Raw genomic sequence first — 72089 nt, 5'->3', positions numbered from 1 at the left:
GACACAGCATTATGTGCATTACTTTGTGGAGCTCAGGTTCTTGTGACGCTAATAAAACCATACTCCAACACAATACATTTACTTGCCTTTTGTTTGTAACCAGAAAACCAGCATTTTTTTTCTTAAAATACACCTCGATTTCACTGACAATGCTGACTGACAATGTGTTAATATCATGAAACTGAATTTTCAGTTAAAAAAACTCTGAACATTCATTTTACCTAAGAATACCCTGGTTACCCTGGTTTTTAGAGTTTTAATTAACTGATGTCAGGTATGCTGTCATTGGCTGGTTGTATGTGAAGATGTCTGTCTCAGTAAACAACATAGTTTTATAAAGTGTTTAACCTTAGTTTTATAAGTTCTATCACTTATGACTCTGATTTCTTGAAGTCCTGGCTAATTATTGTAGTATAAATAAGATAAAACTTAACTCAAAGGTTATACGGCAATGTTTTTACAGGAACCTTTGGCTTTACTCTGCAACACTATTTAGAAAAACACTAATGAACACATAGAAGAAAGATAGCTCAGAAAGAATTAGGACCATGAAAGTAACCGATTCTCTGAAAAAAACCAAAAAACTCTGAAAAATTTGCATGAAAGTAATCCATGACAAGATTTAAGATGACACAATTTATGAACAAGATTCTAATAGATGAAGTCCACTGTGCAATAAACCATCTGGCAGATCCTAATTAAAATACATATAAATTATTGCCATTTAATGAACTATTAAACATACCTCTAGAAAAAAATTGACAAACACACAAGGTTTCAATAAAAAAAAAATCTACCTTCCTAATGAATCAAACCTACAGAATATTGCCTCCCCCAAATGTGAATAAGATACAAAATAAAATGAGATACTCTTTGAATTTCAGAAAATAAAAGGTGAATTTATACTATATAAATAAATGACACATGCCTGGATCAAAGATACCATTTTGCGGCATGACAGAGTGGCAGCCACGTCAATCATCAAGATAAATAAAGTCTCCCAGAAAAAAGGAAAATTATATCTGTATAAGATTTTGAAAATATCACTAAAATCATTTGAAGCATGGATCTTTAAATGTTAAATTGTTAAACTATTAAATTTTATTATTAAAATTTTTCCTCAATGAAAATATAACATTTAATTAATGTTTCAATCAAATGTTAACCCATTGGAATATATTATAATTCAATAATTATATTGATCAGAAAAAGACCCTCAAAACTGTTTTCAGGGATGTTCAATTACTACATTTTCTTTTTCACAGTCAAGCAGAAGACAGCAATTATATTTCTGAAGCCTAGTGTTACGAAGTCATTGATGTGACACTGTTCTTTAATGAGATAAAATGCTTTTCTCAATTATTTCATAGTGTTTTGTGACATTGCTAAGCTTGATATTTTTAAACATGAAGCTATGTAGAGGGAGGCAAAGAAATTAAACAATCATTATTTATGTGAAGGAAAAATTGTGTAGGCTCAGGGTATGACATATTGTTTTTGTACTCTGAATGTGTCTGTTGAAACTGAGATTTCAAAGCCAAATCTGTATACTGTTTCATCTGAATATTTTGTTCTAAATTCGGCATTTTAACAAAATATATGGAAAACCTATGCTAGTAGCTAGGCTAAGAGTATGTGCAATGGAGAGAGCAATTGTTTAAATGTCTGTGATTTAAGAATGTTATATTTATGAAAACAAGTTTCTCATATTCCTTTGTAAGACACAGAATCTAGTTCATGGAACCATCTGTCTAAACATAAACTGTATTTTTTAGTTACTTGGAATAGACGGAAAGACAGGGAGGAAAAAAATTGCTTTATCAAGTACAGATTTTATCACAGCTATTGGCGCATTGGAAGATGATTCAGTACTCAGAGTCAAGGAATTATTTCCATACCTTACAAAAGGATTTGGCAAGCTATGACCACTGTTTGTTTTGTATGTAAAGTTTTACTGAAACACAGTCAAGCTATCAGGGTAGAGTTGAATAGTTGTGACAGAAATCATGAGATCCTCAGAATCCAAAAATATTTACTCTCTGGCTCTTCATAGAAAAGGTTTGCTAAACTCTGTTTTTCATTATATAAACTCTTTTATATTTCATAATATAATACATCTATTTTTAGTATAGCTCCCTTTCTTAGCAGCTAAAGAGAAAATTCATTCTTTTATGCAACAACTATATATTCAATGTCACCATCATTCCAAGGACTCACACTTGTGAGCCGGGGATGCAGAGGGGAGCCGGGCAGTCAAGGTTCTGATCCTCTGGGCTCACTTTCTACTCTGGGGACATAAACAGTAACAAATATGTAGACACAACTTAAAATCATTTTAGGTAGTGATTTGTGGAATGAAGAAATTTTCCAAAGGATCAAATGGTGAAATTTTTGCGGTGACAAATGGAGGACCATCAGGTGAAGTCAGTAAGAAAATCTCAGCTGTACAGGTGATATCTGAGTTACCACATGAACGAAGAGCATTATCCATGCAAACTTTGGGGAAAGGGATCTTAGGTGGGGAGAGAAGCAACATGATAGGCAGGAATACAAGAAAAAGCTATTGAGAAAAGCAGTATGGCTGAAGTTCGATGAGTGAGAATATTGTGGTATTTGAGGAGATGCCTTATTAAGGCATAACAGACACTTTTTCACTAAATTGTTCTAAGTATTAAATGAAATAAATTATAATATTCAATAAGGGGTAGCACAACTTTAGCAAAGGAAAATCACTAATTGCCCTGATAATCTCATTTTTTTAAGCTTCAGGGAATGATAATATATTTATGATATATACCTCTTTCTTTTGGGTCCTTTAAACTAAGGGTCCCGGTATTGGGGGAGAGATGAGGTAAGGGTAAGAAGTGGCATGGATGAACTCTGCAAAGGAGATCATGTTCAACGTTGTATATTTCCTTGTTGCGTCTCTGCAATTTCCCCAGGGTATCCTGAGGCCGGCAGCACCCTTCCATCCCCATGCTGCACAAGCCTATGAGATAGGGAGGGAGTGCTCCGTCTCTCAGAGTGTTTCTGACAGTGTGTGAGATCTTTGGTTTTTGCTCTTCATGTTTTCCCTTTAAAAGGCTCTCTGGTGTCCAACATTTATACTTATCAAGACACACTATTATATCCAAGTGAATTATCAGATGCCCCAAACTTTATATATTCAAAAGAAATAATTCTCTAGCCAGGGACATTATGTTCACTGTTCACTTTGGATGTCAGCTGTATTAAGATATATTAAACTATATTAAGATGCCTCCTTTTGTAAAAACAAACTCATCACTTATGAAAAATGGGTAGGCTGAGAACTAAATCGTTTATATTTACTCAACAATTTGAAACTAATAAACTGGCTTTTTTCCAACCCTATATTAGGGAAGAATCTAAGAGTTATCTGGTTTTTAAATTGTAGAATAGTAAGTTTAAATTTTATATTTTTAATTTAATTGTTATTAAATCATAAATGTTTACATTTATTGGGCACAAGGTGATGATTTGATATACAATGTGGAATGCTTAGATCAAACTGATTAACATAATCTTGGGTGCCTATGGTTCAGTAGGTAGAGTGCTGGCCCCATATACTGAGGGTGGTGGGTTCAAACCCAGCCCCAGCCAAACTGCAACAAAAAAATAGTAGGGTGTTGTGACAGGTGCCTGTAGTCCCAGCTATTCAGAAGGCTGAGGCAAGAGAATTGCCTAAGCCCAGGAGTTGGAGGTTGCTGTGAGCTGTGTGATGCCACAGCACTCTACCGAGGGTGGTGAGACTCTGTCTCTAAAAAAAAAAAAAAAAAAAAAAGAGAGAGAATCTTTTCTCCAATGTATGTTTTTATAAGGCTTATCAAAGATCAAATGACAACATATGACTGGGTTCATTTCTAGATTCTATATTCTGTTCCATATATCTGCATCTCTATTTTTGTGTGAGGACCATGCTATTTTGATCACTATAGATTTGTAGGACAACCTGAAGCCTGGTAATGTGATGTCTCCAGATTTGTTTTTATTTCTGAGTAATGTATTGTCTATTCAAGGTTTAATTTTTGTGATTCCATTTAAAATGAAGTACTATTTCTTCAAGTTCTTTGAATATGACATTTGGGCTTTGATATGGGTTACACTAAATCTGAAGATTGCTTTGGGTAGTATGGACATTTTAACAATGTTGATTCTTCCTAGCCACAATCATGGTTTATTTTTCCATTTTTTAACATCTTCAGCTCTTTCTTTTCTCAGAGTTTCATAATTCTCATTATAGAGATCTTTCAGGTCCTTAAAAATTCCCAGATATTTCATCTTCTTTGGCACTACTATAAAAGGAACACAATCCTTGACTAGATTTTCAGCTTAACTATTGTTGGTATATATAAAAGCTACTAATTTATGAGTATTGATTTTGTGTTCTGAGGCAATGCTATATTCCTTGATCACTTTAAAGAGCTTTCTAGATGAGTCCCTGGCATTTTCCAGGTATAAGATCATGTCATCCACAAAGTGTGAGAGTTTGACCTCCTCTGACCCCATTTGAATACTCTTGATCCTCTTCTCTTGCCTGATCGTGATAGTTAAGACTTCCATTACTGTGTTGAATAGCAGTAGAGACAATGGACAACCTTCTCTAGCTCCAGATCTCAGTAGAGATATTTTCAATTTTTTTTCATTCAATATGATATTTGGCTGTGGGCTTGCTGTATTTAGCCTCTATCAGTTTAAGAAATGTCCCATGTAAGCCTATTTTCTTAAGTGTTCTGATCATGAAAGGGTGCTAGATAAAGTTTTTTGTGCATCAATTGAGATAATCATATGGTCCCTGTTTTTAATTTTTTTTAGGTAGTGTATTATATGTATAGACTTACATATATTGAGCCAATCTTGTAACCCTGGGATAAGACCAACTTGGTCATGGTGTATAATTTTTTTGATGTATCATTGAATTCTGTTTGCTAGGATCTTATTGAATATTTTTGCATCAGTATTCATTAATGATATTGGTCTATAGTTTTCTTTCATTGTTGGTTCCTTTCCTGGTTGGGGATCAAGGTGATAATTGCATCATAGAATATGTTGGGAGGATTCCTTCTTTCTCTATGTTTTGGAAAAGGTTATATAATATAGGTACTAGTTCCTCTTTAAAGGTTTGATAGAATTCAAATATGAAGCCATCCAGTCCTGGAATTTTCTTTTTGGGCAAATTTTATATAGTTGAATTTTATATAGTTGATGATATAGGACTGTTAAAGATTTCTAATTCTTTCTAGTTGAGTCTAGGAAGGTGGCGTGCTTCCAAATATTGGTCCATTTCCTCCAGGGTTTCAAATTTCTGAGAATAGAGTTTGCAGTCATGCTAATATTTCTCCCTGTGTGGACGATGCTTTCTTACATCTGGCTGTTTGCAGGATTTTCTTCTTCATGTTAATTTTGGCAAAGTTAATTCCAATGTGTCTAGAAGGTGCTTTATTTGGATTGAGTCTCGCTGTGGTTCTGAAACTGTCTACCATGTGAACTTCTGTATCTCTTTCAAGGCTAGGGAAATTCTCCTTCATAATATCTTGAAGTAGAGCATCTGTACCTTTGCGCCCATCCTCTTCTCCTTCAGGAATCCCTATAAGTTAGATGTTTGATCTTATAGAATGATCCTACAACTCTCTTAAGGAATGTTCTGTTCTTGTTTTCCATTGTTCTGCCTCTTTGAATGCTTTAATCATTCAAAATCCTTGTCTTCAATTTCAGAGATTTTTCTTCTGCCTGCTCAACTCTATTACTAAGGGAAACTTCTGTATTTTGAAACTTCTCATATAACCTTTTCACTTCCTTATCTCTGCTATATCTTTTCTCATTATGTCCATATCCTTGGTGACTTAGTCCTTGAATTCATAAATTTCTTGAGACAACTTTTGAACTACTCTTTGTGTTTCTATTTCCATCTTTTCCTCCATTCTATTTACCTTATTTGTCATCCATATTCTGAATTCTATTTCTGACAATTCAACCATTTGTCTATGAACGGCATCTTCTCTTGTATCTCCTTTGTCATTCCTTGGGACAATTGATCTACTCTGTTTGTCATGTTGCCAGAGTTCTTCCTCTGGTTGTTCCCCATGAGTATTTTCTGCAATTTGGCAATTAAAACTGGGAGGCTGAGATTGGATTGGAGACCTAGGAAGTGGAGTTAACCAGCCCTTTACCAATTAACTGGGGCTTGTGATTGTGGCTTTTCCCATATAACCTAACAAAGGTGACTTTCAGAGCTTCAGCCAGAGATATAAGGACCTGGTTGGTAAGATAACACAAGCTGGCTCTGTCTTGAAATCAGCTGGCCTCTGCCCAATCCTAATGAGTTAGGGTATTAGCCTCAAAACTCAACTGGAGAGAGATACAAAGAACTGTGGCACCCTATCCCCCATCATCAACAACTGGAGAAGGAGATTCAGTCCTTTTCTGCTACAGCACAACCACTCCTGAACCTCGCAAGGTCCCCTGGTAGACAGCCCACGTAGAGAGTTCTAACCAGATTGTCCCAGTAAGTATGATCACTGCTTAATAGGGAGATTTCAAAGTGCCTCCAGCAGCCCAACAGTAGGAATCAATCCACTGGCAGTTCCATCCCACAACCCAAGGGGGTGGAGCTGTGATGATCCACCAAGTCAGAAAAGGTCTCCTGCTAAAGTCAGAACAGGAGTATCAGTGCCTCTGCCTGCTATACACTGTCATGGCATGTCTCTCTCTCCCCACATCCCCCTACTTCGACTACTTCCACTAGAGTCACTATTTTTACACTGCTGTCCTATGGTCCACACAATGCTTAGATCTCTCAGGGAATTGCCAAACACTCTGGGCTCTGTAGGGGCAGATCTTCAGACCACCAGGGGATGGACCAAAGGTGGACTGGGAGTTCAGAATTTCAGGGAAAATGTTTGTTCAATTTTATGCTGGGCAGGATGATGCCTGGGCTCACAAGTGAAACTTCCTAGAAAAGGAGGTCCAGTGTTTTGTACCTCGCTCCCATGGGGTAAAATGGGAGATCTTTTGTCCCCTGCTCTCTTGCAGAGGGCCCACAGTGATCCTCCCACCTGGGAGAGGGCGCTCATCTTATTGGTGATGAACTTTGTACCTTGAATTTGTTTTCTTGGAACCTCTTTCTTGGAGTTATAGCTTGACTCAGCAGAAGTGATGTGCACTAGTCTATCTTCTTTCTTAGCTCAGCTTCCCTGCCTTTGGCTTCACTGAGTCCACTTCTGTCTAGCATCTGTCCCTCTGGACAGGAGCCTCTGACAAAAGCTGCCTCTAGTCAGCGACCTTCTGTCCTCCACCTCAATGTTGGATTTTTAATTAACTCTCATTATAAACCTACAAAAAGAGAATGAGTTTCTAAGACTCATTGTGTTCACAGAGACAATGGGAATAATAATACTTTCCTCTGTATGATTTTGGATTAAGATTCATGATAAGGTAACTATTACTTATTAGATCTAGGTAAAAAAAAATAATAAAACTAGCATTACCATTTATTCAGCATCTATTTGACAAACACCTTAGTAGTGCCTTATATATGATGAATCTAGGCATCCTCTCTTTTTTAATGGCAATGCCATGTCTCTCCTACTGTCTTACTTATCAGACATCTGATGTGTCATTCTCTTATATGACACAGAAGCTGAGCTTTGCCAACATCTTCACAACTGGACTGAATCTTCCTTTTTGACCCCATCTGTCTCTATAGAATTGATTTTCTAGTTCAACAAAGCATCTTATCTTTCCACGAGTGCACCATAAATAGTCATACTACCATGCTTTTTCATCTTCCTTCTGGAATATCCTAATTTATTTCTTCTATACCTCACAAAGAGCTATATTCCAAGACATAGAAAGAAAAAGAAATTTGTTTCCCTTACTCTGATCTCCAAATTATGTACCCATCTTCAACATTTCATAAGCAATATTATTATAGAACTTCACTAAAAGTACGTCTCTCATTCTATACATAATAAATTATGTGAATGTATGAATTTAATCTTTTAAAAAAATTTTACATAGCCAGTGTAAATCGGTGTGATCGGTACTCATTAATATTTGTGGTAGAAACAATTTCATTTAAATAAATGATTTGGTAGACTTTCACTTTGACGGCCAGAATGAGTGATGTAGAGTCTTTGCTAAAATAACTCTAGGATTGGTCATGAGACCTCCTTTGACCCATGGAACATTATCAAGCATGACGGTAAAAGAGATCTGTTAGGTACATGCACGCAGGGGCTTCTTGGAATGTTCCTTCCTAGAAACCAGTCTGGATGCTGTACTAAAACTCAAGAGTGATGCAGTGAGAGGCCTCAGAGAAGTAAGTACATTGTGTAGATTCTATTTCCACTGTTAAAACCACATGAGCAACCTTGCTACATCACATGGAGCCTGTGTGAGTCCTGTCAAATCACAGACTTATAACAACTCATAAGTTATTGTTGTTTTAAGCTGCTATGTTTTGGGCTTCTTTGCTACATGACAAGAAACACTGAACCAATCTTCCAAAATCCTGCCTAAGGGACATGTAATTTATTGCATTGTTTTTTTGGCTGTATATTTGGTTTTGAAATTTATTAGATTGTATTTATATAACTTGGAGAAATTTCTGCCATACTGAATAAAACAAGCATTTTGAAATAGACCCAGCTATATTGGTCCAAAGTTGTTCTAAAAAGTGCCTTCCATTTTATAAAAAAAATAAAATCAAACAAATGATGTTATTAATAACACCAAGTAAGTAAGGCATTCTAGGACTCACTGTCAATTCCTACATTTTCCTTGGAAGAACATATAATTGTTCATGGTGGGTTATCTCTTCTTTGTTTATTAAGTACATCTCTGTAAGGGTTAACAACTATATTACAGCACATTCAAGAAAAGTGCATCTTAAAAGGAGGCGCCTAGCGACCTTGCTGATTAAGAAAAATGATACAAAAGACCAGAGGCGGTTTAACACATGCACACATTCCAAAGAAATTTACTCATATCACTCTCCACCTTCTTCCTACTTCATCCTCACAGTACTAGCCTATCACAAACCAGGACTACATACACAACCAAATCTAGAAGTACCCCTCGTTCCCCCACTAACAAAACCTATATAAACCCCTACCTATTACAATAAACAGCTTCGGCTCAGTCCCTTCCCCAGTGTGTCTGTCTTTGTCTTATTTGTCTTTTCCTTTCATACGCCGATTCCCCAAACCGACATCTCTTCTCTACTTGTCAATATTTTTCACTCTGTGATATGTCTTCTGCTTGCCCCTTAGTTTAGATCCAAATTTCCACAGGAATTTCTCAGGAGAATGACACCATAGACCGTATTAATAAGCTGTCATGTTTCCTTACAGGGAGACACAATAGGACATCGGAGGAATGAATAGGATGTACATGGCCCACACGCATACCTCCTGTAGGCATCACTCAAATAAGAGCCTGTTATTCTCAGATATCCCTCTCTCTCCATGTTTTGGGAATTGTTCTATCCCCTTGCTTCTTTAAAGCAAGGGTGCTATAAGTACCTTACCATCAGGATATCACACAATCCCTGAGCATCACACAAGTTTGCCCACAACTTTCTAAATATTACTGATAATAAATGGTTAAGTTGAACATATATGAACATGCCATCTATTTCCTTTGAAAACTCTGTTCTACTAAATTAGCATATTTTCCTGAAGTTCATTCATACAAAATTTCCATTCCGCTTGAAATCCAGCTGTCCACATGTGGTTATGTCAGCCAAGGTTCCAATTAATCCCCAGTCAGTGGTAGGACAATGACAGTCTTCCTTGTGTTAACATTATATTGTGCCACAAATATCCCAGTAATCCGAAGGTGTTCATCATTTTACATGTTATATAGGCTTATAAATTCATGAAAAAAATAGAAAGTAATAATAATATTACAAAAGGTATGAACAAAAGAAATCCCTTAACAAAATATATTTTTCTCTTTATTTCTTTGCTCTCTTTTTCTCTTTTTCTCATTGAAAGAAAAGTATAGGAAAGTTCACTCACATGTCTCAGAAATCATTTTAATGCCTTTGAGAGTGTGTTTAGAATCCTTTTGGAATCTGCCAGAATGGCTTAAGTGAACAATGCTTTATGCAGTCATATCTACCACTTATTTGACAAGTTTCTTCTTTTTGACTGTCTTTGAAAGGATTTCTTATCAGATGAAGTTTATATTCCTCCTCATTTGAAAAAATGTGTTGTATGGAGTGAAGATTCTGCAATGAATATATAACCTACATGTGTTTTATCAAGGGCACAAGATGAGCAGGTTAAAGCTGTAGCTTCTGAGAATATGAAAGTTTCAGAGGAATACACAGAAGCTTCTGGAATTGTCATTATGAGGCACCTCTGAACTCATGTGCTCATTACCCCAGAGCTAAATCACTGAATAGGAAATATTAAAGAATAGATAACTAAACCCAAAGTGGTAGCTCATCATATACTCTCTTTTTAACCATTCTATATATTTAGAACTGATCTATGGATAAGGACTTTGAAGAAAAAATAGAACAATTTGTTCCTATATAGTAGAGGAAATTTCCTTGTGATTTTAGGAAGTAATGATCAACTAGGTTACTATAAGAGTAATAAAATTAAAAGTATAGAACATCCTTGAAATTTTAATTTCCAAATTTACATACATATCATTTGAGAGAGTCTAAATGTGGACTCAAGACATTAGCTAATAAAATAAAATGTTGAAGATATTTCAGTTAAATTAAACTCCAAAGTGGCAAGTTTTAAAATGAAGTTCAATTTAAACTTTACATTTCCTACGCATGCACACACGCACACAAGAAGGTATGCTGGGTTGTTTTTCTTCCTATAGTACTTCATTTGCTATAATTATTAAATAATAATTATGCCTTTGCTTCTATTATAAAGGCCAACGTTAATCAAAAATTAAAGACAATTCTCTCCTTAGTTATTACATAATATATTACTAAGGCATGATATTTGAAAAGTTATATTGTCTTTTACTCTATGAATACTGCCCTTAATGTTTATTCTGCTATTAAGTAATTTCTTTAAGGTAAGAAATTCTGATAATTGAGATTGAGCTGGTCCTCTATGCAAACAGATAAAATATATTGAAAAGATTGTAGAATCAAATTCCAGAGACATTTTACTAATTAGGGATTAAAGGGAAGCATCTTAACAATAGCCTCCTCACCCAGGAAGCTATTAAAAAAATGCAATGAGGTTATTTTTTACCCTTTGTATAGTGATAATAGCTAAGCTAATTATATTTGGTCCTTTGTGGCAACAAGATTTGTCTTTGATATAGTCTTAATATTCTTTCTGCCTGTATTTTGACATATAAAAGAAAGCAATCAGTGAACATCTTGGATAGAACATTTAATGCTTCCTTGTTTTAAAATAATATTTTGTGTGTGTGTGAGTGTGCATTTTTTTGATTTTTCTAAAATTGCAATATTGCATATTCAACATCTACATTTCAGAAATTTAGCTGAATCTACCCTAGGGATAAATAACTAGAAAACATTCCTAAAGGAATAATGAGCCTTCCAAGAAAGAGTTGATCACAAGGAAGAAGAAAATACAAACAAGGGAAAATTGTTCACAGTCAGAAAAGTAATGCATCGTGTAAATGGTTTGATTGTTTTCTTGCCTATCCCAGTACTCCTGGGAAGAGGAGGGAAAGAAAATAAAAAAAGGAAAAGTTTTTACCACATCTCTTTAAGATACTGAGATCCCAAGGCAGCCATTAAGTATGGCCCAAAATACAGAGCAATCTGATGATTATTGTGTCAGTCTGAATATGATCAGGAGGGAGAAATCACACTGTAATTTGGACAAGAAAAGCTTAGCATGGGAATCATAACAGAAACCGTGCACAAACCAACAATCCATACACTATTGTCTGAATAATGAAGACTAGCTAGTGCACTTTGTCTTTAGTCTGTCTCAGACACTAACAAAGAATATCGTAATCAGTGGCTAGTACACCTCATCTAGGTTTGGCCCAGGCACATCACCATGGTTCTTTGTGCATGAATATTAGTACAGGATTCCACCTGAGTCTCTGAGAAGGCTTTACTTTCAAATCTACACAGCATCTGGAATGATCTTCCAAAACCAAAGTTGGTGGTGGTAATGCAATACTCTATTCAAAGTTCTCCAAAATGTAACATCTCAACCAGCATGAAAACCACAGTATCTGCAGAAGCCCAGAAATTAAATCAAATGCTCTGGTTCCAAACACAACCACCATTTGGAGATCTCTTCAACTATGGGTCCTTTCAACACCTGAGTCACTCCAGGTACATTAAATTTATAGACATATATATATATGTGTGTGTGTGTATGTGTGTATATATATATATGTATATATATATATATATATGTTTTGGTCCACAATACCAAAAAAATACTCTTAAGTCATGAATTTTGTGCTTTAGCATTTGCTGTTTCCTAAGACATTTCGAGTCTTCTTCAATGTCCTTATAACAAAGGAAAATTTCACAATACCCTTATACAAAATAGCAACCACCTATCCTCTCATCATATAACATCCAAAATAATGCAAGGGTACATGTTGGATCTATTAGCATAGAGTATAAATGTCTTAACCCAACAATTAAGTCAACAAGATGAGGTATATATTAACCAGTGTGATGTAAGCATTCCTAATTCTATATGAAATCAGCATGTTGTACCCCACAAATGCATCAATGTATACATGATCTATGTGTTTACGATTTAATGAAAAAAATTATTATTGCTCTCCTGCCCTACAAAGGTAGGGAATTTGATCTGTTTACTCCTACATTTTCTGTCTCTTAGACAAATGAGTACCTTTACCACTACAGGTGCCAAAACAAACGAATGTGGCCATTCATGAACTTAAAGGTTTACTTGCTTGGGCCAATCATAATGAAGAAAAGGCACTCAAAACAATACATTCGCGGTAGCAGAAAATATAACCTGGAAGAATGTGGCAGTGGCAGCGTCTAGAAAAATCTGTGAAGCCTTCCTGCAGGGAAAAACCATTCAGCTTAGTCCTGAAGGAAAAGTGAGAATTAATGAGAAAAGTAGTGTATCAAAATAATCCAAGAAGAGAGAATAACATATGTAAAATATTGAAGCTTGAAATACCATGGTTCTGGAGGGTGGGTTTAACTAGGAGAAATTAGCTCTGTAGAATGGGGGGAGTGAGGGGAAATGTCAGCATTTCTTTCACTTAATTCTTTTCCTTCAGATAGATTTCTTAATAATTACATCCATATATTTAAAACAGTTCAAACATTCAGGTTACTCTAGCCATTTGTCAAAAAGGGAGTCAGCTTCATTATACGTGTAATGATTTTAAGCTCCCCATTTTGTGCTTCTTCCATTTCTTACCTTGATCCTGACATTGAAATACAAAAATCCTTTGTTGGACTTCTAATCTTTTATTTTTCAGTCTCTCACTAAGCTTTGTGATGCCTCATGCCTGAAGTCTTAAATTTACTAAAGTATATGACTACAAAACCGGTAATGCTCTTCCTGTTTGGCTGAATTCCTGCATTCAGAAATGTCATTTTTCATGTGCTAAGTAGCCATCAAAATGGTAATGTTCCTTTGTTGTTAAATATCCAGGACCAGAGGTGTAGAAAATTCAAGTACAGAGTATCAGTATGTTGTAGTCATTTTCGTAAAGGAAATACTTGTATAATTATAGTGAGTGAACTCATAAGTTTTGGGGGCAAATAAATTTAGTATATATTGTAAGATAATTTAATATTAATTATATATAAACTCAGTTAAAGATTGGCACAGATGAAGGGGGAAAGGAGGTCTTAGGAAATCAAACTGATCAGTAGAAGATGGAGGTGATGACTTGGCAATAAGCCCAGTGAAACCAAACCAGAAGTTGCTTCAGCTTAGTTATTATTATTTATAAAATGCTTTTCATTCAGCCCATTCATATTAGATAAAAGAAAATGTAGCCTTTTCAATATATTATGTTGTTTCCTCAGATAAGACTAGAATATTTTATATTAGTGCTTTTCTATAATCTATGCAAGTTGGCTTCAGGACTCTTTCAAATAAACTATATTCTAAATATTTCTATTCTAATTTATAAGATTATTTTTCAAATTTAATTGCCAATGTCAATTTCCAGTGACAACTTAGCAAATATGTAAATATAGTAATTTACTTAATGTATGAGAATATTTAGGGCATCTTGCAGATACAAACACAACTTTGCACTACTTGGTGTTAATAGTCTATGTCATTATTGTTTTGCAATGTTTTCATTGTTTCATTTTCAAATTTCCAAGAAATATGAAGTGCAGCTTTGCCCTTGGAAACTTTCTTACTGTAGCCCTGAAATGGCCTCTCACTGCCATCTGCCTTACTATAACCTAAATATCTAGAGCTAAGAGAGAGGCTTTAGATGTACACTGCTACATAAATGATTTGTCTTTCTTTGCTGATCCTAGCCCCCTTTTATAAGTGTCATTATATAGAAGTTCTCTCCACTTACCTAACATAGGTGAAAAGACCCATGCCAAAGAAAACCAGTGTTGGACAGAAGTTAATGAAGTAAATGCAGACTTTGTTCAGGACTAGTACAATAGGGAAAAAGAGAACCCCATATGGAACTGGGTTTCATTCAGACCACACCAAGAGGAGTGGAGACTTATACTCAAGGATCAGAGGTCAGTAGATAAAACATTGCTAAGAGGAGAGATCAAATCTGGAGGTAATTCTGGCAGAATTAACCAAATAGGATTCCGTTGAAGACATGTCAGGGTGATCCAATGACAGAAGTGGGAGCAAAAACTTCTGATCAGACATCATGGGGGATCCAAGTCTCAAGGGTGGGCAATTTTTACTGAGCAGACTTGGCAGTGTAATTTACCAGAACTAAATTTTACAAGGAAGCGGACAAATGGACCTGCCTGACTAAACTTTATTCAGGCAAATAATTTTTGTCAATGAATAGGTTGTACTTATAATGAGTTTATAATCTCTAAAGTATAGAAAGTTTTAAAATTTTATTTAGGCCTCCATTCTGTACATTGCTCATATTATCAGAAGCACTAATTTATTTCATGATTTACATCTATTTATAAGTATAGGTCTGATTCAGACTATACCATTGTCATTCAGGGATTTTATTTTCACATTAAATTGCATGTTATAGAAAAATGCTATTCTTCCTAACAGTCGTCATGGTCCTTAGACTATAGGTTGTAAGCACTGATTATAATTCAATATTAGGAGTAATAAATGATGGGGAGAAATGTATCAGGAGGTGAAAAAGAAAAAGGCAAGATAGAAGCTCTCAAAATCTGAGAACATCCTGGGTTTATGGGAAAGACATGATATTCCATTGATAAGAAATTCATAACTCATGAATAAATTAAAGCCCAAGGAGAATTGTTACCTGATTGACAATATATTATGTATTTATCAATGGATCAGAGACAAAATACAGATATGTCTGTCTTTCTGTTATTTATCTGTCTACCTATTTATCAAATACAAATTTGTAACTGTATCTTCTGACAAAGAAATGTCTATTCTCATGCTTAATAGGAAGGATCCTTAATAGTTCCTTGTGATGTGTTTATAAATATTGAAATGTGTGTGTGTATATATTTGTGTGTGTACACATGTATTTTTATTTCTAAGTGCTTTCTATGACAACAGAGATAGATTGATCTACGGCAACTGTGAAAGTGATGGTACAGAGAGATTGTTGGAGGAAACAAAGTGGATTGGAAACGTAATTTAACATTCACGTTAGAAACAAAAAGAGCCTTTTTAAGAATCGTGAGCTCTTAGACATAAAGCTAGAGGTTTTAGGATAACTGATTTATTTTCTTCTTTTCCAATAGATAACGGCAGTTTGGCAGGACAAGAGTTGTCATAACTTTTACAGAGTGGACGGCAAAATCTGATTTTTTGATAATGAATAATGTTTTCATGTAAGTATGCCTCAAATTGTTGTTGATCTGAAATTCACATTTAACTATGCACCCTTCATTTTTAACTGTACTCTCTTGTTTGATGAGATTCTCAAGCTGGGTATTGTACTTTCTAAATGTCCACCATATTATTATTATTAACTCCAAGGAAATATCTTCTACATGTTCACCTGCTCTCCCAGATGTACCACTGAATTCTTGTTCCTCCTTCCCATTTTGACAGCTGGTTCTAGTCCCATGGATGAACAGCTTCCAAATGGAAAGTAGGGATGTATTAACCCAGAGTTAATCCACCTTATTTTTTCATATTACTCATTAAGGAATATGGTTGAATATATTTTTCCTGACCACTCTTTCATCTTTCATGAATGTTTCGTATGACACATACACCATAGATCTGTTCATCAGCAGTAGACCTTTGAAGGACTTCAAACCATTATAATATCTAAGACCTGTTTCCCTCCAAGAACCATTTCTGCTCCTCTCAGGCAATAGTTCCTCCATTGCGAATGCTTCCATTAGCCCCGAAAGATATGTCTGACCTTCGCTATTCAGTGGATTTGCCTCTAAACCATATATTTCAGTTTTCTACCACAGAAAAGAATTATCTCATATGGCCATAAAAACAGCAACTGTAAACTTTACAGTTCTGGAGAAAATTGTATGTCCATATACGAAATACATAAAGTCTCCTTAAGAGGTCGGCCCTGCCGGATATGATCCACAGGCCCATTAAAAGAAGACAACTTACTGATGTCATGATCCAGAATATGCTTATTTGAATATCCTAATTTTCTAAATTATACACTTCTTTGGAAATCTTTGAACGTCAAGATTTTTTCAAACTTTACTTATTTTTTGATCAAGAAATGCTAAAACAAATTTGGAAAGAGAAACCTACATTTAAAAAACAAACAGTTTATGTGGATAACATTTTCTCATGGTTATTACCAATGACACGTGTGTGAATCAACTGGCCATATGTCGATACAGCTGTGATTGGTTCATCCAAATCTCCTTTTTCCCCCTCTCTGCTGAGAGGCACTTTTCAATGTGACAGCAGATTACCATTGTACACTACGTTACGAAATGGCCTAGGGTCAGCATGTGCTCTCTAAAACTTCTTGGAAGGACTAGTAGCACATATTTTCTTTATTTAGGAGATTCTTTGAAATTGTTACCCCTCTTCATGCATTATGACAGGTTTAGATGGCCTTTTAAAATGGGCATGGAAAATATTCTTGTATGTTTTTTTACCTCTCTGGGATCAAAATTAATAGCATCATGTTCTCTATTTTACAGATATGTGTGATGTTATTCTTCACTTCTTGCTGAGTTCTTGCTTACATACAGACATTTCTTTATTCCCTGCTTCCCTTACACAGCAACTGAAATCTTTTACCCTGCCCCCCACATGCTGGCTTCCATGTGACATAAATCTCAAGAAACTTCTTAGTTCTCCAGCATCCGTCACATGGGCAAAATGAAGAATTTTTGTCATGTAACTGGATAAACAGCTATAAGGAAAAACTGGGTGACTGTGTAGCGCTACCAAAGGGATAGCCTGACCTCCCTGTCGAGCCTGCTCTGCTGTTCTGCAGAGAAGCAAAGAAGTAGCAAAGTTGTGAAAGGATGAGGGGAAACTTGCCCTTCCCCCCCTGAAAGTTTGCTGAAAGATAACTCACGATTAAGGCAGATTATAGGAAAAGGGTTTATTTACATGTGCTCATGAGGGGAATCACAAAATGATTACTCAATATCTCAGTGAAGTTCAGATGTTTTTATACCTGTCCTTTTGGAGGGGAGAAGGAGATGAGGAGTACAGATAATTTTCTCTAGAGGGAATAAATGGTACTCAGGACTATAAACGGTTAGGGAAAAATGGATTGGCTTGTAAGTGATTCTCTTTGCAAACTTTATTCTCCTGATCAAATGAAACTAACCTGAGAGGTGCCTGTTATATTGAAATGATTTGGGCCAGGTCTGGTTGCATTCTTCATCCTCCTTCCTGTAATGTTTTCAGGTAATAGGAAGAGGAAGGGAAGTCAGTTGACCCTTTTGGTCCCCACACTTTTTTTTTTTTTTGACAGAATCTCGCTTTGTTTCCCTGAGTGGAGTGTCATTTCATGATAGCTCACAACCTCAATCAAACTCTTGGGCTCAAGTGATCCTCTTGCCTCAGCCTCCAAGTAGCTGAGACTACAGGCATCTGCCACAATGCCCAGCTATTTTTTTTTTTTCAGAGATGAGTTCTTGCTCCTGCTCAGGCTGGTATCTGAGCAATCTGACTGCCTTGGCCTCCCAGAGAGCTAGGATTACAGGCACTAGCCACAGCCTGGGCTTTCCTTTTGATCTTTTGATTGTCAGTCTGGTGTATGGAGATTGAGGAAAAGCCCCCTCCAGTGCTTTTTGATCCAGAATAACCATTAATTAAAAATATTCTCTATATGAAGAAGTCATATTTGCGGGTATAATTTCCTAAGTGCCTTCACTTGGCTGCTAAACTTCTCAGTGGAAAATAAAGGCATGATAATATCGGAAGAGCGCCTGCATTTTCTTTTTAATATGTGCATTGTAACATGGTGACTTTCTTGTATTTATTACTGAAAAAAACTAGAAAAGCTTGTTTTGGTTATGGTTTTGGGTTTTCTTCTTCTTAGTTTTCTTTTGCACTTTTCACTTTCTGGGGGAGATGGTCAAAAATCAACCAGCCTATTATGTATCTGATGAGAACAACAGATAGATAGACTCTTAGAGAGGTTAATAAAGTTATAAGGAGGTAAAAAAAAGCCAATAGGAAAACTAATAATATGTGGAACACAAGGAGCAGTCAGAAAGATTTTCAAGTATTAGGCAGATGATTTTAAAAGATGTTTGTTAATAAATTGTAGACCACTTTATTTTGATGTTAGGAATCCATTTATTGGGAGTTAGTTGCCAGGAGACAAGACCTAGCTAGAACCCTCTCGTGTCTTGTGCTGAGTAAATTATCTGTTGATTCACAGATTAATTTGGATGTCTGCTCCATGCCAGTAACTGGGTTAGGTGTGGAAGACACCGAATGAGCTTTATTTATAGGGAAGACACACGTCTGCCCGCATGGAACTATGACACAGTCTCAAGGAAAGGAGAGATTCTAATGTTCACACATAAATACAAGATCTCAGAAAGAAAGAAAGAGTCCAGTTTTGTGAACCCTGTGGCACAGGGTCAGGAAGCACAAAGTTTCCAAATGCATTGAGCATACTTTGAATTTTCAAAGCTATCTTTTTCACAAAGGATGTGAGTCTTCATAGTATTGTGGAGAATAATATTAATTATTTTCTTTCCTTTCATCCTCACAGCAATCTCTGTTCAGGTTTCCCCATTAACTGTATGGGAGTAATGCTGAAAGTTGTGTGTGCTGAAAACTGATGCTCTGGGAGAGAATGGGGCAGAGTGGGGGAGGGAAGCTCAGCACTTGAAAATTTGGATGGTGTGAAGACTCTAATACTGTATCTTAAACTAGATTGTTAAAGAACATACTAGCAAAATGCCTGAAGTAATAGGAGGTATCTCTCAGAAACCTATATAAACAGGTGCCAGCAAAATAATGAGTACGGACCTCCTGTGACCTGCCTGATCTCTCAACTACTAACAAACTTGCTAAAACTTTGGGATGGACCCTTGAAAAACATTGCACTGCAATCTTAGCCTGAGGATATTTCTAAGCCCTAGCAGCTTCCTAGTTCCAGAAGAAAAAAAAGAATGCAGACCTCTTTAGATTGATGTTATTTTCTTTTAAATGCTTTAGTCTTTTTCAGGGTTGATCCTAGAATTTAAGTTTGAGTGTTTTACTCCAGCCAATCAGCTGACCCAAGCAGTAGAAAAAAGAAATATCTGGAAGCATACTTCTGAACATATCCAAATATAAAAGGGACAGATCTCTACATATACAATGTGTGTACCTTGAATAGGCATGAAGATTCTTCTGAATACTAATAAGTCCATGTTTATTATATCTCACAAATGTACACTTGAATTATAAATGAAAATTTTTATACTTTACACGTCTATGCATTTTTCTGATGATGCCCTGAAAATTCAGATATTGTTTAACAATATAAAACATGCTAACATATACCTGTCATATTTTTGCATATTTCACTGCCTATATAAAGGTGGGATAGGAAGCAAAAAACATGTGGATGGTAAATGAAGGTTGCATATAAAAAACAAAAAAAACTCTTGATTTTGAAAGTACAGGGAAAATCTGTGGATCTTGTTTATCTTTACTATTCATGCCTACATTACAATGGATAATCAAGAGTTGACTACATTGTAATTAGAACTGAAGTTGAAGAACGCACCAAACAATTCACAATTTATATTATAATATAGCTCATCAACCCACTCAATATATATTAATAGGGCATTCAAAACTGTGCATTTGGCATTTCAAAGGATGCCTCCCACATCTGGAATGATTTGTGATATGTTTTTTAGTGCCCTCTCTTTATTTCAACTATTTTTGTTGAATTCTACTTTGCATAATATTGCAATCAGTCCTTGAGTAGAAAATGTTAATAGAATGGGGGGGGGTAACCTTCATTTATGGGCAATTCTAAAGAAAATAATACAATCAAGAAAAGAATAGAGAAACCAAATTTTAAGACAATTAGTCAGAAGAATAAATGAATGTTGATACATTTGGAGGTTATTCAAAAATTATAGGTTTTAACTAACATTTGGTTTTTATTTTCATTTTCTAAAAGCAGAATTTTGCTGAACATGTCCTGTGAAATTTTACTTTGTGATAATATACTTCTTCCTCATTCTTCCATGTAGAATATGCTATATTCTTCTGTAATATTATAATGATAATAAGTCAGTATAATACTAAGCATTTCTATTTCCTTTTTCTTTTATACTAAAAAGTTTCTCGGATTGACCTGAATTTGGGAATTATATTAATTATTATGAACTTCAGATACATAGATATATAAAACTGCAAAAAGGTAGGAGTTAAATGTATTTCTTTTTAATTTTAAAAAATAGTAATTGAGATAAGTTTTGAATACTATGTGCTTGATGCTAAGCCACAGTAACATTTAAGAGCACATTACTAGATTATCTGGAGGTACATATTGAAAAAGCCACACTTTGTAACCCAAGTTTTTGTTAACAAACTTTTGGTTAAAGACAAAAATATTGACAAACTTAATTCATTTTATATTTTGAGATAGTGTAGAATAATGTGTATCTGATAGGTGAATTAAGATAGATAATACAAAGTGGAATTTGATGTCATCTATACTATATTTTTGTATTAGCAAAATATTCTTATGAATATTATTAAGAGAAATTAAACTCAATGACAATTATGATCATAGAAGCTAACCTTAAATGAGCTCATATTCTGTGTCAAGGATTGTTCTAACTTGTTTTATTTTAATGTCATTTAATACACACAGTTTCCCTAGAACAAAAAGCATTGCAATTTGTTTTCTTAAAGATAAGAAACTGGCTTTGGAGCTGGAAAGTAACCAGTCAAAGGTTAACTAGCTGTCAAATGAAGGAGCCTCTCTACAACCCTGGCGAAGGAACTGTGCTTCTAACTGGAAGATCATTCTAGGAAAAGGAAGGCAACCAGCACAAGAGGCTTCTGTATCCTTGAAGAGCTAACATTACATCTTAGTTACTTCAGAAATCACCAGAAAAGGGAAAACCTGAAATTACACATTATAAGAAAAAACATTGGCTGAAGATTTTTTTCTTTTTCTTTTTTTTTTTTTTTTTAGAGACAGAGTCTCACTCTGTTGCCCTCTGTAGAGTGCTATGGTGTCACAGGTCACAGCAACCTCCAACTCTTGGGCTTAGGCGATTCTCAGCCTCCTGAGTAGCTGGGACTACATGCGCCCACCACGATGCCTGGCTATTTTTGTTGCAGTTTGGCCAGGGCCAGTTCAAACTCGCCACCCTCTGTATATGGTGCTGGTGCCCTACTCACTGAGCCATAGGTGCTGTCCGGTGACTGAAGATTTCAAACATACTTTTCCCCTGTTAGATCTATTCAACAATAAAATGAGCTTCCTTACAGAGAAATGAACACTTAAACTCTTAGAATTATTCAGAAGGACATTTTTGACAAGTAGAAACATTATGCACAGTCTCTCTGCATTGGGAGGATTGCTCATTTATTTTTCTCTAAAAAAAAAAAAAAAAAAAAAACTCTCCTAAAAAAATTACTGATGTTAAAACAATAAATTCATTACTATTTTTCCCCCAGAGCTGATAGCATTCGTGAAATTTAAATGTGAAGCCATGTGTACATATAAAGCAGAAAAGGCCAAGTTTATCACTGATTACTTGATTTGCAGAATTCTAAGCAAGAAATAGCAGAAATGTCTCTATTCTATTACGTATTTTTGCCTTAAAAACAGTAATAGTTAACTTATTCTGCGCAGGGCATAAGTTACAGTCATTTCATTTACCATTTTTCTACATATACAGACGGTGCCCCAAAAAATGTAGACAAACTTTAATAAAGAAAAAACTACGCAAAATTATAAGACTCTAAATATGACAATAAAAACATGAATACAAGTCACTTTTGAGCACCTCTTGTAACTGCAAAAATCAAATGAGACTTGAGCATTCAATTTTAGTAGATGTTTTCCTCTCTTAAAATGTGTATACATTTTTGGAAACTCTATCTATATCCTAATTTATCCCTACTTTCATTACAAAATAGTGATGGGTGGGTGAATTATGTAGCCCAGAAGACAGAAAGGATATTTATAGAATGTACACTGTTACAAAATGTCACAAAAGTTACTTTGAACCATTTTGATTTCATTTAGCATAACTCTGTTTCAAAGGCTGGAATGTAAATCTCTTGTCACTTAAACATGTCTCTAAGATTACGGTATAATTTGATAAACTGGAACTGTTCTATTTTTGAATCTCCCTAGAGAATTTCACTGTTCTTAACTATTGGTACACGCTCAGATGCGATTTTATCTCACCGTCTCCCAAAGGCAGTACTTGACAACGTATGTTTATACTGGTTGGAAACCTAAATATATTCATTTCTCAGATCCTTAAAGCGCTGTCATTACTTATCTTTCAAGATGATAACTTGTATTTATTATTTTAAGAGACTAGAAGGCATGACCTATCAAGAGTCGAGCATGGGCTAAAGCTTTCTCTGCCGGTACTGATGCTATGATCAGGACAAGAACAACAACAATAAAACAATCCAGATTATTATTACACAGAACTGTGGAAATGAGGAATTGTACTGACCCATCAGGCATTTTCTCATAACTGATAATAATTATATATATCACATTATATAAAGTGTATATATAATTTGATTTTCTTTAAATATACAGAAAGAAAAATATACAGATCATGCTTAGCTCAAGTATATATGCAAAATATGTATGAGGTAATTTGCTCTAGTTTTACCTACATTCTCTTTCAAGGGAATCATGTATTTTTCTCAAAAATAGACCAAGTTTAGGTATATGCTTCTTGGCAACAGTAAGCTATTATTAAAAGGAGTATAGGTAATTAACATAAAAACCTTTCTTTATATGTTTACGTGATTACTTGTTTCTTAAATATATTTTCATAGAAACTCTTTACTTTGGAGATCAATGAAAACCATATTTCTTTCTTAGAGTATTTTCAAAACTTTTACAATATATTAAAGCATGTCTTATACTATCTGTGTCATAGTCCTTTTGGATCTCATTAAAGAATGCAGATTTTAGCACTCACGGCATAACTAATTCACATCTCTGGAATAAGGACACCATAAACTCTCCTTTGAACAAGCACATCAAGTAATCTTTCTACATTCTAAAATTCTGGATCCATAGATCCAATGTTTTTGAAAACATACGTCAGCATTGTGTATGTAAGCGTAGTGAGATAGTCTGTGAAACTAACATTACCGCTCACGTTTCATCTCACTGCGCTTTCCAGGGGCTTCTTGTCACAGATATATGTTCCCAGTAATGCTTCTCTTTCACCTCGGGGGCAGGTAAACTTTAAGTGGCTACAGTTGTCATTTGTTACTCTGGACTCTATGAAGTATAGAGTCTAAATGTCTTAACACAATAATTAAGTAAATGAGGTGAAGGAGATATTAACTAATTTGATGTAAGCATTCGAAATTGTATATAAAATCAGCACATTGTACCCCCAAAATGCATTCATGTATACATGATCCATGTGTTTATGATTTAATAATAAAAAATTAAATAAAATTAGTATGATATCCAGACTTTAAAAACTATTAATAATTTCTAAGGGGTAAGGGTAGTGGCTCATGCCTATAATCCTAGCACTCTGGGAGCCCAGGCAGGATGATTGCTTAAGCTCAGGAGTTTCTGAGCAAAAGTGAGATCTTGTTTCTACTAAAGAAAAATGATGGTAATAAAATATAAAATAAAATAAATAGAAAAGTTATCCTGGTACCCTATCACTCACCTGTAGTCCCAGATACTTGGGAACCTGGAACAAGAGTATCACTTGAGCCCAGGAGATTGAGGTGGCTGTGAACTATGAAGACATCACTGCACTATACTCAGGGAGACAGAACAAGATTCTGTCTTTAATAATAATAATATCTAAAATATCTCTTTCTCCTGAAGAAATATTAATATTTCCTTAAAATAGATGGCTTTTTTTTTGCAGTTTTTGGCTGGGGCTGGGTTACCCTATGTGTCGCTTCATTTGGCTGGTCCTGATTTGTATCCTCTATGCTAACACTGTAATCATATAGCTGGGCATTGTGGCGGTAGCCTGTAGCCCTAGCTACTTGGGAGGCTAAGGCAAAAGAATCACGTAAGCCCAACAGTTTGAGGTTGCTGTGAGCTGTGACGCCATGGCACTCCAACTAGGGTGACAGCTTGAGACTCTTATCTCAAACCCCCCCCCAAACCCTGTAATCATAATTTCCTGTGTTCTCTGAGTCTTCCTGATGAATCACAAAACCAAAGGATGTTGCTAGAAACCATAGAATTTATAGCCAATTAGTAATCAGTTCAGGTTGTTTGGGGTCCCCCCCAAAATGAGGCTAGCCTGTAAGGTCTTGTGGGGACTCTTACCTTTAACTTACAATGTCTTCACTACTTCCGGGTGCTTACTGTAAGAATTGTTTTCAGTAGCTAGTCAGTGTCATAACAGTATGCTTCTAGTAATGCACCATCTTGTAAAAACTAAAACTAAACCCTAGAACATCATAGGCAGACATATCATGAGCTCCTGGATCTCTCTCCTCACTCTATACTGATACAGAAGCTTGACAACACTTCCTTCCTGAGAAGAGGCTGCAGGGTATGAGATTCAAAGGTAGAAATTATAATCGGGTTAAAAATAAAGTGCGACTTATAGTAAAGAATATGTTTTGATCCAGTGAAAGCAAAAAAAAAAAGCATTGCTGTCTGATATAATATTTGATGTAAAACCAGTGAAAAAGAAATAAAAGTCAAAGTCAAAATTATTACGGCTCCTCTCTCATCCATGACATAATGCCATGATATCTGAGGCTGAAGTGAGAGCAAAAAAGTTGTTTAGGTATGAGGTTTATACAAGAATGAATCAAAAGTTACTTCTTTAGCCATTTTTTTTTTTTTTTTGGAGAAACATTACACCATAAGAAGATAGAAGAAAGAAAAAGTTAAAGTAATTATCAGTTGGATTAGTTTGCAAACACTTTTAATAGACAGAAATAATACTTCAAAACCCCACAAGCTTGCAAATAACTTGGGCCTATTGAATAGTATATACTATGCTCTGATTCTTTACTTTAAGATTCCCAGTTGATATCTGTTATTGATCTCAGAACTGACATCTCAAGAGTATGAGATTTACTGCTTTATTGTTGGGATAATTTTACTAAGTTAGGGTCATTTTTATACCACTGCCCTACGAATATCCACCATGCTTGCTCTTCTAGACACATCCTCTAAATGTGTACTGATACTTATTTCAAAGTTAAAATTAACACTTTCGATTTACTGTAATCATACTAATCCTGTTTCAATATGGGATGTGGACACACACACAGACACACAAATACCTCCATGAACATGAAGTCCTCACTTGCCCTTGCGGATAGGTTCTTGAAAATAATGACTTTAAGCAAAATTATATGCAATAAATCCCGTGTTTTTGCTCATTAACACTATGAAAATGACAGTGTTTGAAATGTGATTTGAGGACCTGCTGCATATCATTTTATTTAAATTTCCAGTTTTTAAGAACCTATTCACTATGTCAGATGAGGACTCTGTGTGTATATGTGTGTGTATATGTGTGTATATATGTGTGTGTATTGATATATACACACAGATATTTATTTAAGAACACATTTATCTAACGATATCATTTCATTTTCTTGTTTTCAAATGTCACCCTGTTATATGTGGCCTGAACTATCCAGAGTGGGGAAATACTTGTTATTTTCTATGTGTGCCTGATTCTGAAGTGGTTTATGATTCTTCAACCACTTCACCAACCCATTCATTTTATGTGTAGAATATTCAGGTACCTACCATTGCAGGACCTGAATGCTTTATGCCTCAAGGGATAATAATTGTATGTATGCCATTGAACAACTTGAGGGCAGGGAACTATTTTTTTTTTTCTTGGTAAAGTGAAACCTTTATAAAAATTTTATCTTATTGTCAATATTAGGAGACAAAAGGCAAAAAAGAAAATCTCATGATAACACAGCAATGAGTTCTGAAAACAATTTTAATATTGAAATTGTTACTTTGCATAACTGCCAGTCATCAAGGCTGGATACATTATAAATTCAAAGACTAAGTACAAAAACCTAAACAAAATATATCATCAAATATAATTATAAGGAAATTGTCTTTTTTTAGATTGATTCTTCAGTCTTCATGGCTGCCTGACAATTCTTATTTATCTATTTTTATTAATCATGATTTCTCTCTACTTTTAAATTGTAAACTGTGCTACAACAGAAATTTATGTGATTTTGTAACCACCACTTGTACCTTGTACTTTGTCTAAAATGACTTTAAATTTCTCATCTATATTTACTAAATAGAAAAATACCCTCATCATGATCAACAACATAAAACTCTCATGATGCTTAATCTTCCACCTACCTTTCCTCTTCCTGGCCATTAAATCACTTCTAAGGTGTAGTTCAAGGGTCTCTATTACCCTGTGTATCATTTGTTCCCTAGCCCATTGGTTTTAACCACCATCTATATTCAAGTGAGTCTCAGTCCTGTCTCTGTCCTCTTTAGTCACTTCAATCTTATGAAGCCAATTGTTTATTGGATACCTTTTCTTGGATGTCCAATAGGATTCTCCAACTGCTGAAAGAGAAAGAAAAAAAAAACCTCTTAAATCTATAATATTTATTCAAACATCTTAACAAGCTCACTTTTTTCCAATTAAGTTTTCACATGTAATCATGTATATTTGTTTCAATGAGTGTAACTTTAGTAAAAGACATCCTATCCTATCCACAGCCCGTGCATGGTAGATTCATGTTTGGTTTTCTCTGAGATCACACCATAATGTGTTCAGTGGAAATACATAATTTTTGTGACACATTTTACACAGATTGTAAAAAGAATTTTGACCAGAATAATTCAAGTATAAGAGTTTACTGTATTTAAAATTATTTTATTCTGATTTAATTTTTAAAATTCATTATCAAATTACAAACTTGATGGAATCAATATAATGATTTTTTAAAGGATGATATAAAACACATCTAAATACCAGAGTTTGAAGAATTAACATAGGTCAATCTCTGCTGCCATATTATCTTGTACTTCTAGACATCTCTATATAACAATTATACTACAAATCTGGTCTCTATTCCATCCAAAGCCTGAGTGCTCTTTAGACGACCGATGGTGAATCCTGCCAAATGAGATCCTTGCCCTCAGGGCAGCATGGCTCCTTCTGAGCCAGGCTGGGTCTAGAAATGCCAGCCAGGAGCTAAGACCTGGAATCAAGGGCTTTAAGAGTTTGGTACCTTGTATCACCATGGTTGAAGGTGCAGAACAGAGTCCTCTGAACTTTTCCCTTTCCTTTCCTCAAGTAAACAGAGGCTGTCCCTGAGTGGCACTGCCTGTGGTTGGGGTAGGAGTAACAGGCATTAACTTGGACACTGTTAGTGGAGCCTCGCTTTGCCATGTGCACCCCAAGTCCACTGGCTCAAACACAGCCATGAGAATAGCCCAAGAAAAGCCCAGACCCTAGTCTTTGTGGTCTAGCTGCCTTGCAAACTTAATCCAGGCTCCAGGCCACTTTTATCAGGAGGTGGTGGGGCTAGCCAGAATCTGGGTCCCAGACTGAGGATGTCCCTCTAAATGCATCCTCTGTGGGTGCCAGCAGAACTCTGCCCTGTGCTGTGTGCTGTGGTGGGGTGACTCTGAGTTCTAGTGCAAAGTCCCATAGTCACTTCCCTTCTCCAGGCACAAAGAATTTTGTCTCCCTTTGGCAGACTCTGCCGCACTGCCGGGAGATGGGAGAATGGTGGCACAATGTAAGATTGTCGTTATTGTCCTCATTACTCCCTCTTAGGGTGATCTTCATGCCAGGTACCATGATCAGTCATCCGACTTGGAGTCTTTAGAACTTGCATGGATAGATGTTGAATTTATTGTTCATGTAGCAAGAAGATCACTAGAGGTTTCATCTTGCCCCAGTATCTCCTGGGGAATTCTTAATATAATAAAGATCCAAACTGAATCAACATTATCTCCAAACTCCAAAAATAAAATAAAATTTAATTACATTGCTCCCTAAAGATTTAAGTTAATTTGGGCAGGCTATAAACTAAAGTTCATCTTTGCATAATTTATATTTATAATAGTTTCTCAAGCAGACTAAATATTTAAAGGGTATAAGAGATACATTATATCTTCATTAGGGATAATGTTTCATTGTATATTATTCATAGTAACACCCATACATATCAGTCATTTCTAAAGAAATCTTCTTAATGGAAAATCATTTTTGTGAATGTGTTTAAGTACCGTCTCTAAGAGATACAGTTAATAATGTGTTTATGAACTTAGCTGTAATCAACGCATGGAGCTTAGGTATAATAAAATATGCACACTAAGAATTATCAAATCGTAGTATTGTTAGAAAATATGGATATCATCTGGTGTAATCTATTTCAAATTATTTTCAGGCATCATTTAAAGAAATTCACCCTGAAGCAATTTCATTACTGAACAAACATCATAACATGTACTTACACAACCTGCCGGCATAGTCTACTACACGTGGAGCGCATATAGCCGTTTACCCTCGGCTACAAAACCGTATAGCATGTTACCCCAGGACCGAATACTATAGACAGTTATAAAACATGGTGAGTGTCTGCATATGTAAATATGGAAAATGTAACACATTGAACAAGGAACTTACCAGATCTATGACACACAAAGTGAGAGAAATTGTTTCATGTCCATTATATTCTTATGGGACCAACATTTTATATGTAGTCTGATATTGACCAAAATATGTTTATGAGATGATTCACTGTGTAAGTACTGAACAGTTAATATGTCATGTATTTTTGTCGGGTCTGACTAGCACTTAAAAAATATACACATGAGAAATATGCCAGAGAGAGTTATGTGTTATAACAGTATATTTTGGTAAAATTCTTTAATAATAAATATGTTATAAATTCATAAATATACAAATTCCAAAGTGAAAGGTAAAAGATGTTCTTATATTTGATCACAGTAAAAGTGTTTGAAATTCATTGAGATAAACTAAGACATATATTTTTATTGTTTTTTAATAATAAAGAAGCAAATAAAAATGATATCCCCAGGGTCTCAGAGTGAATCAGGAATGAGCCAAGATTATTATAATCTACTGTTTTGATTTTCAGTCTACTGATTTTCCCAATATACAACAGACAAGTTATTACCAAAAACAAAACACCTTTTTTTCTTTCCTACTTTTTTTTTTTTATTAAATCATACCTGTGTACATTAATGCAATTATGGGGTCAATGTGCTGGGTTTATGTACAATTTGAAATACTTTCATCAAACTGGTTAACATAGCCTTCACCACATTTTCTTCGTTATTGTGTTAAGACATTTATACTGTACATTTAGTAGATTTAACGGGTACCCTTGTAAAATGCACCATAGGTGTGATTCCACCAATTACCCTCCCTCCACCTGGCCTTCCCCTTCCCCTCCCACTCCTCTAAAAACTTGAACAGTGGAGAAGAATTTTCCTCCTGAGTTTCCAATATCTAAAAAAAGGGACAATAGCTTTACGTGCTTTTATTTTCTGACACCCCTTCTTTTTATAACTACTAGAGACTAATTTTTCACAGTAGTAAACCAAAACTAAAAGTTATAAACTATCTGTTAACGATAAGTGTAATGCCTTATATTAATTCACAGTATTGATTTCCTTTCTTTCTGTAGGCCTTTATGGACTATTGTAGACAAAACTGATATGTGAATCAGTAATGCCAAATAATAATAATAGATGACTTAATAACTTTTTTGTTAAAATATGTAAGTATTTTATTACATACCAACTAATACCAAAGTATGGTATTATTGGGTCTTTAGAACCAAATGTGTTCTTTTGCTCATTTGGGCCCAGTGAAAACATTTCTGAAAGACTTTGTATGCATTATAGACAAGCTAGAGCACAGATAGTGAAACTTTTTCATATTGGAAGGCCACATGAGTTTGGCTGTAATAAAATAAGACCACATTCAACAGTCTTTAATTAGATATACTTAAAAATGTACATGATTTTGTTAAAATTACTATGTACTTCATAATTTTCAAAAATGAAAGCTATAAATTCATTTTAAAGTTAGCTAACCTTCTAATGTTTTGTTTTGTCTGCTTTATGTTGGAAAGCATTTGCATATTTGATTACAACATGGAGATCCACAGTTTCAGTTCATCCTCTATGATGGGTATAGGTGACTTCTGACCTTAAGGGTATCTTGATTTACGTTAGGTAGGAGAATGTATATTTGCAACAACAAGTGGTTGAAAAACAAGGAAGCCTTTTTCAGATGTGTTGCTTAAGGCATGGGTATTTGATTGCATTTTTCCTTTTTTCAGTCGGAACCTTCATAGCATCAAACAACAACTTTAAGAATGTCAGGTACTGAGAGGTCAATGAATTCCATCTGTAGTCTGTTAGGTGCCTTGGTGATATCAATGAGGTAAAGCTGAATTGCTGATTTTAGTGTGATGTCATGATTCCCGAAGTCAGTGAACACTTCATTGTATTCCCCTATTAATAGGTGTATAATGGAAGGGTATTCTTCAAAGGATTCTCAGGTATCATTAGCTTATAAAGGACCTTTGCCAACTGGGGAAAAAGTTAATCTGAATATCCTTTTGAAGAAGTCTGTTTTGAGAAAAGATAGCATTTTCTTGAAATGCTTGGATTTATTGCCACACATCCTATGTGTGTGTAGACTTAGTTTTATCTTGCCAAGGAATACTCAAGAAATACTGAGTTGACGTCTCACACAGACATGCTGCATTCCTATAGAGATTACCTTTCAGTATTTTGCATTGCAGGTTTTGTTTATTGTAAAATTTAGCTATCTGATCTAACATAAAATTCTGGCTAACACCTGTCCCAGTAATAGACAATGCACTTTAGATGGCAAATCCATACTGAATACTTCACTGTTCAATGTTAGCAAATGACCCAACTGATGACACTGTGTTGTATTTGCATGAATATGGTTAACAATACTTATAACATGGTCAAAAATGAAATAACAAATGGAATTAAAAAATAATTCATGTTGCATAATAATACTCCACATATGATATTTTGTGGGAAGCAGATACAGTACATAGTCAAAACAAGAACTATGTCCTGGAAGACGTACAAGAATCCCAGGCAAGAGGGTCAGCTCATCATGTCATGCAGAAAGGAGGCACAAATAAATATCATAGGCACCTGCAGGTGGGAATTTTAAATAATCTTCTTGGGAGGGTTTGGGAGTGTCACACTGGGAACTGCAGTATGATATAGGGATTTCAAGGATCCTTTACCCCCAAAAATACCTTTTTGAGGAAATACCTAAACAAGGAAGGGTTGATGTGTATTTTTGACAGTAACGTGGTTTGCAGCAGAAAATTAATAGATGACAAAAGTTCTGATTGGGGAACACACCTGGTGTTTCTAAAGAAACAACAAAGAGTCCAATGTGAGTGGACCAGGGCGTACTATGTAATTGTAAATAAGTGAGGGTGGCGGTGAGTTTATATTGTGCAGGACTTTAGAGCCACTATAAATACTAACCCAGCCATGAGAAAATGGTGGTTTGCATGACTGAAGTCGGGTGCAGTAGCGCTGGTGAGAAATGTTAAGATTTGGGATATGGTATGGTATTTTCAGTTGTGTTATGATATACGTACATTCAACCAATTTGATGAGAAATAGGAAAGAAAAACGAGTCAAAGGTTGTATCAAGATTTTTGGCTCGACCAACCAGAAGATTGTCTGGGTTTGGGGGATAAAATTTGAGACACACAGATTTTGAAATGCTAATTAAATAGCTAAGTTGGGCACACTTGAGACAGGATGGCTACAGATAAAAATGGGGAAGTCATCAATTAACAGATGATATTTAAAGCCATGAAACTGGATGAGATAACAAAGAACAGTGTGTATTCAGTGTTCTAATATTAAGATATTACTAAGGAAGAGACACTACAGAAAGAGATTAAGATGGAATAGCTAGTGAAGTCAAAGGAATTCCAGACAGTTTGTTCTGCAACCCAAGTAAAGAAATTGTTTTTAGGAGAAAAGTGTGATCAAGTCATTCAAGGAGGATTGGGAGAGAGAATTGAATTTCTGATCATTTTCTTCTGTTTAACAAATACTAATGCCTTTTTTATTCAAAATAGCAAATTTTAGCAATTGAGTATTTTGTTCTTTAGACTTCACAGTTTTCTTTTTTTTCTTTTTTTTTTTTTTAGCTCCCCCAGTCTTTTAAAGAAGATGAATAAGCAATAATCACTGATTTTGCATCAGTAATTCATTACATGCCAGGCAGTCACTGATGCACCTGTGTAGGCTGAAGCTTAAATTGCAAAGTATGTGGGAATTGTATTTTTTCAGACTTATTTTTACCATTTCATAAGAGACTTGGTTTCACTCTGTCACCTACGTTGGAATGCAGCGGCACAATCAGAGTCGTAATCTAGAACCTGTGGGCTCAAGCAGTGCTTCTGCCTCAGCTTCCCAACTAGCTGGAACTATAGGTCTATGCCACCATGCTGGTCTATTTTCTTCTTCTTTTTTTAAATGTTTATAGAGAAGGGGTCTCACTATGTTGCCCAGGCTGATCTCGAACTCCGGGCCTCAAGCCACATTTGTGCCTCAGCCTCCTAAAGTGCTCAGATTCTAGGCGCGAGCCACCATATTCAGACTTGTCAATTATATTTTAATTTCACAGAATATATTATTTTCTCTAAATAAAATAATAGTTATCATTTTATTAATTGCATCCTGGAAATCCTTACAAAGAGAAAAACATGAAATATTGTCCTGTACTTTTCAAGATATTTCACTGCTCCCAGCACTTTGTAATTACGTTTGGCTTTAAGCCTGAAGTTGCGCAGCTCAATGATGCAATTTGTCACTTTTATGTGTAACTTCCAAATGATTTTAATGTGTCTTATGCATGTAAAAATTGCAGAACAAGTCCCCAGAGATTATGAGAACAGGATTTTTGAATTATATGGTGAATTTTTATTTCTGAAGTATTGACTTTTCTGCTCAGGAAGTAACAGTTAAGGCCCTGTGGATATGATATGTAAAATGAATCCCCAAGAGTGCTGAGGATGCTGAATTGGAGCTAACCACTTCATTCACTGCGAGGTAATCACCAGAGTGATCTGGGCCCTTTGTTTTCTTATGGCTGTGTCTGATGCTCTTGTATAATAAAGTAAGCAGCTTAAACTGTTGCTTTAATCAAGAAGCCCTTGATCAATCACCGACTTGCCAAAGAACTATTTATAAAGTACATGCTATTTATATTGAGATATGCACTGTAGGGAATATAAAAGAAAATTCTGTTTTATTCCCTGTTCTCAAGAAACCTAATTCCAGAGACATGGCCACGGCATGCAAAATAAAGGGAGAACAAATCAATGGATACTTTAGTTCTAAATTCTCTGGTATATTTTTACAAGCTATAGGATTCCTACAAAGGGCAAGATCAATATGATTTAGGATATTGAGGGAAGATAGTAAAGGAAGAGGACACTTTAGGTTTACTTTCCAGTTTAAGTTTATAAACTTAAACTCCAGTTTAATAAACTGAGTCCAGTTTATTCAGGGCAGATATGTTAATGATTTTGCTTAGGATGGAGGGTTAGTGGTAAACAACTTTAGGAAAAATAGCATTTCACTTACAGATACCTCCTGATAACGTATCAAAGCAATATTACTGCAAAGAGATGAAAAAATTTATATTGGCAGTTTCTCGTAAATTAACCTTAAGTGTCTACTTAGTTTTCCATCATTGTCATATAAACGAATAACTATTAAGATTCAGTATGAATAATTTTGGGGAAAATATGACAAAAGTCTTAAAAGCATTGCTAATCAAGATATGTACACATGAATATGTGTGTGTGTGTGTGTGTGTGTATATATATATATATATATCCTAATGTTTTTCTAGGCATGTAAACTGTTTCAGTTAGTCAGATTAGGAAAAAGTACATCATCCCCACTATTTATTTATTTTATTTCCTGAGACCTATGGCCCCTTTCTTACCCTCTTCTTAACGCTGTTATTTTCTTTTCCTTAATGTAATTATAGTCAGAGTATACTTGGTATAATCTTAATTGTCAGTTTGCCTGGGTTAAGTGATACCCAGTAAATGGCAAAGCATCAGTTCTGATGTATCTTTAGGGGAATTTCCAGAAGATCCTGGCATTTGAATCAATAGACTGAGTTAGGAGCAAGTGCCTCTACCCAATGTGAAACAGCATCATCTAATCAATTGAGGTCCAGTCAGAACAAAATCTAAGGAGGGAAAATGAATTCACATTCTTTTTTGGAGCTTGGACATCGATTTTCTCCTTGGAAACATTGGAACTCCGGGTTGTCTGGCCTTTGGACTCCGGAGCTTACCCCATCATCTTCCCCATTGTTCAGGCCTTCAGTCTCATGCAGAGAGTCTCACTATTGGCTCCCCCAATCTCAGGGTTTCAGATGTGTTCTGAAAAGACACCAATGGTTTTCCTTCTCAGTCAGCTTACAAATAGCATACGGTTTGATTTCTCAGCTTCCATAATTACGCGAGTCAATGCCCATAATAAACCCTTCCAACCCCCTGTAACTATGTGCATGTGTATAACAAGGAGACTTCAGACACGGTTTTAAACATAAGAGTCCAGGCAGCAGGTTAATCTGCATTGTGATTGTGGTAAAACTTCGATTTTTTTTTTTGACAGAAATCCACCTGTTGACTGAATAAATGGTGGGTAGAAATCAGAAAAGGATTGGCAACTGTTGGGCAGTGTATCAAAATTTCAGCCTTGAAGGCTGAGATTTGGGAGTCTGAGATATAAAGCAAGAGAAGAAAAATAGAAGAAAAGATTCTGGAATATTGCAAATTAAACATTAAAGATTTGCTGAATTTCCCTTGGATGCACAAATGCAAGGCTTATTTGAAAACAAGCAAGTTGGTCTTATTAAGCATCTTGAAGTTGGATATCTGGGAGTACAAATGCAGCATAACAGCACAGAAATAATATATAGACTGGACTCCATGAAAACAGAAGAACCATGTTAGTATAATTAATGTTTCTAGAAAAAAGGTAGAGCCTGCAACATAAGGTATTATGAGCATTCTTTGAATGTCTATTTTTCTTTTTTTTTTAATTAAAGCATAAGAGGTAGATCATGCATACATTAATGCATTTATGGGGTATAGTGTGCTGATTTCATATACAATTTGGAATGCTTACATAGTACTGGTTAATATCTCCCTCACCTCATCTACTTAATTATTGTGTTAAGACATTTATACTCTATACTTAATAGATCCAACATGTATCCTTGCAATATGCACCATAGGTGTGATCCCACCATTCACCCTCCCTCTCTGATCCCCCTCCCCTCCAATCCCTCCCTCCTTCATCCTGGGCCATAGTTGTGATCTATTCTTCATATGAAAGAAGTGATTGTAAATTGGTTTCATAACAGTACTGAGTGCATTGGATACTTTTTCCTCCATTCTTGAGATACTTTACTAAGTAAGATATGTTCCAGCTCCATCCATATAACATAAAAGAGTTGGCCTTGGGAACTGAGACCATCGATGTCAGTATGTCTTAAAAGTTTTGTCTGAGAAAGATAAAACTGTAAACCAAAAAATAACTTCTTCACTCTTTGCTTCAAAAAATTCCCAGAGACCTATTTATGGAAGACAATACTCTTCTCATGTGAACAAACATCACTTATTAAGTAATAGTTTACTCACTCAGTACTATCCCTGTACTGCGTCCATCAATCTTAACTTATACTGTATTGTGAACTTGGCTGGATCTCAATCATATGTCCACTTTGAAAGGTCCACTTTGAAAGACTTAAAGTCAAGATTCTGAAGGACTCTTCTTGACCCCACCTCCCTTCCTCCCTCTTCTGGATCTCTCTTAATAATTGCTCATTCTATTCTGCACTGAGTACTAATTCATTTGTTTTGCATTTTTAATAGGTTGTCTGGTAAGTTCAACACTTTTCTTAATGCCTGTCAACTCTTTCTTCTTGGTTACAATGCTAGTTTTGGAACGTTGACACCAAGTTTATGTCATTATGATAATAAATAGAGACACATTTAATAGTTAATAGGCTACCTTTTTGAGTTATCATAGATTATTTAAAACTCATAAATGTAAAGAAATTTAGTGTTGAACAAATTTCTGGGATTATTATAAAGTCATCTAGTAGACCTCTCAAACAAGAAGGATCATACAGTATTATAAAGGGCTAAAAGGGAAAAGTGGATTTTAATGTGCAAAAGATCAAAATTCTAAATGATGTACTACATGCATAATAAATAGAGAGAAACCAAGCAACTATACTATTATTAGTTATCATGAATAATTCACCAACTAAAGCATCATCAATACCAGCAAGAAGTGAATTTGTGATTTTAATTAATGTTTAACAAACCAGAACTATTCTGCCTTACATAACATGATAAATGACAAGGAAAATAAAAGCATAATGTTTTATTTCACACTATTATGAAAAATCAAGTTTTTAAGGTGCTGTTTGGGGCTTCTTATTCAGCTCATTGTTTATAAGATTCACGTAAGCAAACTAAATTCCAGCACTTTCATTCAATGAACTGCTCAAGGACTATTTATGGAACACCATGTATTTCACAGAACTCATCTCTAATTCAGTAAAGTGTGAAAGATGGTAGTTTGTATAATGTTAAATAAAACATTAGATTTATTGTTAAAGATAAAAGGTAAAAGGTTGTTATATAATATTAAAAAAGAGAGAGCAGTAATAAATTAGCTTATGTCCTCTCCTCAACATACGATTTTCTAATTCCAACCACTAGTCAAGTTTAACCTGTGAGAACTGAAACCTAACTTAGTAAATTAGTGAGGCTTTATCAGCGAGGGGACTCTTGCCTAGGAAATGAAGTTGCAGATCATGTTATTGTTTCTTTTAAAAACTTTTTATTTTGTACAGAAGGAGACTATTCAGAATACCGTCATCAAATTTCCTTCCCAGAGCAATAGATCACGCACTTGTCATCAAACATCTCTCTACGTTTATCACATGCTTTACAACCTTGCCTATCTGTGTCCAAGTATAACTATTATTTCAACTTTGAACAAGAATAATCAGCATTTCTCCCACAGCCACGTTGAAAGCACCACCTTCAACTAGAATGAAAACCATATGAATTCCCCATGACTCCTCCCTCCCTACGCACCACTAATTATAATGGCCTTCTATTTTAAAATAAATTTCCCATCAACCCAATAAAGAGACCTTCTAGAATATTGATATAAAAGTGAGTATGAAAATACATTCATTTTGGTGTTTCTTATTTTTATCATTCTTACAAACATAATCATAATGCATAAGATTTAGGGGGGATGGTAAAGTTGCTATCAATTGGAATTAAGTTATACATTTCAACCATCAAAAAAGATGGAGATTTTACATCTTTTGTATTAACCTGGATGGAGGTGGAACACATTCTTCTTAGTAAAGCATCACAAGAATGGAGAAGCAAGAATCCAATGTACTCAATTATAATATGAAGGCTGTAGATGAGCTAATACAGGGATGTGCTAGGGGAATGAGAGAGCGGGGAGAGGAGAGCTGAGTGGGGGATGGGGTGCAATGGCATCTGGGGTGTATGGCACACTCGTTGGGGGTAGAACGCAATTATAAGAGGGACTTTATCTAACAATAAAGTTAGGCTGCAATCAGTGTAACCTAATTCTTTGTATCCTCAGTAAATCTCAAACAATAAGAAAAGTTACACGTTTCATGAAAATTTTAATTTTAATAGAAATTAAAATGCTTGGGAGTGTGTTTTAAAAACTGCCTTCTGTGAAGCACCAGCTCTGAGAATTTTTTTCCCTACAGTTAAATATGGTTAGCAAAGCCTGCATGCATACTCTAACCCCTTTGAGGGTCACAATGCTCATTAGCATCTTCAAGGTTTAAGCAGTTAACTTCCAGAGCCTTCTAAAGTAATTTGACTATATAACCCTTTATCAGAGGAGCAGCTGTTAGCTTCCTTCAAATGCAGTCCAAAGTAGTAATCACCAGATACTGCAATTTCAGAAACTCTGACCCGGTGCTAAAGTGTCTTTTAAAAACATGACTCATGTAATTTTAACATCAGATAATGTATAATTCTCTAATCAACTTCTCTGCATTCACATTCAAGACACATGATCACTACCCACCCTCTGCTTAAAGCCTCCACTGACTGAGCAGTTCATCATCCCTATGACATCTTTCTTGCATTCAGGTAACAGAGTAGCCCATAAATATCTTCACTTATGTCCAGAATATGCCTCTATCATAATTTTTGTTGTGCACATCTCTTTTTTTTTATTCCAAAGTGACATAAATCATGGTAAATCTATGTCACAGATGGTCCAGATTCATACATTAAAATAATAATTTATAAAGTGATAGTGTTAGGAGATGGGGCCTTTCACCTTGACTTTTCATTTGTCCCTTTGGCCATGTGAGGGCACAGATAGAAGACCCAAGTGGCCCTACACCAAACACTGAATCTGCTGACATCTTGATCTTAGACTTTCCAGCCTCCAGAACTGTGAGAAATAAATTTCCATTGTTTGCAAGCTACCCAGTGTATGGTATTTTCATAGCAGCCCAAACATACTAAGACAATAATTTATCAGTTGTTAGATGCTAGCAATAATGGCCCCCACACACTCTTTTCTTGAGTAAACACCCTAATCTCAGTTATGCATTTTCTAGACATGATTGAGGGTTCTACTTTTTCTATTAAAAAAGGTCTAGTTTTAACTTGCCATTTTGAATAGATTGTCCAAAATCCAGAACAGTTTTGCAGGCCATAGTCTTATAAATGCGGAGTAGATTGGCACCATCAATTCCCTATACTGGGTTTTACCTTTATGATAATGAAAGCAATTATCTGATAGTCCTTTATTAAATAAAAATATTGTCATCATTTAATGTGATTTTGTAATGTAAAACAAAAATTTGGGGTATGAAAAATTTTTAAAGAGGTGATTTGTTTAAGAAGCACTTCATGAATTTGGAAACACAAAAGAGGTTTGCTATTCTGACAACAAAGTATCAAAGGCACATATTTGAGCATAATAAACAAATAATTTAATTGGTTGCCGGTACATAATTTCTACATTTGGTTTACCTTTTTAGGAAGTCCCTAGTCACTTAACCATGTATTAGCTGGCTGCTTGTGATTGACTGAGATTAGATTTTATTTCTATTTAGCATAAGCATTTACTAGAAACAACCCAAGTTTAGTTTCACTTATGTTTTCAGTTTGAGCAAGGGTAAGGCTATTTTTAAGGCCTCCATGGTTTGTTTAATCAGGACTTTTTAAGTGCAGTCTCCATTTTAATATTGCCTCACTGTAATGACCTCTCCATTAATTTTATGATTTTGCCATTATTTTCACCTATTCTTTGTAAGAGACTCCTTCTTCGTTGCTTCCCAACACTGATCATCTAAATTCTCTTGAGTTCCTGAGCCTCATTTCTAGGTGAGTACATTGTCAAAAGCAAGAAAGATCGTATATTTCAATCTGCCCTGCAGCTAGACATAACCATAACTAAGTAAAGGCAAGTAAAATATTCAGAGAAGTGCATAAGGAGATTTTAAGAAGTCCACATAGCAGGTAGAAGTTTGCATTCTCCAACCCCACCTGTGTACGGGAAAAATAGACTTCAGCTATTTTGGACCTTCACGCTGAGAGAGAATCAATGACAACCCACAGAGAGTGAACTACAACAATGGTAAGTCAATAAAGAGAGACATGTCCCTTTCCCTGCTCTGCCATGATACCCTAGAGAAGCAATCGGTTTTAGAGAAAAGAAGACAGTATTAAAATTTAAAAAAAAGAGAGAGAGAGAAAGAAAGAAAGAAAGAAAGACATGAACTTTCTCCACTTTAAGGTAAGGGTAAAGGCTAGGGTTGGGGAAGGAAGTCAAGCCCCCTTTACAACCACTAAATCATCTGGCAATGAGAGAGGGAAATAGCACTGAAATAACATGTGAGCTGGGCAGGATGAATTGGATGTACTTTTAGTAACTGACAGTCACAGGAAATTTAAGTATTCTACATAAGATACTGTTAAGGAAGCCACTAACTTTTAGTAAATTGAGATTCAGTATAGCAGGTTTAGGGAAATACCTTGCAGAAAAATAAACTGTTTTATGTTCATTCATTAAATTGAGAACTTCAGAAACTAGATGTATTTGTGTTCCATAGCTTGGAATTATAGTATCGCAATGTATTTTGAAGCCAATAAATAAAGGTGACTGAAATATGAGACAAAACTTCAAAGTCCAGCAACACCCCAGTTAAAATGTGGAAATCCATTGCTCACTATACATCAGTGAATCTGACGAACACAAACCATTTGATAATCTGAAATTGGTATATAACATAAACAAAATTTAAACCTGGATGTTTTATGCTACTAGAATTCCAGGGTTCTTTGTTCATAACATCCTTGAGTGCAACAAAAGAAAGAAAAATAACTTGATATGGTTTATAATAAATTAAAATTGAATACATTTGCTGTCACTTACACTCTACCACTGGAACAATCAGCCATTAATGTTTTTTTCCTTTCAGAGTCTCGCTATATCGCCCTTGGTAGAGTGTAATGGCGTCAGAGCTCACAGCAACCTCAAACGCTTGGGCTTGCGATTCTCTTACCTCAGCCTCCCAGGTAGCTGGAACTACAAGTATCACAACACCCAGCTATTTTTTGTTGCAGTTGTCATTGTTTAGCTGGCCCAGGCTGTGTTCTAACCTGCTAGCCTGGGTGCATGTGGCCAGTGCCAGTAACCACTGTACTTCAGGTGCCAAGCCACAATCACCCATTATGAACAGTCAACCAAATTTATCCAATGAGCGAAGTGATTGAGAAATAATGAAGGAACCAATCATTTTATTGCATTCACCTGAATTACCTGTAGAATCATTTTTTTCAGAGTTCTGTTATACTTCATTTAATTTAGTTATTTAATTAATTACTATTTCTTGCCTAAGTTTATTGCTAGCTCGGTTTTTTAAAAATTATAATTACTATCAAAAATAGACCAACATATTGATCAAAATTAGTGAACCAAAATCTTAGTAACTCATAATAGCAGTGAATTTTAAAATGTTGCCAATAATAATTTAAAATATCACATGTACACTTTGTGACTCTGCAGTGAAAGATTTACTGAATATGACGGAGTTCTTCCAACACTCCATATTCCAAAGTAGGGACAGGCTCTTAACAAGCTTCTGGAAAAGAACCTCTGAGTCAAGTTTGTATGTCAGATAACTGTGGGTTTGTATACACAAGACTTGGGGCCATTCTCTATGTGCTTGACCAGATGGTTTACACTAACAGTGTGATTCTGGTGAGCAATCATTTGTGTACACCTGAGATCTGGGCTGTGCTGTATGAGTTTGATGTTTGGGGGTTAGAAACTAGGGAGCTAAGTTCAGTCATGTGGGTGCTGCATTCCATTTGGTGACAAATGACACTTGTCACAAAGGTCTGAATGAGCTTTCAATATTTTGACCATGTTGTCACACATCACTACTGACAGAATTAAGTTTGTCCTTAGGGGATGCCACTGGCAGGACACAACCAAAATCTTACACAGATTTCTCCTGGACTTTACCCTATGTCCCTTTTTTCCTCACTGATTTAATAAGTATCCTTTTACTATAATAAATCATATTATGAGCATAACAATTTTTCATGTTTGTAAGTCCTTTTAGTGAATTACATAGCCTGAGGATGGACTTAAGGATCCTCCCCCCATCCTTCCATACGGTGACATTTTATAAAATATTTTAGTGTATTCTAAGATTACTTTTAATCGCTAAATTTTTAATGAAAATTAGAAACCAACCAGAAGCTAAAATATCAGAATTGTATAAATCTCCATACTATGTTTTCACTTATTATTTTGATTTTTCTTATTACATCATACCTTGTAGCTGCAACATTGTTAATAGGAAGCAAAGAATGAATTTATATTATCATTTGTTAAGTAAGGACCCTTCAAAATGTACCAATTAGGCAAAACATTCCAGAGTGATAATTAGTAACTGAAATTATTCCATAATAGATTGAAAGTGTTAAGTAATGTAATCTTGGTTTTAAATAAAGGCTTAATTAGATTTGTGAATTACAATAAAAAATCTGAGGAAATTAATTGCCATCATTGAAACAATATCCTCTTTTGAATTTCCCTTCTTTTTCTCCCTCTCTCTTACATTTTCTAACATCGAATAGCAGTTTCTAATATACACCAAGATTTTCGTACATATTGTATAATTCACTGAAAATAATTCAAGGGGGAATTTAAAACCATCATAGACCTCTTCTTTTAATAATAGTTAGTATTGGAAGAAAGATATTTTAAAAATCAGAATTTTGTAATGATAAAATTAAATCACTAAATAAATGTTATAGAACAATAAATACAAAAACAAATGATGACATTTTGTTTAAATTCAATTTTTCTGTATATATTTAGTTTACTAATTTGTTCGTTTTAATATTTTTATAGGAATTTACTGGTTATGGCAAAATTTAATGTGTTTTAAAAAATAAAACACTACATATTCAATCGTGTCTTTTGTTTTCAGAACATCTATTTAGATAGCATTACACCAGGTGGAGTATTTTTCCCTTCATAAGATAGAAAAAGATAGAAAAATAGTAAAATTAACTTTCTTTTTCATTAACACACCTAGAAGATATACATTAATATGAATACTAATATATATACTTTGTGACAAAGTAGTAAAAAGTTGACTTAAAATTCTTATGACTCACACAGCTGAGAAGGAGACATGGACCCCACTTAAATGTAAATAGAAATTTATTACACCTGCAGGGGGTTGTTGCCTTAGGAGGCTAGCGACCTCAAATAACAGATCAAATGGGTCTTTATACCCTATTTCTGCATCACAGCAAGCAAGCAAAGGAACAGAGGCTGAATCATAGCAGTTAGCCTTGGGCAGGAGGAATTGGTAGTACAAGGGGTGGCCGGGAAATGTCAAACCTCTCCTCCCTACACACTTTCTTATCTCAAGTTTCTCCTCCAAGTTCTTCCCCCTCCCTATGTACTCCCTTCTCTTCAGGCCTCAGAGTTCTCCTTACTAGGGTGACCAGACGTCCCGCTTTTGAACAATTTGTCCCGCATCCCACAGCATTTTAAAAAAGTCCTAATTTTTGGAAAGAATGCACAGATGGGCGGGAGAACAAGTAGGGAATATACGGTTTTCAGCTGCCATGTGGCTATTTTGCCAGAATATGAGTCTTATATTATTTTTGTTAATTTTACAATGTTAAACTGTAATAATAACAAGTAATTGCTGAGAAGTGATTATCAAGAACTGCTTATCAAAGTTTGCATTGTTGTCAGGCCCTGCCCCGCCCCCCACCCCCACCCCCATGTTGTCCCACCTTACAGATGTTAAAATCTGGTCACCCTACTCCTTACCCATGAGAGCGCTGGGACTAATGGATTCAAACGAAGTTTCTCTTTAAGGGTAGGGGCTTGATTATCACAAAATCATTGAGTTACTCCAACACTGCATATTCCAAAGATATATATGTGTGTGTGTGTGTGTGTGTGTGTGTGTAGTTTTAAATATAACATTAATTCAAGTTGTTTTAAATTAATTGGATTATGTAAAAATGAGAAAAGTTTATTTTGTTTTATCCCCATTAATAAAGAAGATAGGGACATTGTACTATATTTCAACACAAATTCTATTGTATATGCTTTGAAATTTTAAAATATATTCTATAAGGAGGCTTTTGGTTGGGAAAGATTACAATTCTAGTGGTAAAGCCAAAACTAAAACCATAATATCAGAATTGTATAAATATCTACAATGTAGTTACTGGGATGCCTACATTAATGTCTGATGTAGTAAAATTTAATAATTATCAATGAATAAAAAAAGAAACATTCCACTGTGATAATAAAGTCAACTGATACTGAAGCCATGAATAACTATAGTTAATCAGCAATAACAGACATGTAAAGTACATGAAGCAAATGTACACAGATGTGAGAAGAGAAATGAACAAAGCACACCACTTTTCAGGAATTATATTTTCACTCAAAAACCATTTTTAAAATACTATAAACCACTTGACTAAATTAACACAGATCCAATGCTTGTACAATACACATCTTTTTCAAATGCACATAACAATTTTCCCAAGATAGATCATAGAGTGAGCACTAAAATAAGTTTTAATGCATTTCAAATTACGGAAATATTGTGAACCATATACTTTGGAGAAAACAGAATGAAAACAGAAGTCAGTAATAAGGTAGAAAATTACATAAGAAACTTTGAAACAACTCGGGTGTCAGAGATGGAATCACAAGGAAAGAAGACTATGTTTAAAAGTAGATGATAATAAAAATACCGTAAATCAAAGTTTGTGCAACATGCAAAATTTAACTCAATATGAATAACAAGTCTAAATATAAAAAATACCGCTATGTATCTTTTTCATTTAAAGAAAACATATGATAATATCTTTTATCAGTGAAGTGTATAAAAATTTAGTTTAAAAAATACATAAATACACAAAACCCTAAAACAATTAATAAAATGGACGATATCAAAAGCTAAACAACTTCTCTGTGAAAAATACTCATAAACATAGAAAAAGGCAGACATGGACTCGAATATATTCATGATATGAATCTATTAAATGGTTTTTATCCATTGTATACAGAAACTCTTTGAACTCAAAAATATGAACTGCCTAATGGAAATAAAAAAGCAAAAGGCTTGGCTAGACACCTTACAAAAATAAACCAACAAATAAAAAAAAAAGAGAGAGAGAGAGAGAGAAAAGTAATAATAGTGTGTGTGAAGTCAACACCATTATTCTTTTTTTTTTTTTTTTTTGAGACGGAGCCTCAAGCTATCCCCCTGGGTAGAGTGCCATGGCATCACGCTCACAGCAACCTCCAACTCCTGGGCTCAAGCGAGTCTCCTGCCTCAGTCCCAAGTAGCTGGGACTACAGGCACCCACCACAACGCCTGGCCATTTTTTGGTTGCAGCCATCATGGTTGTTTGGCAGGCCTGGGCTGGGGATTTGAATCCACCACCTTAGGTGTATGTGGCTGGTGCCTTAGCCACTTGAGCCACAGGCGCTGAGCCAACAGCATTATTCTTGAAGAACTGCAAATTAAAGCAACAATGAGATCACCCCTCACACTCACTAGAATGGTTACAATTTAATAAATTGACCACATCAAATGATAACCAAGTTGTTGATCTACTGGAACTCTCATACATGAACATTCCTTGTAAGTTTCTAAAGTAATAAAAACCACTTTGGAAAATTATTTAACAGTCTCAAAGGAAAAACAAAAGAAAAAGCAAGGAGAATTACTTCTGCAGTCAACACAAAGGTAATGTGGAGAAAAAGAGGCCAGATGTAAAAGAACAAGAAATGTCTGATCCCCTGTTTATGAAATTCATGCCAAGTAATACAAGACAACAGAAATCAGAGTGGTCATTTGATGCCTGGTATGGGAATGAACAGGAAAGTGTCATAGGGGACTTTCCAAAGTGCAGAAATGTTCTTTATTTTGGCAAAGACCTGTGTTAGTTAGGTTACATGAAGAAATTCTCTTCCTAAACTGAAGAATTTATACCATTATTATCCATATATGTCACTATATCTAATTTTTTCTTTAATTTAAAAATGAACATTATGTAAATTTTCTTTATATTAAGGTGACTATATCCATTTAGTTGCCTCTACAACATCCCTTTACTCTGTTCTTCTGAAAAGTCTTGATTTTGTTTTCTATGTAGCCCTTTTCAGCACATAGCAGTGTTACCCAAATGATTAAAAAGCATTGTCTTAAGGCAATCACACAATTTTTTTTTTCTTTCCAGTGACTGTTTTTGTTCTTGTTTTGTAGAGACAAACTTTGTCACCCTAGGTAGAGTGCTGTGGCATCACAGTTCATAGCAACCTCCAACTCCTTGGCTTAGGTGATTCTCTTGCCTCAGCCTCCCAAGTAGCTGGGACTACAGGCACCCACCACAACACCTGGCTATTTTTGGTGTTGTTGTTGCAGTTTGGCCAGGGCCGGGTTTGAACCTGCCACCCTCAGTATGTGGGGCTGGCGCCCTACTCACTGAGCCACAGGTGCTGCCCTCCAGTGACTGATTTTTTATAAATTATAGATTAATTTTGTTTAAAATTATCATATAATAGTTGCCCATACTTAATTGGTACAGTATGAGTTTTTGATGCATTGTGTAATAATCAAATCATCAAATCAAGGTAGCAATCATAGCTATCACGTTAAAAAGTTATAATTCCTTTTTGGTAATAACATTCAAATATTCTTTTCCAGCTATCTTGAAATATACACTGCATCCCTATTTGCTTCTGTGTCCCTGCTGTTTAATAAGGTTACTGTTCCTATCTAACTTTGACTTTGTACCTGTAGGCTGGTCTCTATATTGCCACAATTCTTATAAAGACACAGAGTGTAACAGCTTTATTGATCTCTATTTAATATTAATAGACAACATTCTGCATAAGCTAATGACTATCCCAAGCAATGTATTATTCACTGACACTAAGTTCATTATCATATTTTATTTCCAGCATTAATTATTAACAAATGAATAATTATTACTCAACACTGCTCAACACTGGTGCAGAATAACTTGACTTGAAAGAACTTTCATACGACAAAGTATATACTTGAAGTCTAATAAGGTATTAACATAAATTTTATCAGAATGATTTTTTTTTTTTTTTTTGAGACAGAGCCTCAAGATTACAGCTCATAGCAACCTCCAACTCCTGGGCTCAAGCGAGTCTCCTGCCTCTGCCTCCCAAGTAGTTGGGACTACAGGCGCCCGCCACAATGCCCAGCTATTTTTTTTTTTTTTTTTTTGGTTGCAGCCGTCATTGTTGTTTGGCGGTCCGGGCTGAGGATTCAAACCCGCCACCTTAGGTGTACGTGGCTGGCGCCTTAGCCGGTTGAGCTATAGGCGCCGAGCCTATCAGAATGATTTTTAATAATATACTACTCTAATCATTTTTAAGATGTTATCTGTTTAGAAAATCTCTGAATTGTTCTGAGACTATTCAGTCATTCAAAGACACCTGATTGAAAATTTACAAAATATGCAATAGAGTTTAGACAATGAATACAGAGTAGGCAGATTCACTTTAATTTCTTCTAGTCCATTTTGATTTTTAGTCCTCATGCAGAGGTACCTGAGGTACTAACAGAATACTTAAATACTACAGTGAACCATTTTCACTTATTCAAGATCCTAATATGATTTACGTTAATTTTATATTTTATAAAATGCTAACATATATATTTGACGATTATACTTTCCACAGACCTTTTTTTAAACTTCCAAAAAGTACCTTAATGGATCATAAGAAGTGTTATTTGGAAGGAATAAAAGAAAGTAGACTATTTGAATGACATATATTTTATTTAGGCTTGACACATATTTTACTGTAAGTAAAAGACACTGAATCTTAAATCCCTAATACATTATTACTAGTGCAGAGCAAATTAACTTAGCCAATTGACCCTTCTGAAAATAAACTCCTTATTGAGGTCAATAAATGTTCAATTAATTTTCTTTTCATTCACATACACCCTTGAACTCAAAGGTCCAGAGAAACTCTCAAAGAAATAGAGTCAAAAGAAAAAAAAACCACAAGAAGAATATTCTTTGAGGCTGATGAAATTTCATATTTCTTTTTCAAACTTTTTTACGCCTTTGATACAGATTCATTTGAACAAGGCTGTTTGCTGTTTGTGTCCTGAAACATTTAACTTTTTATGCTTATGTATTTCCATGACTTCTCATAGAAGAAGCTTCTCAAGAATTTTGTTAAAATACTGATAGCTTTTATTCTCCCATCTTTATTTTTTCTGAATAGAGACAAGGAAGAAGGATAGAAAATAGAAAACGAATATAAGTTAATTTTCCACGTACTACAGAGCAATAGTGAATTAAGTAACATGAACCCCCTTCTGTTCCTGAACCCACTTCACATTTATGTGAGAGCTTTACAATAAATCGAAGAGCTCACCATTTTGGTATTCTCATATGTGTGTAGACAATCTTATGATAGTGTGTATTGCCCAGACATTTATCACAACAACATCAGTACCGTTTTACTCTATCATGCCATTTGATTAACATGGTGAATTACCAAAGGCACATCTCATAACCATAATGATAGATTTGCACAATACAAAGCAACATCATGTTGAGAAAACTTATGTTTTCGGTCTGACTTAAATTTAGGGTTTTTATTATACATCATTTTAGAGATGTGTCTTATGTGTAGAGTGAACCCAACTCCTCAGCATTCTTTGTGTTGATTATATTACAGGAAACAATGACCTAACATACACTGAATCAATGCATCTCAGATTTAAAAGTATCTTTATTTTCTTTTTGTTTTGTTTTTACTAAATCATAACTGTGTACATTGATGCTTTGTACTGATTCAATGTACTGATTTGATATACAATGTGAAATGCTTACATTGAACTGATTAACACATCCATACAACTATACTCTTTTCTTAATAGTTTTGAAATGTACCATTGCATCATGCACATTAGGCAAGATCCCCCAAATACCCTCCCTCCGTCTACCTTCCCTCTCCCCTACCCTCTTTCTCCTCTTCCCTTCTACTTTCTGGACTATAGTTATGTTTTACCATTCGTATGAATGTGTAGGTGATTATATATTGCTTTCATAGTAGTATTGAGTACATTGGATACTTTTATTTTCATTCTTGAGATACTTTACTAAGAAGAATATGTTCCAGCTCCATCCAGGTAAGCATAGAAGATGTGAAATCTCAATCTTATTTTATGGTTGCATAGCATTCCATGGTGTACATATACCACAATTTGTTAATCCATTCATGGGTCGATGGGCAATTGGGCTGTTTCTATGTCTAGGCAATTATGAATTGGGCTTCAGTAAACATTCTGGTGCAAATGTCTTTGTTATAAAATGATTCTTGATCATCTGGGTATATACCTAGTAGAGGAATTATAGGATTGAACAATAGGTTTACCTTTAGTTGCTTGACTATTCTCCAAACTTCTTTCCAATAAAAGTATCTTTAAATAGAATGATGTCCATGACATTCAGTAAGAATATTTGTATTTCAGCAGAACGATGGAATCACTTCATCTAGGTACTCAATAAATAATTTATTTACAATTTTGTCAGATTGCAATATGTCTCTTAAGGAATTTAAGTATAGACTCTTCTTGAGAAAAGTTCAACTTTATGAAAATTGGAACACTTAGGTCAATATCTGGTATTTTAGGAGTGCCTCTAACACATTGTTTGAGGAGAAAGTGAATGTCGTTCAATGCCTATAGGTAGCTCTCTCATATTTGAACTACTCTGGCCATATGACAAACATTTTTATGTGTTTTAAAATTAAATAGTATATAAATTTTCAACAGTAATTATATTGATTCAGTTTATACTTTCAAACCATGTTGTGAATAATTATTACCTAAAAGCATAAAATCACTCACCTGAAATTAATCATGAAAATTTCTTCAGATATAGGTTCATTAAGTCACTAGAGAATATATCTGTAAACCTCTATTCTGGTCTTTGGAATGATTTGCCAGTGTCTTAGACCTTGAGGATTTATTTAATTTTTCTCTGTTTTGTTAAGACATTGTTAATAATTTAGATAAGGTAATGCTCGTGTAGACAATTTGAAAATTGTAAAATTTTTATGAATGAAAAGTATTATTGCTGACATAAAAATAAGCATGCTATTTACCTAATTAATAAATTTAGCTATGTACTTTGTGGTAATTACATTATACTTCCTGTATAGTAATATAGAAATGGAAGTTTATTATAGCAAATGAAAAATTCTGTCTAACTTTGAGTTTAAGGTAATCATAAGATATATAGCATCACACAAATGATAGGGGCACTCTCATCAATTATAATCTTGTAAATACACCAAAATTCTTCAAAGGCACTTCAAACTGAAAATTTTATATTACTCAAATAAAAGAACAATTAAACTGAAACTTATTCAGATTTTCTATAAATAAAATTAAAAATATAACCCAAGTACACTACTTTCTCTGGTTTCTTTTTTGTTGCTTTTATTTTTTGTTTACAAAAAGAAAAGTGTTATTAAAAGAAATCAAATCAGAAGTAGGTCAAATAGAAAGTACCCCTGAAATTCCAGCCCCAAAGACAAAAAGGCAAAGAAATTGGTTGCCTATTTTCCCATTGTTTAACTTTGCTTATGTAAAAACTAACAAAGTATAACAATGGTAATATTGCTTGTTTCCTCATAGGACAATTTTTCAAGCTGAGATTATATTGGCATTGATTTTTTTTTAACTTTAGTATTCATTTGGTATATTCTTCCATTTCTGCATAAAAAAGCCTATGACTTTTTTTTTTTTACTATTTTACAATACTCCGCGAGATGATTATACATTTTCCTGCTCATGGACCTTTGTGTTACTTCCATTATGTGCCATTAAATCCAATGGGCATTTATCAGAATGTTTTATAGCTTAATTTTCAAGGCTCATTAAACATCCCTCATATTTTTAGAGAAATAAATAATTATCATATCCTTGTTACTTTTAAATAACTAGTAGGCTTTTGGGGATATCAAGATAACAAACGTTTATGATTGGTTTCTCTCTAGAGCACTTGAATTGTTGACAATGAATTGCTGATGAATGGGCAAACTAAATTTTTAGATATCAGGGTACATGTTATAGAGTTTTTCTTTTTTTTTCAATTTCTAGGGAACTTAGTTTAAAAAATTCATAGAAGTACTCTCATATAGTCACAGAGAAAAGAGCAGTGCTTGAGCCTGAGGTCAAAATTTTCGCAAAATTTTGTCATAATAGTTGTGTAAGTCCCAATATTGCTCAATGTAACCTATCAGTAGGTGATTTAAATCTTGGTACAAAAATATCGATTTTACACTTTTCCATCAAAATTCATAGTAACTCCCCTAGAGAGATGGCTAAGTGTATCTTGCTTAGAAATGGATCAAATTGAGATGAGCTGATTCATTAAAATAATATTGAGAAGCTCAATCTTGATGTCCACTGTTAAATTACGAAATAACTAATTTGACTATGATAGCATCTGTCAAAAAAAAATTTTTTTTTTCAGTTTTTTGCCAGGGCTGGTTTTGAACCTACAATCTCCTGCATATGGGGCCGGCATCCTACTCCTTGAGCCACAGGCGCCACCCAGTCAAAATATTTTTTCAAAAAAGTATAAATAAGAAATGTTTCTAAAGCTTTGAACACGGGAAACAGATGCAATCAAGTCATATCTCTTAAGAAGTCAGGATGTTAAATACTATTATTAAATTTATAGCTGTAAACATTCACAATTTAAATTTGGTCTTTTCTATTCACCTGTTTCTAGAAAAAGAGTTTTAATCTAAGGATAGTATATATTAATTAAGCAGTGGCATTCATTAAAGCTGTCTTCCAGTATTTCTAGTTCTTCTTTTGAACACAGTAAAAATACGTTCTTTGTTCCTCTTTGCAATTAAGGGAGGCCCTAGGACTCAACTTGTCGGTAAAAGTCAAACAGAAGTCAAAAGCACACATCGGCTTGGAGAAAGAACTTAAAAAGCAGTGGCATATTTTTCATCTCCTTCTTTTACCTCCTGCACAAACAGTGCTTCTCGGAATGTATAGTGGGATCTTCATTGGCTTGGATACTGTTGTGAGAACATCATAGAACAGAAAGAAACCCTTCCTCACCAAAACCCTCAGGACGTGCAGCTTGGGCAAGGATGTGTAAAGACTGAGATTTTGACATGACTTATGACTGTTTCATAGCTGATGGATATAGCCCTTTGAAGCCAAAATCATTATCCATTTTCTATTTGGAGAGATGCTGGTTTGTTGTTATAAATGGAGTTCAGCAGAATTTATACCTTGTCGTAAAATCACAACTTTTATTTAGCAAATGTTATTAGCTTTGCAGAAAGACAAGATTTAAGGTATAATTCAGCTAGAAAACAACTGGTTATTTTATAGTAAGCTTGTTGAAGTCCTATGATTGAAATAACAATGCCCAGTTAGCTTTGCTTTTTAGCTCTGTTAATCCAACAACTAGACAAGATAAATGTAAACAAATGTGGACACGATGAAGTCTACCTCCAACTTCCTGATCACAAGCCCAAACTTTGTAACCCAGGAAGGTAGAACCCACTGCTATTCTTGTTTACGCATGTCTGTTCTGACCTGACTAGCCTGCCTATATCATAGTAAATGCTTAAAAAGTATCTGTTAAAGTTGGCCAGGATTCCTCTACACTGTGGTCATGACTAAAAGAAAGAATGAGACATTTTAATGTTAGATCAGCAATCCCAATGTTTCCTCACAAGTCACTTTGCCAGGTTTGCTGAAGGCAACGTTCAGTTTTCATAATTTCAATTAAAACATTTGTCTGACTAGAAAACCTGATGTGAATGCTCAGTGTGACATTCACTGAGAAGTTTTCTTTCATTATCACCTGATAACAGTGTTAGAAAAAAAAAAAAAGACTGGTAAGAAGCCAGTTCAAAACAATATAAATTATTGCCACAGATATTCAACCACCAGAATGTGCCAACCACAGGGAAAGAATAGAGAAAACTAGCAGTAATTCGGTCCCTACTAATTGTTAGCAACTTTTGTTGATAGTCAAGTAGTTCATTTAACAAGAACAGATGCTTTGTTTACCATGTGTCACATGTTATTCTGTGAAACTTTCCATATATTATCTGAGCCACAAGAATCACCCTATGAGGTAAATATTACTAACATCGTCTCAAATAAAATACTTAGAAGGGTTAAATAAATTTCCAACTTGCAGGGATATTAAATTAAACATGGACACTTAAATCAAGTGTACCCAGCGATTTAAAACAAGTATACTTGTTAAAAATTGTTCTCACAAGCTCCACTTTTCCACTACTTGGCCACATTATTGAAAAAAATTCGATGAACTGATCTCTCAAGGCATCCTCTGTGGAGGTCTCTTATGACAGTGAGCAATTGCTACACCATGTGACCTTACTGCATTTACGTTTAACAGTAATTGATGATCATAATAAAAAGGTAATTCAGTATGGACTTTGCTCTAAGCATCTGATATTTTAGACATTGTGTTCAGATAATTGAAAATTAGAATTATATGTTTCTTTAAGGAATAAAATGAGGCCAGGTGTGGTGGCTCATGCCTGTGATCCTAGCACCCTGGGAGACTAATATGGAGGATTGCTTGAGGCCACATGTTTCAGACCATTGTGAACAAGAGTGAGACCCTCATCTCCACAAAGAATAATAAAAATTAGCCAGGTGTGGTGGCACAGACCTAAGCCCCAGGTACACAGCCTGCTGAGGTAGGAGAATCACTTGAGCCAGGAGTTTGAGGTTGCTGTGAGCTATAACTATGCCACCTCGACTGCATACTTGCTAGGGCAACACAAAGAGACCGTGTCTCAAAGTAGATAGATAGATAGATAGATAAATTGATTGATAGATAGATAGAAAGAAATGAGAAATCACTATCTTCAGGAAAGATGTAAAATGTCTTCCTGGTGTTATTCCTAGTCCACAGAATAATGTTCATGTCACTTCTGATAATCTCCAATACAGCAAAAGAGAAAACAGAGAAAACTGAAAATGAGAGATGTTGACTTATCCTAAGACACAAAATCGTGCCTCAGTTACTCACACATAGAATTAATTTGAATATGTTTGCTTCCATTATATCACCCATGATTAAGGGGCACCGATAAGAATGGAAGAAGTTGATTTTCAGCCACAGTAAGTGAGTTCTTTAGGCTACTGTGATCCACAGGTTTAGCAGCAGGAACTGGAAGTAGAATTGTTATTTCTAACAGTACTATTTCTAAAACTACGATGACACGAGTGACTTCCAAATGTTGGGATAACTTTTTTTTTAAGCTATGTGGCATTGATTGCTTGCTACATCTGGAGTGTTATGGAATGCCAGAGAAAGGAGAAAATACGTTAATGTTCTGGGTTCCATATCTACAAAATTTCCAAGCTATGGATGTTTCTGTACCCAGCATTGTAAATGGGGCAGTCTCAGAAAACACAACTTTCCTGATTAAGAAAAAATGTTGTTTAAATAACTACAATATTATTAAACTATTAAAGGATAGATTAAGTTTTAATATTATTATCTTGTGCATTTTAGTTCATTCGAAATGCTTTTAACATTCATTTAACTCTATCTTCAGTGTCTTAAGATAGGGTTAAATCAGAGCAGTATTAGAAAAAAATAAAGCTTGTTTATTTTTCATGTTTTTGTTTTGTTTCTCAACGAATTTCCTATACATTTTAAACAATGATCTAAAATAATGTAAAATAAACTATCAATTATCCGAGCATATGAAAAAAAATTATTTAAAATGGTGCTAAACTTCATATTGGACAACTAAACAGAATACAAACATTTTTGTTTAAATATAGAAAACATGAAGCACTTTTTATAAAAGGGTCTAAATTGTTTTTAGAATAAATTCATATTTGTATTAATTTTTGATTTAAGTATCTCTTTACAGAGAAAATTACAATTTAATCTTCTTTCAATGTCTAGGACTTTTTGTCTCACTCAGGAATCATCACAAGCCAATTTCTCTGTATAAATTTATGAATTTCCTTCTAGACAAACAGATTAAAGAGAAGCTCGAACTTCTTATCAGGCAAGATGTCCTTGAATTAATAGCATTTGTCCTGTTCAACTTCACCAATTATGCCCGCTTAATGCCAAGATGATGTTGTGTGTGCTTTCTGTGTGGGAGTGTTACTCTCCTTTCTTGAATCTCAGGAGTACGAATTTAGAATTTACCAGTTAATTTAATATGGTGGTGGGATTACAGGAGACATTATTTTCTTCCTATAAAATGTTATGTTTCTATGGATAAATTTCTTTTAAGAAAGAACAGCAAAGATACTCATGATGTTCTCTCTGCCTTTATTTTGTGAGTTCTGTTTTAGCAGGGACCCCTGTGTGAGGAGGGAGAAAGACACAAACGAAGGATCCATTTTAGAGCCAATGGCCTTGGGTTAGAAGACCTTCCAGTGACTCTAAGCACCGTGGTATCACTGAGAAGTAGTAGTTTTAGGCCCATTTTAATTATAATTAGCCCTGAAAGGACTAACAGACCGAATATGTACTGTAGGATGTGAGAAACTGAAAGGAATAAAGACTCCGTTATGATTGTATGTGCATTAACTCACTCTATTCTGTCTTAATAATTAACATTGATGTGTCTGCCCTTCCCAAGAATATTGATCAAAGAAATTTGTACCCTGGGAGACGACATTAAATACACAAAAAGTATTGTATCTTTACCTTGCTATAGACTTACAAGTTGATTGAACTGTTTTACTTGTATTTTCATGTTTAATCTTCAGGCCTCCCTACAAGGGTCAAAAATTTTATTCTCTCAGTTTAAGATTAGGAAAGTGAGGCACTGTGTAGTTAGTAGCTTGCATGAGGTCAGCCAGAGAGTCATTAAATGGAAAACTCAGAAGTTAAACCCGGGCACTCTGTCTCCAATTCCAGGCTCTTGACCACCCGTCCTTAACATGTGGATTTTCCAAGCATGGCTCATTTATACATGTATTAATCAGGGAGAAAGGGATACTAGAAATAACATGTCTAAAGTCAAGTCAAAAGAATAAATTAAACAAACTTAGTCGAATTAGTATAAAGGTAAGGGATATTTGATTCGTTTAAGATTTGGAGATCTCTCTATTATTCATAAACTATATTATATTAGAGAGAAAAATGTAAAAATTTGACACATGTTACCCAATTTTTACTTCTAGCATATGTTTCTAGCTTTGCTGAAATGCACTGTCATTTGACATTTTTTCCTATGTACCAAAGTTTCCTTATGGATTTTATTTTTTACATTCATTTTTAAGCTTCTATTTCAATGCAAAAATCTCCATTTTCATTTGTCTCAAAAACTTACTCTGCTCCCGTCTCCCTGCTTTTTATTCTTATATGAATTAAAAACTATATCTAGAGTTTAGAAGAAAAGTGTAAAAGATGATTTACAGGTGATACCAGGAAGACTATAAAAAATATTAGGAACAGGTCTCCCTTTTAAGAACTATGACTACATAATCCAGTGGGGCAAATGGACAATAAAATTTAAGTTACTATTGCAAGTATAATTTGGGTGTGCCCATAAGCTAGTGTGGCGTGGGGAAAACTTGACTTACATTCACATTGAGTTCTAGACAAGATCATAGACTTTCAATGTTAAGATTATTAATTTAATCTCCCTTGAGTTTTAATAACTTTGGTGCACCAAAATTGGATTCAATCTGCCTAAATTCAAATCTTATCACACTTGGCTAATGTCTAGCAATTTAACTATCCTAAGCTTCAGATATGTTATCTATTAGATTGTGAAAAAATTAGTACAAATGTCATATGATTATATATTTAAGTGAGATAGGAGTTATTCTACAGGGTTATTTATTTATACCATAATAATTGTCTATGTTCTTTTACTATAGATCTGTTAATGTTGCTGGGTTTTTTATTGCTACTAGTGCTGGCTTTTGCTAGTGTATATATGTAGTTATTTCCAGATAAATTTTAATAATGAACAATGATAGTGATAAGGGTATGCGCCTATTATTTTTCTTAATTTTAAGCTTTTTTTTATTATTTAATCATTGAGTAAATGTTCTATTATATTAGGAATTGTCCAACTATGTCTAACAAAGTTTCATCCTAAAATGAAAGTTGCACTTGGCCAACGACTATCTAAGGAGAGTGTCACACTTTTATTTTTGATGCATAAATATAGTGAGTTATATTACTGCATTTCTGAAGCTTCAAACAAATTGACAGAGATATAATTCCCTTGTGTGTGCTGGGCTTTTCCTTTGAGGGCTGCTTGACTTGATTTGGTAAGAGGTAATACAGAGTAGAAGTTGTAGGGTGGTCGCAGATGAGATTTGAGAGAGAGGATAAGACTACATCAAGCAGTAGCTTGATTTTAAGGATCTCAAATCTATTTAGAAGGAATTTTGTAAGAAATTTATAGCCGATTTCAAGTGCATACCGTTTTGTATCTTCTCCCTTCTCTGGAACTTTATCCTTGCTCCTTTTTCTGGCCTGATGACTTTTTCGTAGTTGACTGAGAATAAAAGAAGCAATCAGGAAAGAATTTCTTAATGATCTCATTCTAAATCTAAAAAGGTTGCGTCTGTACTCTACCTTCTTCCTCTAAAAATTACTGAAAAGTCTCTACTAAGGAAATCGGAGCACTGAAATTCTCACCTGTTTTTTAAAGGAATTTGCGTTTGCATTTAAACTTTTATTCCCCCCCTTGTTAGCCTTAAGTTTCTAGTGGAAAATTTCCAACTGGCCACCATGCCAATTAAAACACTTTGAATGACTATTCCCCTGGGATTGCAAATCCGACGGTTAATTTTCAGTTTTCATTTTCTGCAATCTCAGCAGCATTCAAACATTTGATTCCTTTTTACTTTTTGTACACATTTCTTTACGTGGCTTCCAGAAGACCATGTTTTCTGCCTGCCTAACTCTCAGCTCCTTTTCTAACTTTATGTTCACTGTTAACCTTCTTTCAAATGCCAATACGTTATATCATTCTAGAGCTCAATTCTTTTCTTTCTTTTTTTTTTTTTTTTTACAGTTTTTGGCTAGGGCTGGGTTCGAATCCACCACCTCTGGTATATGGGGCTGGTGCCCATTCCTTTGAACTGCCCTAGAGGTCAGTTCTTGAATGTGTCCTCTTCCCTAACTGTACTCACTTCTTCTGTGTCAGACCTTCAAATACTACCCATTAGCTTACACTGAGATTTTCCACTGAAGGTTCAGATGTGGGAGTCCAACAGCCACCTTAACACATCCACTTGGGTGCCTAATATGTATAGTGAACACAGCCCCCAAATCCAACTCTTGATTTCCACCCCTACACCCCAAGCATACTAACTCCTTACCCAGCCTCCATCCTATTGAAAGATGAAATTATTTATGTCATTGCTCAGATTTAAAAGCTACGGGGCATCCCCAACTCTCATTTTTACATCCCACATTCAACCCAATATCCAGTCCTGTCATTACCACGTATGCTCAAAATTCATCTGCCCCCCACTTCTCCCACCCTAGTTAAAGCCACCACCACTTCTTTTCTGGAACATTGTCACACTTCTGAAGTGGACCCCTTGTTTATATTCTTTATAATGGACACAATGTAAGGGTACATGGCACAGCTCCCGGGTGAGGGACACAGCTACAACAGGGACTTAACCTAACAAATGCAAACATTGTAACCCAATCATTAGTACCCTCATTTTAATCTGACATAAAAATAAAACTTGAGTAATATAAATTTATTCTTTATTTCTATTAGCAGAATGCTCTTCACATAGTACTCACATTATTTAAAATTATAAATTAGTTTAGTTCTCTATTTCTCCAAATGTTCTGTAATCGTATTTAGAATAAGATTCAAAGTTCTCATTAAACTTCAATAAGTTTTCTATATTCCTATCATTGGATACCCTTTGGGACTTAACGTTTTTCCCCTAATAAGATTCATCTTTGATGAAGCTTCCACAGCCATAATAACCTCTGAATGATCTTCAGATCCCCACATCTGCTCCCATCTCAGGGCTTTCTACTTTTCCTTCTGCGCAAGACTGTCTTACCTCAGATTGTTTAAGGCTATTTTCTTTCTCTCTCCCTTCACTTACATATCTATTAAATATCAGCAACAGAAAAGCTTTCTGTGATACTCTGTAAAGTATCTCTTCTCCACGTTTTGTGTAATCTCTATGCTCAGTGCCTAGAACAGTAGCTGACATGTCAAAGGTAAATGTTTTTGAAAGTTTTAATAAGTATTTGAAGCAATATACAATGCACAGGGGCCGGTTTTGGACGCGAGCATGGTGAATAAAGAAACAAGGAGAAGCTAGAAGAATGCTTGAGAAATAATTTATTCTCTTAGAAACAAGGAGTGGATGAAAGGTAAAAAGCAATTCTCTTTCGTGTCAGAGAAAATGCAAATTGCAGTGTGTTATGGGCACAATTATTTTAGTTTGTTTACAAAAGAGAAGATTTAAAAAACATATTCACCACAGTGGGCAACATTTTTAAGCTATGTATGATGCTCTTTTAAATTTGGATCTCACTTATTAAGAATAGGTTAATCACATTTTTAAAAGGATTTTCACATTGGCCAAACTTTATTTCAGAATTTATTTAAATAATGAGTAACATCGACATATTTAACATCTTATTTTTCAACCAATTAATATATACAAATTTCAGGAACATACAAGCATCATATCTATGAAGAGAAGACTAAGTGGATGACTATAGAGTTTTTAACATGATGTAAAATGAAGCACATATAGCAAGGTCAAGAGCACCTTGATTTCAACCCTGTATGTGCTGTGTGAATCAGTCATTAGTTATAATCTCTAAGTCTCACATTTCCTCCCTTCACAAAGAAAAAATTATAATATTGTCTGTTTAAAATTTTTTGATCAAACAAGTCAAGGTTATTGATGTGCTATACTTGAAAAATACTAAAGTAATATGTCTAAATGAAAACTCATTTATATAAAATTCAGTGAATCCTTTGAAGAACGTGAGATTGTGTCACACAGCACGATGGGTAAGCAAATACATAATTGAAAAGGAGTAGTTGGCAAAAATTATCTAACCATTTAACTGTGGTTTTAGAAAATGTGCACTTTTTGCCAGAAGAAAATTCTGCGTCTCAGTCACCTAAAAATTGCAAACTACTCAGAGGATTTCAAGCTTTTTGTTTGCACAATGTTCAGGAAGAAAACATTGGTCATTCCCTTTTAAAGATCTCATTTTTTACCTGTCAAATGGGACAGAGTTCAATACACAATTGTTTTCCCACCGGGCCAGTTTCTTGGCTGAGGTGAGTAAGCATGCCAGCCAGAGTTGGACAGTTAAAGAATTAAAATGTCCTAAATAGCACAGCAGAAAAGATTCGATATGTCACTCCTAGAGAATTTAAATAGCATGAAAGCCAACAGGCATTATTATTTTTAAAAAAATATTTACTTGCTCAGAATGGGGTTGATTGTGGTGATATGAAGAGAACTGCTAGAGGATAGAAATAATTGGCAAATTCTCTCTTGAATTAAGGATAGTTTTAAAAAAAATAGTTGAGGATGCTGTGTGTCTTATAGAAGCAGCTTAAGCAATGATTTGGTTGGAGAAGGGGTCAGCAGTCCATCTATGCACCAACATTTCTGAACTAGGCTCTCTCAGAAAGACTTTAGAAAGAGCTGTGCCAGGAAGAAGCACAGGAGACCCGGGAGAATTCGACTTTAATTGTTTCAGTTTCTTTTATGAAAAGCCAACCAGTAAAACATGATTAAAAGACCCAAGAAATGGAAAGACAAATAAGGATTTTTCTTTCTACCACTTACAAATCTTGACTCAACAAGATTTTTTTTCTAACCAGCTAAGCACATAGAGACAATTCCAGCGCTACGATGAATTCTGCTTTTAGCCGCCTTTAAAAAAGTACTATATAGAATCTGACAACTGCACCAACTGACAGGAAGTCTCAAATGATTTCTCCTTTATTCAGCAATATTCTTAAAAATGTGGCTTGATTAATTAATGACAAGTTAAGATGACTTCTTAAACATATACTTCATGTTTGAAAAGGATAAACTGAAATAATGAGCTAATATAAGTCATTTGTTTTCCCTTGCATGATGCATATAAAATTTTCAATGTTTCTTATCCTAACACTCTTCAGGTAAAACTTTACTTATGGGTTATTATTCAATTTCTAAAACCAGGAATATTCTAAAGAATACTCTTAGTATGAAACAACTCAATGCAAGTATCTTTCCTTCTACTTAGGATCATGCCTCTTTATTCTTTGATAATTTATTATTAATTTTAATAAATACTTGGAACATCTTTCAACACCCCCATCCATTATTTCCTTTTCCCCTCCTCATCTAAAATCTTCTCCTGTATGTAATTTCATCCATCTGTTACTGTGATTATTTCTCAGATTTTGTCATCTCCAACAGCTTCTAATTATTCCTCAAATTCATCATCATTCACATCATGAAATACCCTGATTCTAATATCCATCCTCATTTATGATTTTTACCTACCCTCAATAACTATTCTCATCATATTAGTATATTTATTTGCTTAACAAAGATATTAAAACAAGATTTTTAACCCTTTGAGCTTTAATTTCTTTCTTAGGTAAATCGATATATTAATAAAGAGCTTGGATAATTCCAAAATCTGGACTCCTTCCTTTTAAGGCGGAGTTCAAATCGATACACACTGCTACATCAAACCTGGGTGCACATAAGACTCTCCTCGGGAGCTTTGAAGTGTTCCTGGCAGTAATGTTCTTGTCCCCATTCTGCCTCATGACTAACTCAATCCTCACGACTACTTCCAGAGGTTTAATCAAAGTTCTTAACTTTGTTTTTGATTTCAGACCCTTTAAAAAAGAAACTGACAAAATTTATAAACCTCTGGTACATACCTGCGTCATGGACACACAATGTTGCCTACAACTTCAAAGGACTTTTGAGCCTTCTGGAGTGCATACAATGAATAAAGGCTAAAAACTCAAAGTTTATTCCAAGATATGAATCAGAGTCTTGTGGATTTCCACTTTATGCAATATTAGGGACTAATCTTTGTAGCAGCCTGTATAGCCTATGGCTAGGAGGAGTGAGAGTTATAAGAAATACCTATATAGCTCAATGATGGAACACCTTGGTGAGAAGGACATGGAGAGGGATTTGGTTCTAACAAGCATGAGCGCTCGCGAGATGAGAGCGTTGGTGAATTGGCAGTCTCTACACCTGTGGTGGTGAGAGAGGCACGAGCTCAGTCTTATATTAGACTGGAGGAGAAGGCAGTTGGGAGCATGCGCATTCTGTCACAGACACGCTTACTCTGACTTTGTCTCCTCTCCTGCCCGCAGAAAGCCAGCACGGCGTCCCTCTGCTGAAGATTATCAAACTCTGCTAAAGACCAAGATCTATCTATGCTAAGAAGACTGCTTTACTCTCTCTAAGATACTCTCTCTTTCTCTCTCTCTCTCTCTCTCTCCAGCTAAGGTAGATAGCCCTCAGGCACCTAAGAAAAATTGTTTCTGAGCAAGGTAGCTTAGCAGTCTGCGTACGGAACCTACCTAAGCCGGTCTGAGACCTGGCTAGTCCCGGGCCCTGACAAATCTTAAGAAAAATAATTCAAAATTTCAAGCACAAAATTAATAACAGTACCTTGGATGAAGCCAGTGAGAAACCTTGAAGTGTAAACATCATTATCTTTGCAGTTATTCCTCTTCCGAATATACTATGCTGCCGTCCAAATACTATGGTTCACCAAAAAACAAAACAAAATGCTTGATGTGGAAAAACTAACCAGTGAATCAGAGTCATTTAGCTGAAAGAAAACTATGATTCAGAGTTTCCTGTAGGCTAAATTTGGGAAAAATAGCTTTATGTATTAATGACCTTCTAATTTGCATAAGTAGTTCCCAGGAAAGGTAAATATTTAAGCCATAAATCAAAACACTATTCAAGTTAAAGTGACTAAATATATTAAGGAATAAAAAAAAAAATCTATCCCTTTAGTTTTCTTTCATGACGAATTACTCAGAAATTACTGCAATGCTTCATCCCAGGCTCCCCAGTGATCATGAGTCCAACATCAGCTGCTAAGTCCCATTCATGATGTTACCACTAACTATCTTACACATGTTTCTCAAAATCTATTTCTCATACTACTATTCTAGCTTAAGCTCTTGCCTGGAAAGAATCAATAGCATTATTGGTGATTTCCAGTTCTTTTTCTCATTATTCTATTTTTCACCAAATATTTTTTATATAAAAGTTGATTCATTTATTTAAAAACACAACTTTTATAAGACCATTTTGGTTCACCAGCTCCTTATTGCATTCTAGTTCAGTATTCCTGTCTGAAATGCTTAGGATCAGAAGTGTTTCCATTTTTTTTTATTTTCGGATTTTGAAATAGTATTTGCAATACATAATAGATACCTTGGGGATGGTACCCAAGTCTAAACAAATATTTATTTTTTTGGCCCAGGTGTGGTGGCTCACACCTGTCCTAGCACTCTAGGACACCAAGGCAGGTGGATTGCCCTGAGTTCAAAGGTCTGAGCCAGAGTAAGACCCCTTCTATATAAAACAACAACAACAACAACAAACAAACAAACAAACAAACAAACAAAAACAGGCATTGTGGCAGGCAGCTGTAGTTCCAGCTACTTGGGAGGCTGAGGGAAGAGAGTCTCTTAAGCCCAGGAGTTGGAGGTTTCTGTGCGCTATGGTGCCACAGCACTCTACTGAGGGCCACAAAGTGAGACTCTGTCTCAATAAAAAAAGAATAATAAATAAATAAATAAAATTTTTAAAAAAGAAAATGTAAAAACCCCAATATTTATTTTTGCTTCATACACATCTTAAACACATCCTGAATGTAATTTTATACAGTATTTTTGATGCAATGCATTAAAAAAATTTATATGTTGAAATATCAGAAAGCAAAGGTATCAGGTATAGAATTTTTCACTTGTGTCCTGTGGACATTCAAAAATTTTGGATTTGGGACTATTTTGGATTTCATATTTTCAGATTAGGAATGCTCAATCTGTATTAAAATATTTACCTATAGCATGTGGTAAATGTTTACTATATGCTTGGCATTTGTCATGAATTTTTTCATTTCTTCTTAATGTCAAAGTTTTGAAGTAGATATTTTTGTTACTCTTATTTTATAATGAAGACACTACTTCTTAGGAGCAGCTGAACTGCAATTTTGTGGCAGCAATATGTGCGAGATCCAGGAATTAAACGATATTTGCCTTAAAGACCTTGTTCTTAAATGTGACTTTACATGTTGCAAACCACCTTCTCAAACTTCTTCCTTGCTGGACAACACCACAGTGGTTCCAGTGATTCCAAATTTTTATCTGACCGTTCTCTTCCATCTTCAGGAATTTGCCCAGCTTTGTTCTGGAATCCCTATTATTCCTAGCCAAACCCTGTGTATACTTGAGTACTTATCGCAAATTCCATGTGCTTCAAAACCCATTTCTTTTCTCAAAATAATGCCTCCTTCAACTGAACGACTTTAGCATTTTAATGTATTCTACATATACAATCCATATCAGTTTTTAATATTACATTTTAATTTTGCATTTAATTGTGTATTGTATTTTTTATCTATATCTTATGTGAGCTCATAGAAGACAATTTTTTTATCTGATTTATCTAACTGTGTGTCAAGGTAAATAGTGTCTTTTCTGTAGTAGATGCTTAGTAAGTGTTGCTAAATAAATAGACCCAGCATAGACAATGCATATTCTGCCCTTCTAAATCTTAATATAGTAACGTCTACTGACCTAGATCCAACCTGTATTCTGTATCTTTCATTAGACCCTTACATCCAAGTGGTATATAGTTGAACCTAGAACAATGTGGGGTTAGAGCTGTGGACCCCCAACACAGTGAAAAATCCATGTATAATTTTTAACTTCACCACAGACTTAACCATTAAGAGTTTATTGTTAGTGGGAAGCCATACCAAACACCTAATAGTCAATTCACTATTGACTATTGTGTGATAGATACAGACATAGATATAATATACTGTATCCTTACAATAAAGTAAACTGCAGAGGAAAGAAAATGCTATTAAGAAAATCATAAGGAAGAGAAAATATGTTTACTATTCACCAAGCTGAAGTAAATCGTTAAGGTCTCCATTCTTGCCATCTTCATGGAGCGAAGGGATTGTTGTTGCTATCTCAGGGGTAGCAAAGGCAAAGAAAATCAACATGTAAGTGGATCTTTACAGTTAAGATGTGTGCTATTCAAGGGTACATGGTAATCATTTAAATATAGAAGTGATCATTTGGGGGCAGCACCTGCAGTTCAGTGGGTAGGGTGCCAGGCCCATATACCGAGGATGGCGAGTTCGAACCCGGCCCCAGCCAAACTGCAAAACCAAAAAATAGTTGGACATTGTGGTGGGCACCTGTAGTCCCAGGTACTTGGGAGGCTGAGGCAAAAGCATCGCCTAAGCCCAGGAATCAGAGGTTGCTGTGAGCTATGATGCTATGGCACTCTACCAAGGGCAAGAAAGTGAGACTCTGTCTCAAAAAAAAAAAAAAAAAAGAGGTAAGAAGTGATCATTCTTTATTCGTAGTCCCATAGAACAGTAATTATAATTTCATATGTTTTATAAGTATTTCAACTGCATGCTACGACCTGCTGTATCATTAACACTCACCACTGAGGCACAATACCAGTAATTCAGGACCCAATTCAGTGTAAGTAATGCCACTTCAATTTAGAGATTGCCTTCAGGTCACAATCCGGCATTACTGGGATGTTAGAGAATCTTGGGAATTTCAAGATCAGAGCCTAGATTCTTACTGAGTTAAAAACAAATACATAAAGTGACTAACACAAAGAGTAACTAGTGATAGAAGTGGTGGATATTTTGACTAACAAAAGGGTATGGACCTGGCCTTATTCCTTCCTTTTGAGCTTTAAGCTAAAAATCAAAAAGCTCAATTTATGTATTTAGTGGGAAATGGCAGGTAACATTATCTTGTAATGTCATGTATCCTAGCCTATTGTGGATTTTGTATTATCTAGATGTTCTGAGAGTTAGCCATATGTTCTGTTTACTCTGGATGTAGTGTGCTTGTCAAGATTTCTGTTAGTTGGTTTTAACTTCTTACCTCAGGGCAAATTATAAAGTTTATAAGGCCTAAACCAAAGGTCTACTTCAGCATTTGAAGAGTTCTTGATCTGTTTTAAGCTTGAAATTTTTTTTTAACTTCGAAACTGCTCACAAAACATAGAACAAATTAAATGCTTCCCTTAACCCTAAATTCTAGCCAGGTCTTAGAGTGAATTTGAACAGTGAACTCCCTTTGAGACTCCAAATGTAATTCAAAAAAAAATCTGAATTCCAAATTTAGCTATTGATACAGAATATTCTTCTACCATCTTTATGTTATTATACGGATGTTATCATTTGAAATGAATTTTTCAAAACTATGAGTATTTGCAAAGCAATATTGTATGCCATATACAGTCTTAAAATTCTTACAATGATGGATGTCACGGTAGCAAATGTAATAGAAATTGGTTAATATTAATAATTTCAGTCTTTGACTATAAAAATAGTACTATATTTTGCATATTATCAATTCAAAATGTCATATTGTATCATATAAAATTGATCACTTATTCCTGGAAACAGTAAATCATGAGGTAATATTAATACATTGTTGGGACCATAGCTAAATCCTTAACTTAAAATTCAAAATGCCTAACTTATACTGGTAAATGTTATTATTTTTACATTAAGATTTACTCTAGTGTTTAATATTTTCAAATTAAGTTAATACTAAATAAATATTTACAACTTTGAAGAATAAGTAATGGTTACACTTTTCATTATCTTTTAGATTCAGTGATTAGTAAAAGGTATAATAACCAAATAATAATTTTATTGAAAATTAAGCAGAATGGCACCAATGCTAACATATACCCTCAAGCCATTGGTTAGAGAAAGAATGATTCTGTAAGACTATGAGAATCTCATCACTGTAATTCTGGCATCTGACAAACTTATCCTCTCTTAAGTGCTTAAATCCTTTATGCTCAGTATATGTGGTGATCTTCCAAGGATGATAACATTTAGCACTTAAATAATAATGTTATGTGATATATAGTCTCTTAATATTTCCTCTATGTTAAGTCATTTAATCCTCAATAACTCTATGTAGGTAGTATTATTAGTTCCCATTTTACAGATGAAGTAAGAAAGATGTAATCATATTTAGCAACATGCTTCCAATTGCAAGACTATTAATCAACATGCTTCCAACTGCAAGGCTACTAATTTGGAGTTGGGATTTAAACTCAATTAATTTACCTCAAGATACTTTGAATGATTTCTCTAATATCCCAGAGAGAAGAACTATGCCAAAATGCCGGGGGTCTAGTGGCTTCTATATCTGTCAGGGTTCTCCAGAAAAATAGAACCAATACAATATGTGTAGCTATATGATAGGAGGTATAGGAACTGGCTCATGTGATTATGAAGGTCAGAAAGTCGTTCTGTTTACCCTTTACAAGCTGGAGAACCTAGAAATACAGTAAGGTAAGTCAGCTCAGGCCGAAGGCCTAAGGAAGAAGTGAGTGCTGGTGTAAGTCCTGGAGTCCAAAGGCGCAAAAATCAGAGGTTCTGACACCCGAAGGCAGTTCACGCAATCTGTTTATGAATTCTTGTCCTCATCCTGCCCTAACTAGCAGGAGAATGTTAGAGGACTACAGTCAGCATCGCCTGGAGGAACACAGTGCGCTCAGCTCTGCTCTAGATGCTTCTTGACAAAATGCCAAGATGCCCGCACCTGTGCACCTGCTCACTGCCTTTTATTTATTCTATTTTTATCTTGTATATTTTTTATTGATAAGAACATTTAGTATGAGATCTACTCTGTTTAAGAGCACAGTACTGTATTATCTAGGCACAATGAATGTAGCACAGAGCTGTACAGCTGGTCTCTAGAACTTCCTTCTTTTACACAACTGGTAACTGTTGAATAGCAACTCACCGAGTCCTCCTTGCTCTGGCTTTTTAGTCTTTTTGTTACCATCGGCAACAAAGAAATAGTATTTACCCTGAACCATTCACAAAGCAGCTATCGTTGTGAGAAGTTATTAATAGTTTATCAAATTTTCTTGGCTACCGTGGTAAAATGTGAAAAATAACCTTTTGGGTATCTGTTAACAAGCGATCCAGGTCTAGTCATTCTCAGTTTTCTTCAAGCACTAATCACGCTAATCTTTGTATTTTCTTCGGAATATAACATGTCATCTATATTCCATTAAATGCTCTACTTGTTGCACTGTTATTAGCTCATTTGTAGCCAGTGTTTCCTCACCAGCACCCACCCCAACAAGGTTCTCTGTTTGTAGCTCACTTTCCCAGTCTCTGGCTCTTGTTCAATGTACCCCAGCCAATTGGTCTTTTACTTTACACAATTTAAACCCTTTCACTTTACAGGATCTTTGCAAATGGGCTTCCTCTGGTAGAGCGTGGCCTGCTCCTAGACTCTTCTGTTCTTGTCACTTGGCTAACACACGTTCTTCTGTTGGTGCATCTCCTGACCTTGTACTCGGCTCCCTCTAAGTTTACCGTGAGTAACTTTGCTCTACATAATCATGGGACTATGTTACTGTCCTTTATACTACATATATGAGGCTATAATGGCATGATTCATATATTTAATTTATGCTTCTTTTCAGGAGACTCTAAGACCATGAAAACAGAAACTGTCTTTATTTCTGTTTACTCTGGTACCTCGTGTGCTGAGGCCCAAGTGCAGTTCCTGGCACAGTGTAGATGTAAAGAAAATATATATTGGAGGACAAAATAATCTAAGTGCAAACGATAATGACACAGTTGCTGTCTTTTTCTATAATAAGGTCCTGTCCATAGGACTCTGGTTCCTTTTTTTTTTTTATAAACATATTACTTTTTTTTGAGACAGAGTTTCACTTATTAATAACCCTCAGTAGAGTGCTGTAGTGTCACAGCTCACAGCAACCTCCAACTCTTTGGGTTTAGGCCATTCTCTTGCTTCAGCTTCCCAAGTAGCTAGAACTACAGGTGCCCACTACAACATGCACTTTATTTTTGTTGCAGTTTGGCAGGGGCTGGGTTTGAACCCACCACCCTTGGTATATGGGGCCGGCGCCTTACCCACTGAGCCACATTACTCATTACTATGCCCTATTACTTCTCTTTTTAAATCCCAGAATATCAAGCTTTGACATGGGTGACATGGGTGGTTAAATGCTTGTTAACTATACCTCATTTTTCACACCATAGTGCTTTGGTTTCTTGTTTCACATGTTTTGTTTTTAGTTTTTTCTAGCATTTCAATCTGCAAATTCCAGCTACAATAATTCAAATATGACTCCCTATTAAGATGTCAGCATTCTTTCTGCAGTAAACAGAATTTTAAATACTCTTTTGATCACTTATCTAAGTTAAATGAAGAAAATAATATAACATGTCATCTAATTCCCATAAGTAGTATTTTAAATTAAATCTCTTTTTAGTTCACTTAAACATTATATTATGAAAATATAAAACATATATTAATATATTGGAGAATTATTGCATTACTACATAAATTTTCATTATCAAATTTTAAAATATCTACCAAAGAAGAGATAAAAGACCCATGTGTTTGTTTATACCAAAACCCACCAAGGTATACAAAGAGGCTTTCTGAGGCGCAGATTGAAGATGTTTAGAGCAAAGGGGCAGAAGGGCAATCCTTACATTACCTACTTTCTTTTCTTGCAAAAACAGAATTGTTCCCTCTGGTATAATTTCTAGTGCTTCTTTGTTTCTGGTCCAGTTTTACATGACTTAAGCAGTAAGGCTGGTATAACTCCCCCAGAGAGATAATTTCCTACAGTTTAATAGGTTTCTTTATTAGAATGCTTTTCCCTATTGATCAGCCATTATATATATAACACACATATATATGTTACTTAATTTTCTTTCATTACAAATATTCATTATCTAAGAAGAAAATGTACAAAATTTTGATCATACGGTTTATGATAAAAAGTAATAGATTATTATTAGTGGTGGGAGTATTATTATTCTTAGAAAATACTCCAACTAAATGCTTTGAACTTGACTTTACACTAATACTCTGTACTAATACTTTATTTTTCTTCTTAAATATACAGCAGTGGGACAACCTTGACTATTTTGATGCAAAAAGAAATTGCACTTTCTTATAGATTAGGGTTATGAGAATGCAGTAGAGTGCCTCAACAGGAGTTTGGTGTTAGCAAATACCAACATATAAATAACACATGCTAAGCAAAAATCAGCTTCATGAGAGAGAACTAATCCTTCATCATATTATTAAATGTAATATTGCTTTCATTTTTTCCTCACCCTCTATTTAGTATTCTTTCGAAATTTACTTGTTAACTGACTCTTTTGAGCAGAACAGAATTAGAATTATGGATTTATGACAGAAGAGTGAACCACAATCACAGGCATGACCACAACTAAGAAGTTTTCCATTCGTCGCACTGCATTTAAATATCAATCCAATAGAACTTTGCCTGGAACACAAATAAACATCTCCTTGTTCAGCAGAACCTCAAGCTGATTATATAAAATTATTTTGGTCAGGAAAAGAGGGGAACATAGGACTAAGAAACAATGATGTTCAATGGCAGGAATGCAATTGATTTATGATCAATATAAGTACTTTCAATGATCGAATAGCTCACCTTTACAAGAGCTAGAGAGGCATGAAAATGTAACAAAAGGCATGAAAATGTAACAAAAACCTGTAACAAAATCAAGCTGGCATAGAATCTCAGAGAAAACATATGACATTTTTATAGCTGCATAATTTCTAATACAAACAATATTATATAGAAACTATTTAAATTTGCTTCTGCAAGTATTTAAAACGTACATTCTATTTTATTTCTATTATGCTTTGGTGTTTTGACAACTTGTCGTATATATCACTTATTTTTATTGAATCACAGAATATAAATAATTGTAACTGCAAATGTTCTGCTCATGGTTAGAAAACAGATGATGACAATTTCTTAATCATCTTTGCAAACCTCTACCACTTACTTACAAAGACATTATCCTATGAACTGTTTCATCATAGGGTTGCGCTCAGACTTACAATTGCTTTGATCAAAAATGTCCTTTAATTTGCAGCTGGATAGTAATTATCACCAGGAGGTCCTGTAGATGACATAACAGAAATTTGAAACTAAGTTTACAGAAAATTATATAAAAAGCAACCTAAAAAGATAAATTGTTCTTCTTTTAAGGAGCTAGCTGAGTTTAACAACTTTGACCTCTCATCAACATCTGCTGATCAGTTTTGAAATAGTGTAGACAAAGTAAAAATGTTAATATGAGCGAATGCCAGCCTTTTAAACATACTTCACCATTACAATAAACATTCCATTGTAAATATCAGGTGGCATGCTCTTTCCATCTGGAACTAATTCAGTATGGAGGGGGCAGAGAAAAATAAGAGAGACCTTCTTTAATTCCTTTTAGTCGTAGGCTCTT

The sequence above is a fragment of the Otolemur garnettii genome, unplaced genomic scaffold (genome assembly GCF_000181295.1).
Source record: "Otolemur garnettii isolate 467f Iridium unplaced genomic scaffold, OtoGar3 scaffold00016, whole genome shotgun sequence".
Classification (NCBI taxonomy): Eukaryota; Metazoa; Chordata; class Mammalia; order Primates; family Galagidae; genus Otolemur; species Otolemur garnettii.
This window is presented reverse-complemented; position numbering follows the sequence as displayed.